At 42.4% G+C, this 72,089-nt stretch overlaps 1 protein-coding gene across 2 annotated transcripts; it reads right to left on the bottom strand.

Moving 5' to 3' along the window:
• Positions 1-20,713: 20,713 nt before the first annotated feature.
• Positions 20,714-67,135, bottom strand: tgfbr1b (transforming growth factor, beta receptor 1 b). 2 transcript variants are annotated; one of them, XR_009120488.1, is made up of 10 exons: positions 66,982-67,135; positions 45,434-45,685; positions 40,614-40,883; positions 38,199-38,429; positions 37,124-37,291; positions 35,021-35,177; positions 31,114-31,238; positions 29,607-29,737; positions 25,059-26,720; positions 20,714-22,471 (listed from the first exon to the last, which is right to left on the bottom strand). XR_009120488.1 is itself a non-coding variant. In XM_058059606.1 (9 exons), exons 1-9 carry the CDS (start codon positions 67,043-67,045, stop codon positions 26,595-26,597), a joined length of 1,524 nt encoding a protein of 507 aa, XP_057915589.1. In that variant the 5' UTR covers positions 67,046-67,135; the 3' UTR covers positions 20,714-26,594. The 2 variants fall into 2 exon arrangements, 1 of the variants encoding a protein (XP_057915589.1); XM_058059606.1 differs by having other exon boundaries at positions 20,714-26,720.
• Between the last annotated feature and the right edge of the window lie 4,954 nt (positions 67,136-72,089).

Genomic DNA, 72,089 nt, shown 5'->3' with positions numbered 1-72,089 from the left:
GCATCTCATTTTATGTGCAACAGTTTCAAGTGCCTGAGAAGCACTGCTGTGGAGTTAGAGCAAAAAAGAGAAAAAGTGTTTCACTCGCCGTGATAATGTATTTCAAGCAAGCTATAGGCTTTGTGGTAAAAATCTTCTCCATATATGGCACATGTGGGCCACGTCCAAAAAAGCACTATACTCGTTCAGAGAAGAAGGGTTAGGGTTAGGGTTAGGGTTAGGGTTAGGGTTAGGGTTAGGGTTAGGGTTAGGGTTAGGGTTAGGGTTAGGGCTGGGGCTGGGGCTAGGGTTAGGGCTTGGGCGAGGGCTCAGGCTCGGGCTAGTGTTAGGGTTAGGGTTAGGGTTAGGTTAAGTGTTAGGGTTAGGTTTTTGGCACTTATGGAACACATTTAGTGTGATGTTCTTCTTTGCTCGGCACACACAACCATTGTTCGAAAATGCACTTTATTCACCCTCAAAAACATTGTGAGCAAAGGATGATACGGCGTGTCATTGTGAGCCAGCGGATGGTGCCAGGAGGCTCATTCCAAATGTCCTGACGCAGTTTTGCATCCCGTTCTATCTGCAACAGTTGCATGTGGCTGAGAAGCACTGCTGTGGAGTTAGAGCGAAAATGAGAAAAAGTGTTTCACTTGCTGTTATAATGTATTTCAAGCAACCTATAGGCTTTGTGGTAAAAAATTTCTCGATATATGGCACATGTGGGCCACGTCCAAAAAAGCACTATACTCGTTCAGAGAAGAAGGGTTAGGGTTAGGGTTAGGGTTAGGGTTAGGGCTGGGGCTAGGGTTAGGGCTTGGGCTAGGGCTCAGGCTCGGGCTAGTGTTAGGGTTAGGTTAAGTGTTAGGGTTTTGGCACTTATGGAACACATTTAGTGTGATGTTCTTTTTTGCTCGGCACACACAACCATTGTTCGAAAATGCACTTTATTCACTCTCAAAAACATTGTGAGCAAAGGATGATACGGCGTGTCATTGTGAGGCAGCGGATGGTTCCAGGAGGCTCATTCCAAATGTTCTGACGCAGTTTTGCATCCCGTTCTATCTGCAACAGTTTCAAGTGGCTGAGAAGCACTGCTGTGGAGTTAGAGCGAAAATGAGAAAAAGTTTTTCACTTGCTGTTATAATGTATTTCAAGCAACCTATAGGCTTTGTGGTAAAAATCTTTTCGATATATGGCACATGTGTTCCACGTCCAAAAAGGCACTCCACTCGCTCAGAGAAGAAGGCTTAGGGCTAGGGCTAGGGCTAGGGCTAGGGCTAGGGCTATGGCTAGGGCTAGGGCTAAGGCTAGGGTTAGGGCTAAGGTTAGGTTAATTGTTAGGGTTTTGGCACTTATGGAACACATTTAGTGTGATGTGCTTTATTGCTTGGCACACACAACCATTGTTATAAAATGCACTTTATTCACTCTCAAACACATTGTGAGCAAAGGATGATACGGCGCGTCATTGTGAGCCAGCGGAAGGTGCCAGGAGAATCATTCCAAGTGTGCCTGACGTGGCTTTGCATCTCATTTTATGTGCAACAGTTTCAAGTGCCTGAGAAGCACTGCTGTGGAGTTAGAGCAAAAAAGAGAAAAAGTGTTTCACTCGCCGTGATAATGTATTTCAAGCAAGCTATAGGCTTTGTGGTAAAAATCTTCTCCATATATGGCACATGTGGGCCACGTCCAAAAAAGCACTATACTCGTTCAGAGAAGAAGGGTTAGGGTTAGGGTTAGGGTTAGGGTTAGGGTTAGGGTTAGGGTTAGGGCTGGGACTAGGGTTAGGGCTTGGGCTAGGGCTAGGGCTCAGGCTCGGGCTAGTGTTAAGGGTTAGGGTTAGGTTAAGGGTTAGGGTTAGGGTTTTGGCACTGATGGAACACATTTAGTGTGATGTGCTTTTTTCCTCGGCACACACAACCATTGTTCGAAAATGCACTTTATTCACTCTCAAACACATTGTCAGCAAAGGATGATACGGCGTGTCATTGTGAGCCAGCGGATGGTGCCAGGAGGCTCATTCCAAATGTTCTGACGCAGCTTTGCATCCCGTTCTATCTGCAACAGTTTCATGTGGCTGGGAAGCACTGCTGTGGAGTTAGAGCAAAAATGAGAAAAAGTGTTTCACTGGCTGTGATAATGTATTTCAAGCAAGCTATAGGCTTTATGGTAATAATCTTCTCCATATATGGCACATGTGTGCCACGTCCAAAAAAGCACTCCACTCGCCCATAGAAGGCCTCCGAAAAACGTTTTGGCACTTATGGTACACATTTAGTGTGATGTGCTTTATTGCTTGGCACACACAACCATTGTTCGAAAATGCACTTCATTCACTCTGAAACACATTGTGAGCAAAGGATGATACGGCGGGTCATTGTGAGCCAGCGGAAGGTGCCAGGAGGCTCATTCCAAGTGTGCCTGACGCAGCTTCGCATCTCATTCTATGTGCAACAGTTTCAAGTGCCTGAGAAGCACTGCTGTGGAGTTAGAGCAAAAAAGAGAAAAAGTGTTTCACTCGCCGTGATAATGTATTTCAAGCAAGCTATAGGCTTTGTGGTAAAAATCTTCTCCATATATGGCACATGTGGGCCACGTCCAAAAAAGCACTATACTCGTTCAGAGAAGAAGGGTTAGGGTTAGGGTTAGGGTTAGGGTTAGGGTTAGGGTTAGGGTTAGGGTTAGGGTTAGGGTTAGGGTTAGGGTTAGGGTTAGGGTTAGGGTTAGGGTTAGGGCTAGGGTTAAGGTTAGGGTTAGGGTTAGGGTTAGGGTTAGGGCTGGGGCTGGGGCTGGGGCTAGGGTTAGGGCTTGGGCTAGGGCTCAGGCTCGGGCTAGTGTTAGGGTTAGGGTTAGGTTAAGTGTTAGGGTTTTGGCACTTATGGAACACATTTAGTGTGATGTTCTTTTTTGCTCGGCACACACAACCATTGTTCGAAAATGCACTTTATTCACCCTCAAAAACATTGTGAGCAAAGGATGATACGGCGTGTCATTGTGAGCCAGCGGATGGTGCCAGGAGGCTCATTCCAAATGTTCTGACGCAGTTTTGCATTCCGTTCTATCTGCAACAGTTTCATGTGGCTGGGAAGCACTGCTGTGGAGTTAGAGCAACAATGAGAAAAAGTGTTTCACTCGCTGTGATAATGTATTTCAAGCAAGCTATAGGCTTTATGGTAATAATCTTCTCCATATATGGCATATGTGTGCCACGTCCAAAAAAGCACTCCACTCGCCCATAGAAGGCCTCCGAAAAACGTTTTGGCACTTATGGTACACATTTAGTGTGATGTGCTTTATTGCTTGGCACACACAACCATTGTTCGAAAATGCACTTTATTCGCTCTCAAACACATTGTGAGCAAAGAATGATGCGGCGTGTCATTGTGGGCCAGCGGAATGTGCCAGTAGGCTCATTCCAAGTGTCCTGACACAGCTGCACATCCCGTTCTATCTGCAACAGTTTCATGTGGCTGAGAAGCACTGCTGTGGAGTTAGAGCGAAAATGAGAAAAAGTTTTTCACTTGCTGTTATAATGTATTTCAAGCAACCTATAGGCTTTGTGGTAAAAATCTTTTCGATATATGGCACATGTGTTCCACGTCCAAAAAGGCACTCCACTCGCTCAGAGAAGAAGGCTAGGGCTAGGGCTAGGGCTAGGGCTAGGGCTAGGGCTAGGGCTAGGGCTAGGGCTAGGGCTAGGGCTAGGGCTAGGGCTAGGGCTAGGGCTAGGGCTAGGGCTAGGGCTAGGGCTAGGGCTAGGGCTAGGGCTAGGGCTAGGGCTAGGGCTAGGGCTAGGGCTAAGGCTAGGGTTAGGGCTAAGGTTAGGTTAATTGTTAGGGTTTTGGCACTTATGGAACACATTTAGTGTGATGTGCTTTATTGCTTGGCACACACAACCATTGTTATAAAATGCACTTTATTCACTCTCAAACACATTGTGAGCAAAGGATGATACGGCGGGTCATTGTGAGCAAAGGATGATACGGCGGGTCATTGTGAGCCAGCGGAAGGTGCCAGGAGAATCATTCCAAGTGTGCCTGACGTGGCTTTGCATCTCATTTTATGTGCAACAGTTTCAAGTGCCTGAGAAGCACTGCTGTGGAGTTAGAGCAAAAAAGAGAAAAAGTGTTTCACTCGCCGTGATAATGTATTTCAAGCAAGCTATAGGCTTTGTGGTAAAAATCTTCTCCATATATGGCACATGTGGGCCACGTCCAAAAAAGCACTATACTCGTTCAGAGAAGAAGGGTTAGGGTTAGGGTTAGGGTTAGGGTTAGGGTTAGGGTTAGGGCTGGGGCTAGGGTTAGGGCTTGGGCTAGGGCTCAGGCTCGGGCTAGTGTTAGGGTTAGGGTTAGGGTTAGGTTAAGTGTTAGGGTTAGGTTTTTGGCACTTATGCAACACATTTAGTGTGATGTTCTTTTTTGCTCGGCACACACAACCATTGTTCGAAAATGCACTTTATTCACCCTCAAAAACATTGTGAGCAAAGGATGATACGGCGTGTCATTGTGAGCCAGCGGATGGTGCCAGGAGGCTCATTCCAAATGTCCTGACGCAGTTTTGCATCCCGTTCTATCTGCAACAGTTGCATGTGGCTGAGAAGCACTGCTGTGGAGTTAGAGCGAAAATGAGAAAAAGTGTTTCACTTGCTGTTATAATGTATTTCAAGCAACCTATAGGCTTTGTGGTAAAAAATTTCTCGATATATGGCACATGTGGGCCACGTCCAAAAAAGCACTATACTCGTTCAGAGAAGAAGGGTTAGGGTTAGGGTTAGGGTTAGGGTTAGGGTTAGGGCTGGGGCTGGGGCTAGGGTTAGGGCTTGGGCTAGGGCTCAGGCTCGGGCTAGTGTTAGGGTTAGGTTAAGTGTTAGGGTTTTGGCACTTATGGAACACATTTAGTGTGATGTTCTTTTTTGCTCGGCACACACAACCATTGTTCGAAAATGCACTTTATTCACTCTCAAAAACATTGTGAGCAAAGGATGATACGGCGTGTCATTGTGAGGCAGCGGATGGTTCCAGGAGGCTCATTCCAAATGTTCTGACGCAGTTTTGCATCCCGTTCTATCTGCAACAGTTTCATGTGGCTGGGAAGCACTGCTGTGGAGTTAGAGCAACAATGAGAAAAAGTGTTTCACTCGCTGTGATAATGTATTTCAAGCAAGCTATAGGCTTTATGGTAATAATCTTCTCCATATATGGCATATGTGTGCCACGTCCAAAAAAGCACTCCACTCGCCCATAGAAGGCCTCCGAAAAACGTTTTGGCACTTATGGTACACATTTAGTGTGATGTGCTTTATTGCTTGGCACACACAACCATTGTTCGAAAATGCACTTTATTCGCTCTCAAACACATTGTGAGCAAAGAATGATGCGGCGTGTTATTGTGGGCCAGCGGAATGTGCCAGTAGGCTCATTCCAAGTGTCCTGACACAGCTGCACATCCCGTTCTATCTGCAACAGTTTCAAGTGGCTGAGAAGCACTGCTGTGGAGTTAGAGCGAAAATGAGAAAAAGTTTTTCACTTGCTGTTATAATGTATTTCAAGCAACCTATAGGCTTTGTGGTAAAAATCTTTTCGATATATGGCACATGTGTTCCACGTCCAAAAAGGCACTCCACTCGCTCAGAGAAGAAGGCTTAGGGCTAGGGCTAGGGCTAGGGCTAGGGCTAGGGCTAGGGCTAGGGCTAGGGCTAAGGCTAGGGTTAGGGCTAAGGTTAGGTTAATTGTTAGGGTTTTGGCACTTATGGAACACATTTAGTGTGATGTGCTTTATTGCTTGGCACACACAACCATTGTTATAAAATGCACTTTATTCACTCTCAAACACATTGTGAGCAAAGGATGATACGGCGCGTCATTGTGAGCCAGCGGAAGGTGCCAGGAGAATCATTCCAAGTGTGCCTGACGTGGCTTTGCATCTCATTTTATGTGCAACAGTTTCAAGTGCCTGAGAAGCACTGCTGTGGAGTTAGAGCAAAAAAGAGAAAAAGTGTTTCACTCGCCGTGATAATGTATTTCAAGCAAGCTATAGGCTTTGTGGTAAAAATCTTCTCCATATATGGCACATGTGGGCCACGTCCAAAAAAGCACTATACTCGTTCAGAGAAGAAGGGTTAGGGTTAGGGTTAGGGTTAGGGTTAGGGTTAGGGTTAGGGTTAGGGCTGGGACTAGGGTTAGGGCTTGGGCTAGGGCTAGGGCTCAGGCTCGGGCTAGTGTTAAGGGTTAGGGTTAGGTTAAGGGTTAGGGTTAGGGTTTTGGCACTGATGGAACACATTTAGTGTGATGTGCTTTTTTCCTCGGCACACACAACCATTGTTCGAAAATGCACTTTATTCACTCTCAAACACATTGTCAGCAAAGGATGATACGGCGTGTCATTGTGAGCCAGCGGATGGTGCCAGGAGGCTCATTCCAAATGTTCTGACGCAGCTTTGCATCCCGTTCTATCTGCAACAGTTTCATGTGGCTGGGAAGCACTGCTGTGGAGTTAGAGCAAAAATGAGAAAAAGTGTTTCACTGGCTGTGATAATGTATTTCAAGCAAGCTATAGGCTTTATGGTAATAATCTTCTCCATATATGGCACATGTGTGCCACGTCCAAAAAAGCACTCCACTCGCCCATAGAAGGCCTCCGAAAAACGTTTTGGCACTTATGGTACACATTTAGTGTGATGTGCTTTATTGCTTGGCACACACAACCATTGTTCGAAAATGCACTTCATTCACTCTGAAACACATTGTGAGCAAAGGATGATACGGCGGGTCATTGTGAGCCAGCGGAAGGTGCCAGGAGGCTCATTCCAAGTGTGCCTGACGCAGCTTCGCATCTCATTCTATGTGCAACAGTTTCAAGTGCCTGAGAAGCACTGCTGTGGAGTTAGAGCAAAAAAGAGAAAAAGTGTTTCACTCGCCGTGATAATGTATTTCAAGCAAGCTATAGGCTTTGTGGTAAAAATCTTCTCCATATATGGCACATGTGGGCCACGTCCAAAAAAGCACTATACTCGTTCAGAGAAGAAGGGTTAGGGTTAGGGTTAGGGTTAGGGTTAGGGTTAGGGTTCGGGCTGGGGCTGGGGCTAGGGTTAGGGCTTGGGCTAGGGCTAGGGCTAGGGCTCAGGCTCGGGCTAGTGTTAAGGGTTAGGGTTAGGTTAAGGGTTAGGGTTAGGGTTTTGGCACTGATGGAACACATTTAGTGTGATGTACTTTTTTCCTCGGCACACACAACCATTGTTCGAAAATGCACTTTATTCACTCTCAAACACATTGTCAGCAAAGGATGATACGGCGTGTCATTGTGAGCCAGCGGATGGTGCCAGGAGGCTCATTCCAAATGTTCTGACGCAGCTTTGCATCCCGTTCTATCTGCAACAGTTTCATGTGGCTGGGAAGCACTGCTGTGGAGTTAGAGCAAAAATGAGAAAAAGTGTTTCACTGGCTGTGATAATGTATTTCAAGCAAGCTATAGGCTTTATGGTAATAATCTTCTCCATATATGGCACATGTGTGCCACGTCCAAAAAAGCACTCCACTCGCCCATAGAAGGCCTCCGAAAAACGTTTTGGCACTTATGGTACACATTTAGTGTGATGTGCTTTACTGCTTGGCACACACAACCATTGTTCCAAAATGCACTTTATTCGCTCTCAAACACATTGTGAGCAAAGGATGATGCGGCGTGTCATTGTGAGCCAGCGGAAGGTGCCAGGAGGCTAATTACAATTGTCCTGACGTAGCTTCACATCCCGTTGTATCTGCAACAGTTCCATGTGGCTGGGAAGCACTGCTGTGGAGTTAGAGCGAAAATGAGAAAAAGTGTTCCACTCGCTCAGATAAAAGCGTTTTGGCACTTATGGAACACATTTAGTGTGATGTGCTTTATTGCTGGCACACACAACCATTGTTCGAAAATGCACTTTATTCACTCTCAAACACATTGTGAGCAAAGGATGATACGGCGGGTCATTGTGAGCCAGCGGAAGGTGCCAGGAGGCTCATTCCAAGTGTCCTGACACAGCTGCACATCCCGTTCTATCTGCAACAGTTTCATGTGGCTGAGAATACTGCTGTGGAGTTAGAGCGAAAATGAGAAAAAGTGTTTCACTTGCTGTTATAATGTATTTCAAGCAACCTTATAGGCTTTGTGGTAAAAATCTTCTCGATATATGGCACATGTGTTCCACGTCCAAAAAGGCACTCCACTCGCTCAGAGAAGAAGGTTAGGGTTAGGGCTCGGACTTGGACTCGGGCTCGGGTTAGGGTTAGGGTTAGGGTTAGGGTTAGGGTTAGGGGTTAGGGTTAGGGTTAGGGTTAGGGTTAGGGTTAGGGCTAGGGTTAGGGTTAGGTTTAGGGTTAGGATTTTGGCACTTATGGAACACAATCAGTGTGATGTGCTTTATTGCTTGGCACACACAACAATTGTTCAAAAATGCACTTTATTCACTCTCAAACACATTTTGAGCAAAGGATGATACGGCGGGTCATTGTGAGCCAGCTGAAGGTGCCAGGAGACTCATTACAAGTGTGCCTGACAAAGCTTTACATCCCGTTCTATCTGCAACAGTTTCATGTGGCTGAGAAGCTCTGCTGTGGAGTTAGAGCGAATATCGGAAAAAGTGTTTCACTCGCTGTTATAATGTATTTCAAGCAACTTTTGTGGTAAAAATCTTCTCCATATATGGCACATGTGTGCCACGTCCAAAAAAAGCACTCCACTCGCTCAGAGAAGCAGGGTTAGGGTTAGGGTTAGGGTTAGGGTTAGGGCTGGGGCTAGGGTTAGGGCTTGGGCTAGGGCTCAGGCTCGGGCTAGTGTTAGGGTTAGGGTTAGGTTAAGGGTTAGGGTTTTGGCACTTATGGAACACATTTAGTGTGATGTGCTTTTTTGCTCGGTTTTTTTTTTCCATATATGGCACATGTGTGCGACGTCCAAAAAAGCACTCCACTCGCTCAGAGAAGAGCCTTTTTGCACTTATGGAACACATTTAGTGTGATGTGCTTTATTGCTTGGCACACACACCAATTGTTCGAAAATGCACTTTATTCACTCTCAAACAGATTGTGAGCAAAGGATGATACGGCGGGTCATTGTGAGCCAACGGAAGGTGCCAGGAGGCTCATTCCAAGTGTCGTGATGCAGCTTCACATCCCGTTCTATCTGCAACAGTTTCATGTGGCTGAGAAGCACTGCTGTGGAGTTGGATCGAAAATGAGAAAAAGTGTTTCACTCGCTGTTATAATGTATTTCAAGCAACCTATAGGCTTTGTTGTAAAAATCTTCTCCATATATGGCACATGTGTGCCACATCCAAAAAAGCACTCCACTCGCTCACAGAAGAAGGGTTAGGGTTAGGGTTAGGTTAAGGGTTAGGGTTAGGGTTTTGGCACTTATGGAACACATTTAGTGTGATGTGCTGTTTTGCTCGGCACACACAACCATTGTTCGAAAATGCACTTTATTCACTCTCAAACACATTGTGAGCAAAGGATGATACGGCGTGTCATTGTGAGCCAGCGGATGGTGCCAGGAGGCTCATTCCAAATGTTCTGACGCAGCTTTGCATCCCGTTCTATCTGCAACAGTTTTGTGGCTGGGAAGCACTGCTGTGGCGTTAGAGCAAAAATGAGAAAAAGTGTTTCACTCGCTGTGATAATGTATTTCAAGCAAGCTATAGGCTTTATGGTAATAATCTTCTCCATATATGGCACATGTGTGCCACGTCCAAAAAAGCACTCCATTCGCCCATAGAAGGCCTCCGAAAAACGCTTTGGCACTTATGGTACACATTTAGTGTGATGTGCTTTATTGCTTGGCACACACAACCATTGTTCGAAAATGCACTTTATTCACTCTCAAACACATTGTGAGCAAAGGATGATGTGGCGTGTCATTGTGAGCCATCGGAAGGTGCCAGGAGGCTCATTCAAAGTGTGCCTTACACAGCTTTGCATCTCATTCTATGTGCAACAGTTTCATGTGGCTGGGAAGCACTGCTGTGGAGTTAGAGCGAAAATGAGAAAAAAGTGTTCCACTCGCTCAGAGAAGAGCGTTTTGGCACTTATGGAACACTTTTAGTGTGATGTGCTTTATTGCTTGGCACACACAACCATTGTTCGAAAATGCACTTTATTCACTCTCAAACACATTGTGAGCAAAGGATGATACGGCGTGTCATTGTGAGCCATCGGAAGGTGCCAGGAGGCTCATTCAAAGTGTGCCTGACGCAGCTTCGCATTTCATTCTATGTGCAACAGCTTGATGTGGCTGAGAAGCACTGCTGTGGAGTTAGAGCAAAAAAGAGAAAAAGTGTTTCACTCGCTGTGATAATGTATTTCAAGCAAGCTATAGGCTTTATGGTAATAATCTTCTCCATATATGGCACATGTGGGCCGCAGCTTCATATCCCGTTCTATCTGCAACAGTTTCATGTGGCTGAGAAGCTCTGCTGTGGAGTTAGAGCGAATATCGGAAAAAGTGTTTCACTCGCTGTTATAATGTATTTCAAGCAACTTTTGTGGTAAAAATCTTCTCCATATATGGCACATGTGTGCCACGTCCAAAAAAAGCACTCCACTCGCTCAGAGAAGCAGGGTTAGGGTTAGGGTTAGGGTTAGGGTTAGGGTTAGGGTTAGGGCTGGGGCTGGGGCTAGGGTTAGGGCTTGGGCTAGGGCTCAGGCTCGGGCTAGTGTTAGGGTTAGGGTTAGGTTAAGGGTTAGGGTTTTGGCACTTATGGAACACATTTAGTGTGATGTGCTTTTTTGCTCGGTTTTTTTTTTCCATATATGGCACATGTGTGCGACGTCCAAAAAAGCACTCCACTCGCTCAGAGAAGAGCCTTTTTGCACTTATGGAACACATTTAGTGTGATGTGCTTTATTGCTTGGCACACACACCAATTGTTCGAAAATGCACTTTATTCACTCTCAAACAGATTGTGAGCAAAGGATGATACGGCGGGTCATTGTGAGCCAACGGAAGGTGCCAGGAGGCTCATTCCAAGTGTCGTGATGCAGCTTCACATCCCGTTCTATCTGCAACAGTTTCATGTGGCTGAGAAGCACTGCTGTGGAGTTGGATCGAAAATGAGAAAAAGTGTTTCACTCGCTGTTATAATGTATTTCAAGCAACCTATAGGCTTTGTTGTAAAAATCTTCTCCATATATGGCACATGTGTGCCACATCCAAAAAAGCACTCCACTCGCTCACAGAAGAAGGGTTAGGGTTAGGGTTAGGTTAAGGGTTAGGGTTAGGGTTTTGGCACTTATGGAACACATTTAGTGTGATGTGCTGTTTTGCTCGGCACACACAACCATTGTTCGAAAATGCACTTTATTCACTCTCAAACACATTGTGAGCAAAGGATGATACGGCGTGTCATTGTGAGCCAGCGGATGGTGCCAGGAGGCTCATTCCAAATGTTCTGACGCAGCTTTGCATCCCGTTCTATCTGCAACAGTTTTGTGGCTGGGAAGCACTGCTGTGGCGTTAGAGCAAAAATGAGAAAAAGTGTTTCACTCGCTGTGATAATGTATTTCAAGCAAGCTATAGGCTTTATGGTAATAATCTTCTCCATATATGGCACATGTGTGCCACGTCCAAAAAAGCACTCCATTCGCCCATAGAAGGCCTCCGAAAAACGCTTTGGCACTTATGGTACACATTTAGTGTGATGTGCTTTATTGCTTGGCACACACAACCATTGTTCGAAAATGCACTTTATTCACTCTCAAACACATTGTGAGCAAAGGATGATGTGGCGTGTCATTGTGAGCCATCGGAAGGTGCCAGGAGGCTCATTCAAAGTGTGCCTTACACAGCTTTGCATCTCATTCTATGTGCAACAGTTTCATGTGGCTGGGAAGCACTGCTGTGGAGTTAGAGCGAAAATGAGAAAAAAGTGTTCCACTCGCTCAGAGAAGAGCGTTTTGGCACTTATGGAACACATTTAGTGTGATGTGCTTTATTGCTTGGCACACACAACCATTGTTCGAAAATGCACTTTATTCACTCTCAAACACATTGTGAGCAAAGGATGATACGGCGTGTCATTGTGAGCCATCGGAAGGTGCCAGGAGGCTCATTCAAAGTGTGCCTGATGCAGCTTCGCATTTCATTCTATGTGCAACAGCTTCATGTGGCTGAGAAGCACTGCTGTGGAGTTAGAGCAAAAAAGAGAAAAAGTGTTTCACTCGCTGTGATAATGTATTTCAAGCAAGCTATAGGCTTTATGGTAATAATCTTCTCCATATATGGCACATGTGGGCCGCAGCTTCATATCCCATTCTATCTGCAACAGTTTCATGTGATTGGGAAGCACTGCTGTGGAGTTAGAGCGAAAATGAGAAAAAGTGTTTCACTTGCTGTTATAATGTATTTCAAGCAACCTATAGGCTTTGTGGTAAAAATCTTCTCGATATATGGCACATGTGTGCCACGTCCAAAAAACCACTCCACTCGCTCAGAGAAGAAGGGTTAGGGTTAGGGCTCAGGTTCGGGCTCGGGTTCGGGCTCGGGTTCGGGCTCGGGTTAGGGTTAGGGTTAGGGTTAGGGCTAGGGTTAGGGTAGGGTTAGGGTTAGGGCTAGGGCTAGGTTTAGGGTTAGGGTTAGGGTTAGGGTTAGGGTTAGGGCTAGGGTTAGGGTAGGGTTAGGGTTAGGGCTAGGTTTAGGGTTAGGGTTAGGGCTAGGGCTCGGGCTAGGGCTAGGGTTAAGGTTAGGGCTAGGCTAGGGTTAGGGCTAGGGTTAGGGTTAGGGTTAAGGCTAAGGTTAGGTTAAGGGTTAGGGTTAGGGTTAGGGTTAGGTTAAGGGTTAGGGTTAGGTTTAGGGTTAGGGTTAGGGTTAGGGTTAGGGCTAGGGTTAGGGCTAGGGTTAGGGTTAGGGTTATAGGGTTAGGGTTAGGGCTAGGGTTAGGGCTAGGGCTAGGGTTAGGGTTAGGGTTAGGGTTAGGGCTAGGGCTAGGGCTAGGGCTAGGGCTAGGGCTAGGTCTAGGGCTAAGGCTAGGGCTAAGGGTTAGGGCTAAGGCTAGGGCTAAGGGTTAGGGCTAAGGTTATGTTAAGGGTTAGGGTTTTGGCACTTATGGAACACATTTAGTGTGATGTGCTTTATTGCTTGGCACACACAACCATTGTTATAAAATGCACTTTATTCACTCTCAAACACATTGTGAGCAAAGGCTGATACGGCTGGTCATTGTGAGCCAGCGGAAGGTGCCAGGAGACTCATTACAAGTGTGCCTGATGCAGCTTTAGATCCCGTTCTATCTGCAACAGCTTCATGTGGCTGAGAAGCACTGCTGTGGAGTTAGAGCGAAAATCGGAAAAAGTGTTTCACTCGCTGTGATAATGTATTTCAAGCAACCTTTGTGGTAAAAATCTTCTCCATATATGGCACATGTGTGCCATGTCCAAAAAAGCACTCCACTCGCTCAGAGAAGAAGGGTTAGGGTTAGGACTAGGGCTAGGGCTCGGGATCGGGTTAGGGTTAGGGTTAGGGTTAGGGTTAGGTTAAGGGTTAGGGTTAGGGTTAGGGTTAGGGTTAGGGCTAGGGTTAGGGTCAGGGTTAGGGCTAGGGCTAGGGCTAGGGCTAGGGTTAGGGTTAGGGTTAGGGTTAGGGCTAGGGTTAGGGTTAGGGTTAAGGTTAGGGCTAGGGCTAGGGCTAGGGCTAGGGGCAGGGTTAGGGTTAGGGCTAGGGCTAGGGTTAGGGTTAGGGCTAGGGCTAGGGCTAGGGTTAGGTTTAGGGTTAGGATTTTGGCACTTATGGAACACATTTAGTCTGATGTGCTTTATTGCTTGGCACACACAACCATTGTTCGATAATGCACTTTATTCACTCTCAAACACATTGTGAGCAATGGATGATACGGTGGGTCATTGTGAGCCAGCGGAAGGTGCCAGGAGACTCATTACAAGTGTGCCTGACGCAGCTTTACATCCCGTTCTATCTGCAACAGCTTCATGTGGCTGAGAAGCACTGCTGTGGAGTTAGAGCGAAAATCGGAAAAAGTGTTTCACTCGCTGTGATAATGTATTTCAAGCAACCTTTGTGGTAAAAATCTTCTCCATATATGGCACATGTGTGCCACGTCCAAAAAAGCACTCCACTCGCTCAGAGATGAAGGGTTAGGGTTAGGGTTAGGGTTAGGGCTCGGGATCGGGATCGGGCTAGGGTTAGGGTTAGGTTAAGGGTTAGGGTTAGGGTTAGGGTTAGGGTTAGGGCTAGGGTTTGGGTTTGGGTTAGGGTTAGGGTTAGGGTTAGGGTTAGGGTTAGGGTTAGGGTTAGGGTTAGGGCTAGGGCTAGGGCTAGGGCTAGGGTTAGGGTCAGGGTTAGGTTTAGGGTTAGGATTTTGGCACTTATGGAACACATTTAGTGTGATGTGCTTTATTGCTTGGCACACACAACCATTGTTCGATAATGCACTTTATTCACTCTCAAACACATTGTGAGCAATGGATGATACGGCGGGTCATTGTGAGCCAGCGGAAGGTGCCAGGAGACTGATTACAAGTTTGCCTGACGCAGCTTTACATCCCGTTCTATCTGCAACAGCTTCATGTGGCTGAGAAGCACTGCTGTGGAGTTAGAGCGAAAATCGGAAAAAGTGTTTCACTCGCTGTGATAATGTATTTCAAGCAACCTTTGTGGTAAAAATCTTCTCCATATATGGCACATGTGTGCCACGTCCAAAAAAGCACTCCACTCGCTCAGAGAAGAAGGGTTAGGGTTAGGGCTAGGGCTAGGGCAAGGGCTCGGGATTGGGATCGGGATCGGGATCGGGATCGGGATCGGGATCGGGCTAGGGTTAGGTTAAGGGTTAGGGTTAGGGTTAGGGTTAGGGTTAGGGTTAGGGTTAGGGTTAGGGTTAGGGCTAGGGCTAGGGTTTGGGTTAGGGTTAGGGTTAGGGTTAGGGTTAGGGTTAGGGTTAGGGCTAGGGTTAGGGCTAGGGTTAGGGCTCGGGCTCGGGCTAGGGTTAAGGTTAAGGTTAAGGTTAGGGCTAGGCTAGGGTAAGGGTTAGGCTAGGGCTAGGGCTAGGGCTAGGGCTAGGGCTAGGGCTAGGACAAGGGCTAGGGCTCGGGCTCGGGCTAGGGCTAAGGCTAGGGTTAGGGCTAGGGTTAGGTTAAGGGTTAGGGTATTGGCACTTATGGAACACATTTAGTGTGATGTGCTTTATTGCTTGGCGCACACAACCATTGTTGGAAAATGCACTTTATTCACTCTCAAACACATTGTGAGCAAAGGATGATACGGCGTGTCATTGTGAGCCAGCGGATGGTGCCAGGAGGCTCATTCCAAATGTTCTGACGCAGCTTTGCATCCCGTTCCATCTGCAACAGTTTCATGTGGCTGAGAAGCACTGCTGTGGAGTTGGATCGAAAATGAGAAAAAGTGTTTCACTCGCTGTTATAATGTATTTCAAGCAACCTATAGGCTTTGTTGTAAAAATCTTCTCCATATATGGCACATGTGTGCCACGTCCAAAAAAGCACTCCACTCGCTCAGAGAAGAGCGTTTTTGCACTTATGGAACACATTTAGTGTGATGTGCTTTATTGCTTGGCACACACACCCATTGTTCGAAAATGCACTTTATTCACTCTCAAACACATTGTGAGCAAAGGATGATACGGCGGGTCATTGTGAGCCAACGGAAGGTGCCAGGAGGCTCATTCCAAGTGTCGTGATGCAGCTTCACATCCCGTTCTATCTGCAACAGTTTCATGTGGCTGAGAAGCACTGCTGTGGAGTTGGATCGAAAATGAGAAAAAGTGTTTCACTCGCTGTTATAATGTATTTCAAGCAACCTATAAGCTTTGTTGTAAAAATCTTCTCCATATATGGCACACGTGTGCCACATCCAAAAAAGCACTCCACTCGCTCACAGAAGAAGGGTTAGGGTTAGGGTTTTGGCACTTATGGAATACATTTAGTGTGATGTGCTTTATTGCTTGGCACACACACAACCATTGTTCGAAAATGCACTTCATTTATTCTAAAACATATTGTGAGCAAAGGATGATACGGCGTGTCATTGTGAGCCATGGGAAGGTGCCAGGAGGCTCATTCCAAGTGTGCCTGACGCAGCTTCGCATCCCGTTCTATCTGCAACAGTTTCAAGTGGCTGAGAAGCACTGCTGTGGAGTTAGAGCGAAAATGAGAAAAAGTGTTTCACTCGCTGTTATATTTCAAGCAACCTATAGGCTTTGTGGTAAAAATCTTCTCCATATATGGCACATGTGTGCCACGTCCAAAAAAGCACTCCACTCGCTCACAGAAGAAGAGTTAGGGTTAGGTTAAGGGTTAGGGTTAGGGTTTTGGCACTTATGGAACACATTTAGTGTGATGTGCTTTATTGCTTGGCACACAACCATTGTTCGAAAATGCACTTCATTCACTCTCAAACACATTGTGAGGAAAGGATGATTCGGCGGGTCATTTTGAGCCAGCGGAAGGTGCCAGGAGGCAAAATTGTATTTCAAGCAACCTATAGGCTTTGTGGTAAAAATCTTCTCCATATATGGCACATGCGTGCCACGTCCAAAAAAGCAGTCCACTCGCTCAGAGAAGGCCTCCGAAGAGCGTTTTGGCACTTATGGAACACATTTACTGTGATGTGCTTTATTGCTTGGCACACGCAACCATTGTTCGAAAATGCACTTTATTCACTCTCAAACACATTGTGAGCAAAGGATGATACGGCGGGTCATTGTGAGCCAGCAGAAGGTGCCAGGATGCTCATTCCAAGTGTGCCTGACGCAGCTTCGCATCCCATTCTATGAGCAACAGTTTCAAGTGGCTGAGAAGCACTTTTTTTTAGAGCGAAAATGAGACAAAGTGTTTCCCTCGCTATTTCAAGCAAGCTATAGGCTTTGTCATCCAAATTTTTCTCCACTTGTAGCCAATGTGTGCCACGTCCCAAACAGCACTCCACTCGCTCCGAGAAAGCGTTTGAAGCGCGTTTTGGGACTTTTGGTTGCACTTTTAGTGTGGTGTGTTTCATGGCGTGGCTCACATAAGCATTGTTCGCAAATGCACTGTATTCACACTGAAAAGTATTTTGAAGCTTTTATAGCCTCTCCCGGGGGCGGTATGTGTATATATACGTATGTGTGTATATATATATATATATATATATATATATATTTATATATATATACGTATATATATAATATCTACATTATAAAACATTTTATTGTATAAAATTATTATATATTAAGCATAATAGTATTTTTATACGATTATTACATCCATAACTACTATTATCAATATTATTATTACTTAATTTTTTTATTTATTTGTGTATGAAGGCATGTGATGTATGGGGACTGTGTGCTATTGTGCTATTTCCCTGGGTGGGGCGCCTGGAGCGCATGTGTGTAGTGAGGTCTCAGTTGTGCAGCTTGGGCTCTGGGTTCCAGGAGATCTGTGGATCTGGGACCCCTGGGTAACCCGGAAGCCCCGGAAGCCCTACCCGGGGACGTCCATGGTGTGTGCTTGCTTGTGTGCGTGTTGAGTGGATGGGGTGTGCTCGTGTGTGTATGTATATGTACATATGTATGTGTGTATGTATATATAGATATATACAGGGTGGGCTGTTGCTGGGTGTTCCATCTCTGCCGCCTGGGGCTCCATGGGGTAGTGGGTCCTTGACTCTTCTGTCCTGGCCGGGGCAGTCTTGTGTCGGTGGTCGGGCTTGGGATTGCCTGGATGGGCCGGGTTCCGCTTCCTGTAGCTCTCCTCTGGCCTGGGCTTTGCGTGCACCCACAGGGTCGGTGGATCTCTGGCGGTGGGAGCTTGACCTGGCTGTGCGCGGCGGGGTTTACTGGGTGTTAGGAGGCAGTCTCTCTCCTTTTCGCACATTTACATACAAATATATGAATTGTTACTATTGCCACTGGTAAGTTCGACTGTTTCATTTCAGTGATATCTCCATTGTGACCATCATTGACATTTAACTGATGCAGTCCTGTTTGTCACTGTTGTTGTCATGGGAATTGTTGTTGCTGCTGTTTTTGTCTGTCTATCTACTGGAGGTAGCAGAGATGAGGATGCTGAGGTTCTTGGTGGGAGTGACCAGGATGGCTAGAATCAGGAGCGAGTACATCAGAGGGACATTGCATGTTAGAGGCCTTGGAGATAAAGTCAGAGAGGCCAGACAGAGATGGTTCGTACATGTCCAGAAGAGTGATAGTGAATATATTGGTAGAAGGATGCTGCGTTTAGAGCTGCCAGATCGGAAACGTAGAGGAAGACCAAAGAGGAGGTTTATGGATGTAGTGAAGGAGGACAGGAAGGTAGTGTAGTGAGAGACACAGGGACAGGGTTGGATGGAAGGGAGATGTGCTATGGTGAGGGGAAAAGCCCAAAGAGAAAGAAGAAGCTATTGGTGGCTACAAGATGACCTAAAGTTTAAATGTGTAAATGTAAAGAGAGTTCAAGAGTTTTCCCCAAAGGTCAATATGTTTTCTGGTAAAACTGATACAATCCTTAATGTTCTTTTTAGTCAGCAGTAATTTTTTCATGGAACTCATTTTAGCGCTCTTATGGTGGAGGTCTTTTGTGACTGCTTGGATGAGTTGTCACTGCGTTCTGGAGTAATTTTGATTGGTCGGTCACTCCCGGGAAGGTTCTGTTTCATGTTTTCCCCATTGGTGGAGAATGGACTGTGGTTTGTGCATTTTGTGTTTAATTGTGTTGTAATTTACTAATATTTCAATTTGTTTGATGATCTGAAACATTTCAGTGTGACATGCAACCCCCCCCCCCAAAAAAAACCTCAAGAATACAGCTGTATGTGTACTGTGTATATACACTTGTTCCAAAAATAATTTAAGGAGTTTTGTATACTTACTGAACTGAACAATGACCTTAAAACCGTGGTATGCAGTGAATGGTGATGATCCATTCATTACACTCCTAACACACACACCCACACACAAAATACACCTAGATATACCTTATTTGTCCCTCAGTGGGGAAATGTACATATTACAAAATATTGCCAAATATAAATATCTTCAGAATTTACATCAGTTATACAGTGTTTTTGAATTTGAGAATAAATTTCTTTTGGCTAGCAGTATGCTGTGTTTGGATTCATTTTGTAAATCCTGACTATCGTGACACAACAGTTTTGCACTGTTCCCTCATGTACGGAAAATGAGTTGAACTGTATCTATTTTTATGAGACAAATGTTAGATTAATTCTTCTATATTATGAGCTTCATACAAATTAATGAGTTGTGCTGCAGTGTTGTGCGTTTGAAACACACTGTCCAGAACCAGTAATGTATTTTTGAACAGCAAACAATCAAAAAACAAGGCCAACAAAATAAAAACACATCTCTAGTAGTGAAACATTGTTTAATCACACCTTTTTCTACTCCAGCTATGTTAAAAGTTAACATGTTTCAGTCATCTAGTTCCTATGATCTCTCATTCATCTGTACACACAATATAAAAAAGGTCATGATAATTACGTTTAGAAATCCAAAAGGTGTCCTCAAACACCACTTGGATTTCTTCCTTTTTTTTTTTTTTAAGACAAAGAGCATATTGAAAAAGGCATTTGTAGCAGAGCTCAGAATGGGGCTTGACATCTGTAAAGCACTTTTGACTGTACAGCTCAAGTAGAACAACACTACCAAAACACATCAGCGATTACACAACATGAATGGCAAAGAGGAATACTTCAATGTTTGGACTCCACACAAACAACACAATGCCGTTTGACGGGGGGAAAAAGGTACCGCCAAAGAAAAAACTAAAACTTCTCTGTAACTTCTTAACATTTCATAGAAATAAAACAAATCAGAGTAAACAAATAGAGACTATATTTACAGTGAGGTAAAACACATTGTTCTTTAACATGGAGGTATGTTCCATAAGTGATCTTTTAGGATGATGTTTAGCTTTCATTTGTCAAGCAGTCTTGATCACATGCAGTCTTGGCATTGCAAAAGTAAAATAATTCTTACTTGCTCCAAATCAAAATAGAAAGCTTTGTGCTACACTGCAGCGTGTCAGTCTGAGCACTTTAGGGACCCAAACCCCCCCCCCCCCGTAGTGTGACATTTTCCCAGTAGGCCTCTCTCCAACATGACCCTTTCAGAAGCAATGGTGGTCCTGATCACAGTGTGTGGATCATGCAAGAAACAAATTCATGAACCTGTGCGGACACTGCTCTCACAGGTTTGCATAAGGAGAGGATGAGGATGCAGATAATATCACGCATCACCAGTTTCTTCTGTGACCTTTGGGTTGTGCTTTGATTGGTCGGAGGCTCTCAAAGGGCTCGATACATTCACAGCTGTATATGGTCTGAGGCGCTTGAGTCTCGGCATAGTTGGTGGAGTACCCTTGCTTTTTTAGCCCTCCATCTATGTACAACATCTTGCACAATAAAGCAATACCTGACACAACATACGTAGGTTTAGGCCACAGAATAGCTCAGACATTTCAGCTCCTGTTCATACGTGAAAAGAAATTTGAGCTTTCTTTTTTATGCGTCTACATCTGAATTCGTTGTATCACGCTCTGAAGTGGTAGCAGCAGTCAGGAAAAAGGCCTGCGCAGTCACTCAACAGGAAATGCTAATGTATGCTTGAAACAAAGGTTTAAATACATTCAGGTTATATATAGGTTTGGATACAGGTTGGTTCCTGTTTGGCACTACTATGGAAGTACCTCTAATCTTATTCCCTGCAGAACATGGCATTTTTAAAGTACACTAATCCCTCGCCACTTTGCGCTTCGAAACATATTAATAAACCATAGTGATTGGTTAGGCTATTTTTTGTGAAAATATTTAAGCATATTGGATGTATTTTTGAAATTAACCATTTCATAAAAGTTGTTAAATGAACTAAAATACATATACGTATATATAAGGCACTCAGAAGGCACATTCGAAGACATGGAATACTCTACACTGGTCACTAGGTGTCAGTAATGTTACTGTAGCAGTGAGACTTGATCCCCAGAACAGGCTTCCATTGGCAGGTTTGAATTATCTCACAATAGGCACAACAACAGGAGCTACTGTTATGGCCGCAACCCACACCACACTTAACTATGAACCCCTGACATCAGTTGCTATCCACCCCACCATGTAGGGATGGACCCACTATAATAGTGTAGTATTATAGCATATATACTGTATACAGTCAGCATGTCCCTTGCGACTGGCTGACTGACTTTAACGTAAGTTGAACAAACCCAACAAGCCATTGCCTACAGATTTATACTGACTGAAGGAGTTTTGAACGCACAAGGTTTGTTGACATTGTTTTCCTCCATGTGCACACTTTTAAACATCTATATATTTGACACACAGCGGTTGCATGTGTAGCGGTTATTTAAGGGGTCATCATGATTCATCAGTTGAATGGTAAAATCACAAAAATTAAATTCATATTTTTAGTGCCAGCCATGACGAACAAGCTCTCGCAGTTTAGCCTCATTTCAGAAGTGACGCCATTGGGGTAACACCTCCCAGCTAAGCGGCGTAAACACATGCTTCTCAAATTAGACTAAGTTAGAATTTAGTGCAGTATATATATATATATATATATATATATATATATATATTTTTTTTTATCTAAATAGTAGTCATGTGTTGCTGTTGGATGTTCACAGTATCTGAGTGATACTGTAAGTTTTTCTTTTCCAAAAGAAAGGTTTAAAGCAGAAATGGGCACAGAAAGTGTGCAGAACGAGAGAGAGCCCGCCTCAAGTTCTGTTCTTTGCAGTGATCATTTCACTGATGACTGCTTTGAAGGATTTGGCTTTACAGTATGGTCAAAAATGATTTATTTAGCTAGTACACCGAAAAAAAACAAGATAAGAATGACCATTTTGTCAAAAAAAGGTGCGCTTTTCCTGTAGTCCTGAAAGTTCCATTTAATCTCCAAATGTTCATCTTCTTTTCTCCTCAAAAACTATTGTCTCAAATCTTCGCTAGAATCACTGTAAACATCCTGTTTTGTACACCGCAGTTTGTTTACCTGAGTCAGTACTCGGATGGCGTTGCTTCTGGAAATGAAACTGAAGAGCGAAAGTTGTAGTTCATGGTGGTAACATGAACTACAAATGTAATTTTTGTGAATTTACCTTTCACTATCAAAAATCAAACTACACTATGCAGAACATAATTACATGTAATATATAACATATTTTACAAAGTTGATGAATCATTTAAGGGATCCTTTAAGGCTGCTTTAGCAATAATGATGAAGCTAACAATACACAAAACGTCAACATAAACAGGCCAAATTTTCATAGAAATTAGTTAAGTCCACGAAACCGGTCAGTCATGAATATGATTTTTAAGTTGATAAGAAGAACATAGTGGACAGGGATTTGTTGACTTGATCGATTGGAATTGTCGACATAAACAGGAACATTTATTTCAAGCATACTCCAGGTTGAAACCCTGCCCTTTTGTTAAGCTAAGTTAGAAACCTGAGCTGAACTCCACGCTGCAGTGATGCGTGTAGCTAGAAGATCATCAGCGCACATGGAATGAAAAGACAGAAAGGCAACAAAGATTGAAGAACAAACTTTGTTTCAAGATCACAAGCTAAAAAAACGTTGCAAATAAAAGTAACCTTTGTACAGATAGATCACCATGGGTTTTGAAAAGTACAGGCAGGTGGTGACTTTTAAGACAAGAATGAGGGTCGTCTGAGTTGAGACATACCAGAGGTGTTGCCCAGTGTTGTTAAAATCGTAAAAATGATGATGATTTTAGGAACACATGAATGGAACACACAAACCACACAGCCAAAGTAATATCTAAAGGCGCCAAGCAAGATTATAAGGAGCTTAGTTATTTTTCCAAATTACAGTATTGTCCTACACCAGCACTACCAGTCTTCAACTTTGTCCAAGACTGATCCATCCATAATCCTGCATTTATCCGCAATACAAGGTTTGAATTGCCAGTTTATTCACTCGAATAAGAAAGTAACCATAACTATGTTGTTTTTTGTCATTGATAAAATGTTTCGAATCATCTAAAACGGGGGTGTTTACATTTTTTCCACCAAGGGCCACACATTTTGGGGGTACATTTTGTGCATTAAAGATGCTTAAAATCAATCTAATGTATCAGAGGCTAAGCGAACTGAACAAAGCATCCACAGCTTAGCTTTTGTAGGGAACAAAGCAAATGAGTGTAATATATAATAATGTAAGTTGATAATTATTTTATTTTTACAATATAATGCAGGCCAATAAAAAAAGCCACCACGGGCCACATTTTGGACACACCTGCTTTCTTTTATCTTGGTTTTAACTGTCATACAAGTTTGAATTTACATCTAATTGGGAGGAACCGGAGTACCCAGAGAAAACACACACATGCACGGGGAGAACATGCAAACTCCACACAGAGATGGCCGAGGGTGGAACTGAACTCCGGTCTCCTGGCTGTGAGGCCTGCGCGCTAACCACCCGCTTTTTTGTTAGGGTTAGCTTTCATTCATATCATTGGAATAATTTATACCGTAAAGGGATAAATACCAGTTCTCATATACTGCTATATAAAAATTATTGACCAACCCTAGTTTCTTACCTTCTTTATTAAATCACTGGCACGCCCAACTTTCTTTGGCCCAATGGCGGGTTATTAAGCAGTCACACTTAATAAAAAATGGCGACAGGTAGAGAAGGGCGCTTTGTTTGGACAATTGATTTGGTGGAACAAAACAAGTGCAGTATTGTTTTCGTACAGATTGTACAAAAGTGGCAGGAAAAGTTTTAGAAATTTGGCATTCTCACATGAGCATACTATATCAACCATATATGACAGGTGTTTTTATGCAACCCACTAATGAGTGAACAATAGGGGATTAATAACCTAACCATACAAGGTTTAGCTTAGACAATTTTAACTGAATTTTAACTCAATTAAAGAACGGAAAAATCCATATGAACTTCTAGATTTTCTTTAATAGGTTAAAGTGTCTCGAAACTGGCCTAGGGTGTATGCTGCCTTTGGCCTGAAGGCAGCTAGGATAGTCATTCCCAGCAACCGTAATGAGGACAAGCGCTTTAGAGTATTGATGGATGTGTCTTTGGATTCACTTCCGTTGTAATATTTTCTTTCTACATTGAAGCCCTTTATTGTGTTACAGGTTTTGGTTTACCAGATATACATAATGTGGCTTGTAACTTTATATTAGTTGTTTAGCCCAAACTATTCATTTGTCATTGTAAATTCTATTTATTTTCAATATTTACATAACTTAACAAACAATTCAAATAACTGAATAACTAATATTCCAACAACTGGCAACGGTACACACAACTAAATACCATCAAACCAAGTGCTACATGTGTTTTTGGTTGTATACAAACAGCCACTTGCAAATAATTTTTGTCACAGCTTTAAATTAAAATCAACATGTCAGGCTGGTGAAATCCTCTGGGGGGAATTATATATTTACACTTGTTGTATAATACTGCCATTATCTTGAGGCAGGAAATGAATTCAGAAATGGGCATGTACGTTTTAGTTTTTGCTTTAGCTTTTCAACAAAGCTGCTATGACTTTAATTATTGTACTAATTACATACATGTGTGAGGTGTGATCAAAAAGTTACCAGACTCTTGTTACTCATTGAAATACTCATTGACCTTCAGTCAATACATGCAATGTTTTTGATCACCCTTCACATTATGCACATAAAAAGACCAAATCCTGCTTTTGGTCTGTCAAGGCTTACATGTGTAATTTGGTAGAAAAAAATATATACATACACAAAAATCTTGGAAAACCCATGGCTTTGTACACATCTGCTTGTTATTTTTGAAATTAATATTTTGTTGCTTATCATGCACTGAAAAAATGACTTTAAAGACCACTTTGCATTGACGCACAAACATGAAAATTAGAAATCCAACATTATATCAGTAACATAACTTCAGTCATTCTTTAAAGTTTTGTGTTGCTGATTCTCCAAAATCACTTTCCAGATTCAGTCCACTGACAGGACAAGCTGTCCAACACTTGTTGCTGAGGTGTTTGTGTGTTCACCTGGAGGAGTATGAAATGGAACCAGAGAAGAGAGGCTGGCTTACTGTTGTTGGCATTGTGTGGTGTGATGTGTTGCTCCCCTCTTCTTTTTGGATGTGCATAGTATGAGCTACTTTGTGCTCAGATGGCCTTCCACAGGGCTCCTGACACTCGCTAGAAGACACACACGCACACAGATACACACAGAGCTGCATACATGCCCGAAAGAAATGCCTAGCACAGCAGCTGGCGTGAGAAGTTGGGTTTTTAAAGCGCTGGCACTTTCCGGTAACAGCTGTACTGGAAGGCATAGTGGCAGCTGATTGTTGTTGCTCTAGCTGTTTCTGATTTCTTTTAACCAGAGTATAGAAAATAGACACATTTATCTACTGTAAATTGCATATGATGCAGCATGTTTGCCAAAACTTAATGAGGTCATCATGTCCCGTTTTTAGTTCAAAGAAAAAGATGCCCTGCCACTCAAAATAAAAATTAAAATAATAAATTAAACTGACCTGTCCATCTCCATGATAATAGGCAGGGAGATAGGAAAGTAATACATTAGTTAGAAAAATCAAAACCAGGTGCAAAATTGTCACAGCAATGAGAAATTCTGCACAACATGGTATCGTAATACTTTCTTGCTCCAGCTTCCAGTGCTACTATGTGGGAGCACTTCACATAATTACATTCTTTCAAGAATGTGCGTTTGTGTCACATGTGTCACATCTCTTGGTGGCTTGGGCTATTGTGACAGATTACATTAGGAACAATGTAGTAAATGAAGGGCTTGCATCTCCACTTGAGACTAGCTTATGATCACCTGAAGTGAAAAATTAAATGCTAATATACAAGCGAGGCTATGGTGAATACGTAAGGCAGCTCAGGGGACTCCCAGGTGATACCAGCAGATAACTTGCTGTTTAAGCGACCTGAAGAGCTCTGAGCAATGAAGGCCAGGCAGGGATGGGAAGGGATGGAGACGATATTATATGTTGCCCTAATGGGTCTTTAAGAGTCTTTCTTTAACAAGATGATCTCAGGCACTACCATCCCTCATTAGATGTAGGGTGTACTCCTACTAGGCCAATCATACTGTGCTTGAGCCACATCATGAATTAAGTCTGGCACATTTGGAGAGTGCTCTTATCAATACCCAAGTTTAGTACACCTCTCCTCTTTTGGGACACAAAAAGATGTGGGCCAGTAGTAATTGTTGCAAGTAATTGACAGCCACCAAGAAGAATGGAGATAATCCACAAAGCCATAGAAAATGCAGCCCAATAAAAATGGCAGACCTGGCAGAGAGGGAGCAAGAATGGCATCCAAGTCTAATATGAATGGCTTAATATAAGTACACCCTTATTCAATTGCCTAACAATCCATTGATGGATTCAGGTGTATAACACGTCATCTGTTCTAAATGCAAACCTCACGTCACACGTCAGTGAGTTAAAAAGGATATGAAAAAAAAACACGATGTCTCACTTCCCTTCCAATCCAAAGGGGAGGAACAATTAATGAATAATAATGTCAATGTAACGCTAATGAAATGGAAGCCAGTTTGAAATGTGTTTGTGTGCATGTTTGGTGGGCTATGTCTACATTTTGATTCCCTCCTGTTGGCTGAGCTGTGATAGGGTCTTCTTGATCCGGAGGGCAGTGAGCCGGGCGGCCCCGTTGGCATACCAGCACTCCCTCATTATCTTAGCCATTACACGTAATGCCTGCAGAGATGACAGAAGACAACACTCCACTTCATTACAATGCTATGATGGAGTAGCCAGACATATTGGGAAAACAATGAGCCAAAGCAATCAACTGACGAACGCTTTGTCATGTACGAACACATGTTGAACTATCAATGCTATGCTAAGGGTGCAATTTCCTCTTTGGCTTTTGCGGCTTTCAGTGTATTATATATTGCAACTCAGGATGCACATTAAGCTTATCCCGTGTGTGTCACACTTACTGGCTTTTTCTATTAAATTACAGAGGAATAAAAACACTGGATTGTCTTCCCATAATGTCTAAAAAGCACAGGGTTATTTGTTTATGTTAAAACTGCAATGAAAGAGCATGATTTAGCAAAACTGCACTAATATACTTCCCACATTGAGTGTCTCGTGACACGTCTAACTCTGTCACTGTTAGGTTTGGAAGTCTGACGTAGGACTTGGCGATATGGCAAAAAAGAGATAATATAGCATATATTTTTCATATAGTCAGATCTTGATTATCACCATTTTTTAACCTGCCAGGTTTAAAGCATCTGTACCAAAACCTATGCATCTATGAATTAGCACAAACACAGCGGTGGCAAACATGGTTGACACGTTTCCAGGTTGGCTGCTCAGTATAATATGGCAAAAACGACTATGCATTACCATCTGGAAGAACCAAATGTACAGCCCCTTGCCTTTTGACGAAACCCACCTCCCACACACAATCACCTGTGCTACAAGCACACTACGTCATCCTTTAGGAGAAACGTGAATCCTCTGCAAAGTGGTCGCAAAGCGATCCAGAACATGAAAGGAGCAGCTTTTTTGTCATCGTGCACTCCTGCCAACAGCCCTGAGCTCCGGTGGTACTTCAAACTCATTAAACTCTATAACTTTGCATTGAAGAAACACACCAACTAGTGTTGCTCATATTAAAGTCAGAGATGTCTGCCACCTCTGGGTGTAACAGTCCTACATAGTAAGACATAGTATTTGTCTCTCTGGCATGTTAAATTCAGCAATGTTGCTTGTTGCTAATTTGCAACTTGACGTAAGGATGTTAAAATTTTACTATGACTAAAAAAAGGCTTAATAATGATGACATTTGGACTCTGGATCAATTTCAATGTTAATTCGACATGTCAATTAGAGCCTGTATGATACTTACAACTACTGCAATATACAGTGCATCCGGAAAGTATTCACAGCGCTTCACTTTTTCCACATTTTGTCATGTTACAGCCTCATTCCAAATTGTATTAATTTAATCTCTTACCTCAAAATTCTACACAAAATACTCCATTATGACAATGTGAAGAAGTTTTTTTTTTTTACTTCTTTTGAATTTATAAAAAATAGAAAACTAAGAAATCACATTTACATAAGTATTCACAGCCTTTGCCATGAAGCTCAAAATTGAGCTCTGGTGCATCTTTTTTCCACTGATCATCCTTGAGATCTTTCTACAGCTTAATTGGAGTCCACCTACAGTAAATTCAGTTGATTGGACATGATTTGGAAAGGCACACACCTGTCTATATAAGGTCCCACAGTTGACTGTGCATGTCAGAGCACAAACACCAAGCATGAAGTCAAAAGAACTGTCTGTAGACCTGCGAGACAGGATTGTCTTGAGGCACAAATCTGGGGAAGGATACAGAAAAAATTCTGCTGCTTTGAAGGTCCCAATGAGCACAGTGGCCACCATTATTCGTAAATGGAAGACGTTTGGAACCACCAGGACTCTTCCTAGAGCTGGCCGGCCTTCTAAACTGAGCGATCGAGGAAGAAGGGCCTTAGTCAGGGTGGTGACCAAGGCCCCGATGGTCACTCTGTCAGAGCTCCAGCGTTCCTCTGTGGAGAGAGGAGAGCCTTCCAGGAGGACAACCATCTCTGCAGCAATCCACCAATCAGGCCTGTATGGTAGAGTGGCCAGACGAAAGCCACTCCTTAGTAAAAGGAACATGGCAGCCCGTCTGGAATTTGCCAAAAAGCACCTGAATGACTCTCAAACCATGAGAAACAAAATTCTCTGGTCTGATGAGACAAAGATTGAACTCTTTGGTGTGAATGCCAGGCGCCATGTTTGGAGGAAACCAGGCACTGCTCATCACCAGGCCAATACCATCCCTACAGTGAAGCATGGTGGTGGCAGCATCATGCTGTGGGGATGTTTTTCAGCAGCAGGAACTGGCAGACTAGTCAGGATAGAAGGAAAAATGAATGCAGCAATATATAGAGATATCCTGGATGAAAACCTGCTCCAGAGCGCTCTTGTCCTGCTGAAAAATGAACCTTCGCCCCAGCCTGAGGTCAACGACCCGAAGCACACAGCCAACATCTCAAAAGATTGGCTTCAGAACCACTCCGTGAATGTCCTGGAGTGGCCCAGCCAGAGTCCAGACTTGAATCCGATCGAACATCTCTAGAGAGATCTGAAAATGGCTGTGCACAGACGTCTCCCATCCAACCTGATGGAGCTTGAGACTTATTGCAAAGAAGAATGGGCAAAACTGCCTAAAGATAGGTGTGCTAAACTTGTGGGATCATATTCAAAAAGACTTGAGGCTGTAATTGCTGCCAAAGGTGGATCAACAAAGTATTAAGCAAAGGCTGTGAATACTTATGTAAATGTGATTTTTTTGTTTTCTATTTTTAATAAATTCAAAACATGTAAAAAAAAACTTTTTTCACAGTCATAATGGAGTATTTTGTGTAGAATTTTGAGGTAAGAGATTAATTTAATACAGTTTGGAATGAGGCTGTAACATGACAAAATGTAGAAAAAGTGAAGCGCTGTGAATACTTTCCGGATGCACTGTAAATGCTGCAACATGTCTATTAATCTCATCCACCATTTCAGAGAAAATATATCGCACAGTATTTTACCTCACAGCTCTGCCAGCGGTTGGGAATGTTAGGACGAAGCTTCTGCTCACAAACCACCTTCCTCATCTCTTCCACCGATGGATCTGACTGAACCAGGTCATAGTATGGCAGCTGGTAGTCCTCGTGGATCCCTGGTTAAAAATACAAAAATATACAGTTGTGTTAAAAAGTGCTTGATTTCTTGCATGTTTCTCACACTTAAATGTTTCAGATCAGAAAAATTATTTAAATATTAGTTAATAACAACACAACTGAACATACAATACAAATACTGTATCGATTCCACTGCTGTCTGTGCTAGTAACACAGCCATTAAACCCATCCATCCATCTTTACTGCTTATCCGAGGTCGGGTCGCGGGGGCAGCAGCCTAAGCAGGGAGGCCCAGACTTCCCTCTCCCCGGCCACTTCGTCCAGCTCCTCCCGGCGCATCCCGAGGCGCTCTCAGGCTAGTTGGGAGACGCAGTCTCTCCAAGGTGTCCTGGATCTTCACAGAGGTCTGCTCCCGGTTGGACGTGCCTTGAACACCTCCCCAGGTAGCCGTCCAGGCAGCATCCTAACCAGAGGCCCAATCCACCTCATCTGGCCTTTCTCAATGCGGAGGAGCAGTGGTTCTACTCCTGAGTCTCTGCCGGATGACAGTGCTTCTCCCCTTATCTCGAAGGGAGAGCCCAGCCACCCTGTGGGGAAAACTCATTTTGGCCGCCTGTACCCGCAATCTTGTCCTTTCGGTCACTACCCAAAGCTCATGACCATAGGTGAGGGTAGGAACGTAGATAGACTGGTAAATTTGATAAATAAATAAATAAATAGACTGATTTTGAACTATTATTTTAACTGTGCAAAAGCATATCAAGCTAACTTCTAATTTAGCAGCGCTAGAAACAGAGTCGGACCTTTTACGGGGCTATTTTTAAAACGGTCCCATCAAAGAAGTGTTGAATGAAATTGTTTCAAGACTGAATTGAAAAGTATGTGTGCTCAAACTGCATGGGTATCGGAAATGAACAGACCTCAAGTCCAGCCACAAATTCTCTATAGGATTAAAGTCTGGGCTTTGACTTGGCCACCCCAGAACATTTACCTGGTCCTTTTTTTTAACCATTCTTGTGTAGATTTTGCTTTGGATTAATGTTATTTGGATTATTGACATTTTTCTATATCCATCCCCTGAATTGTACTCACAAACATTTAGAATTTAAAACCAATATCATAAATAAACAAATCTTATTTTGAACTGACACAAATAAACAAAAACATGCTTGTGTCAGTGTGAGAGGTCTCACTTGCTCAAATGTTGTATTTGCTGAACGTTTGTGGGCGAGTTTAAGAGATAATATGCTAATAATAAAGAAAATAGTAATACAAAAATATGCTTGCTGACTGTAATTATCGTTCTAGTTCCACATCGAATCATTTACCACAAAGAGATTTCATGAATCATATAGATAGATGGATAGGATAGATAAGATAGATAGATAATGACATAGTATGATTTGAGCCTCACCTCCCATGGAGCAACGACTAGCAATCTCCCAGAAGACCAATCCCATGGCGTAAATGTCAGCCCGCTTGAAAGATTCAAAGTGTTTCATGTTTATGGAGTCATCCAGTACTTCTGGGGCCATGTACCTGGAAATAACAATTATGGTTCAATAGAAAAATTGTAGCATTTATCAGTTATTTGTGTCTAGAGCAAGAGTGCTGTAATGGGAGTGGTTTTATTTGTTGCAAGAGGAACATCACATGCTTACACTTTCCACATGTACGAATAGCAGTTGGGAAAACCCAACAATAAAAATAAGAATTAAGATATGATCAATGCAGCCTTGAGAAATTGGTGATGATCGCCACCAGTAGCTCTTAGTGATGTCATTCTGAGAAAAATCTTAACATTCCTCGGATTCTTCACGTCTTTTATGTTTTCTTGAGTGAGAACCGTGATGATGCAAATCCACAATAGAAAAGAGCACGTTTGGTGCAGTTTTAAGCTGAAAAACAGCCACAAGATGGCAGAAGTGCATTTTCTAAGAGCACAGCCTGCATCTTTGCCTTGTAAAAAACCCTATGAGGCAACCAGGAAGTAAACTCACAGATGGAAGAGTGAATACCTACCCCTCAATTTCACTACAAATTTCACTATGCTCGTTTGCTCTCAGCGGTTTTTGCCTGAGGACTAGAGCACACGTATTGTGCTGGAATACACAGTTATCCCAATGAGAGCAGAAGTGTTGTATCGCTGTATCTACGCTGCTGTTATTGAGGGAAATAGCATAAGCTAAATGCAGCATGTATATCAAATGATAAAACACAGTTAGAGGTTTTCTTTTATAGAGGGCTTTGTAGTCAAAAAAGGTGTATCCCAATGACATACATTGTTAGCGAGCTCATATTAATTTCTGGAGTTGTAATGCACAGAAAAGGGAAATAAATATGTGTTCATGTTTCAATAACGATTATGAATGATGGGCAAAAATTCTAAAAAAGTGCAGTTCCCCTTGAAAGTGAGTTTTACCTTCATTGCAGACATGATTCTAGATGTGACCCAAAGACACAATGTGGGTTATTTCTTGAATTCATGAGTGTTTCTCACCTTAATAATTAAATGGAGCCAAAGAAAGTTGCAAGTGTCAGCATTTAAATAAATAAGATGAGAGACATTGTTGAACTCAACAAATAAATCATAACAAAACACAAACTTGTTTTAGTCACGTCTTCAAGGAAGGTAAAACTAACCATGAATGTTTATCCTTTCATTTGTCGTTTGTACGCCTTTTGGTTTTATTTCGCCATCAAACATTCAGGTTCTCTTTCATCATTGTTGGATTCTGTCGTCTATATAGTCCTCTCAGCTGTTGTTGTTTGGCTTCCCCGGAAGCGTGGTGGACGTTAAGATACGTGCTGTGCGTATCCATATAGTTTTCTGATTGGTTTATCACAGCATTAAAAGACGCATTGTCAATTTTTCAGAAAATTAAAGACGCCTGATAAAAATATATACTGTCATTTTATTATTGTTGTTTTTTAAACTTTTTTTGGTGTCATGAGCACTTTATGAACACAGACACAGACTAATGCAGTACATTAAATACATGACAAGATGCAGGTCAGAACTGCTTCAAGCATACCTGTCTTGCTCCTCATCATCCTAACTAATTGCCTTCCATCTGAAGTTGACAATTTGGTTCTTGGCAAAGTGGCTATAAATACAAAAAAAAAACAACTTTCCAATCTGAAAAACTACAGTACAATTAGCCTTTGTAAATTAAAGATAAATGCTGCTGATATTCTGAAACCTTCAACACACATGATACTATATACAGTATCATATTCTGTATCCATAATTGCGACAGTATTTTTTAGAGAAATTAGAGAAAAATCTAATAATATAGATAAATTCTTGTTTTTTTTTAAACAATAATTTAAGATGTATGTCACATGTAAATATTCCACACTGGAAAAAGAACGGTTCAAATGGCCAACAATTAATAATAATGACATTCAAGCCCATGATGATGGCATGTACTACATTACTGCCCACAGCTGTATCAACATTTGGTCATTCTAGGTATTATTTAGCAGAACAGATACAGTAGTATGAAAAGGTTTGGGAACCCTGATGATCTTCAAGATTTTCCTTCCAACTGGTTGTTGGGATCAGCAATTTCAGTTGAATGGATTCTGGTTGAAAGTATTCCATTCCTCTTCACAAAATATCTCCAGTTGAGTCAGGTTTGCTGAAATCTCTGAGCAATTTTTTGGTATCATTCTTCTAGAACAGGGGTGTCAAACATACGGCTTGCAAGACCATTTTATAAAGTAGAAAAAAATTCCAATAAAATTAACTGCTGTTCTAATTACGACCACTGGATGGCGATACAGTAACTTGTGTTAAGCAAGCAAATTGTTTTTCCAGTCCAGAGGAAGTAAAGTGCAGTCAGCCACCTTGTGTTTTATCCATCTATTACAGTTTCCACATAGCTCGTCTTCCCCATCAATGCAAATTCTCCCCACACACGGTCACTTCTGTGACTGTCCTTCAAAATAAGAGCACTGTTTGCACCATTTCTGCATAAAACAAGAGTGTCATAAATATCTTCCATAGGCAGTTGGAATTTCCTTGGTGACTAACATCTCCATTAATCACCAGCACAGGCATTACAGTTTGTTGAAGATTTAGTAGCAATGTGTGCAGAGGCTGACATCCCCTTAGATAAGTTAGCCACTTTCTTGCCAATACATTTGAGACAAGTGTATATCATATTGCAATACATCATAAAAATATTGTATATGCTAAGGTCCATATCGCCCAACCGTATTTCATATTATTTATTTGTTTTAATAAACCCATACTGTACTATATACCATGATTTTACCAATCCGGTAAAGTACATTTTCCTCCATGCGGCCCCTGAGCTAAAATTAGTTTGACATCTCTGAATGAGACCATGATGCTGAACAAGCTTTTAGGTCATTTGTTTTGAGGCGATCATGTTGCTACTCTGCAGAGAAGATGCAACTTGCAATTGGCCGTATTTACCTTAAATAACCTTTGTCATGATTGGGTTCACTCCTGTATGCAGGTCAAGAGTCAGTGAGCTTACCAAACAAATTTTGTGTTTCAATATCCAGTTGGAAAGGTATTCAAATCAATAGAACAAGGTTGCCCAAATGTATGCACCTGCCTACTTAATACCTAGTTATTGCACACTTTCTGTAAATCCTATGAACTTCATTTCATTTCTCATACATCAGTGTTTGTTTGCTATATGATATATTTAACTAAAATTGCTGATCCAAACAACCAGTGATTTATAAAGGAAAATCTTGGAAATTAGCAGGGGTACCCAAACTTTTTCATTCCACAATACCTGCCGGTTAAAATTAGATGAATAAAACGAACAATTCAGTGATGACCACAAGTGTCAAACTGAAGTACCCCCAATGTGATTTTATGTGGCCCACTACCCAATTTTTAATGGAAAGCATACTGATGACCATAAAACCCAAGGTTCTAACGTTGGTGAGGCGTCTGCATTAATTCATTTTCAAATTAGGCAACATAAAAGAACTTTAGAGGCAGGGCTAAATAGAGCTTGTGAATTAGTTTTGAGTAGTCTAGAGTCATTATCTTAATGTTGTGAGAGCTTAAATGACCTCATCTGTCAGTGTTGCTTGACTGCTGTCTTGAATGTCACAAGTTCTACCATCTGGACTGGGAGGACTGACAAAAGTGACTGATGACTAATATGCTGTAATGTAAATTAAATACTGGAAAAGACAACACGGAACCCAAGTGACCAATTAATGAAACTGCTAGTATAATACTAGTTTTCTGATTCTGAAATCAATAAACACACTACATCTATCTCACTATAAATTTGAGTAATAAAATTGTTATTTTTGATGTTTACCTTTTTGTTCCCACTCTGTGATTTGGAGCAATGTCAATTGTATCGGTGGCCGAGTCGTGCCGAACAGCAAGACCTAAGTCTGCAATGCAACAGGTTCCATTCTTCTTTACCAGTATGTTCTTGGACTTGAGATCTCTGTGGGCAATTGCTGGTTTACCTGGGGAGAGTCATATAACCAACAAATAACCTTCACTAATAATTCATGAGCTCATGTATTCAAATACAAATCCTACACAACATTTATATTCCACAATAATGGAAGGTGTAGTACTTTTAATACAGCAAATAAAAATTGGATCCAATTCACACAATTTCCTCCAACTAGCAACTTCAACTTCTAAAGAAACAATAAAATTAAAATGAAATTAAAGTTGCCTGTTTGGAAACACTTGGCCTCCACTTTTGGTTGTGCAGCAATAATGATGTGCAAAAGTGCTGTCACAGTCACTATCATTATTTGATTTATTAGTGTCCAAAATTGTTCTCATCTGGAGTAAAGATGCAACAATACACTGTAAAACGTAAATGCCATCTGCCCTGCATGGGACAACACAAAATGGCAAAAAGCCCATCCCGCAATGTAATATATCCTTTCCAACACTGTACATATTTCACGTGATGGATGAAATGGCGAGGCATTCAGCGTGCAAATATGCAGCAACAAGGGTGGCAAACCAGATCTGCTGCCTGACCTTGTGCAAGTAGTGCCTGCACAAATTATGCATGAGTGGGCATGTAAACCAAGGAGTCTGGAGTTAAAACGCGAGTGCCAATTGGCACTGGTTTTGGCCGTCACGATTGTGAGCCGAATCCAGAAACTATACATTGAAAACATGTCCTCGGCACACAGCTCGGCTATGCTCCAGACGCTCCAAAAGACCAGAGTTGTCAGTCCGGGTCCATTTCGGCCTGCAGGCTGCACATTCACACTTGTGTGTGACTTGTGTGTCATGTGTGTGACATGCCTGACTTGACATGACTTGTGTGTCGTGTGTGTGACATCAGTTAGCGAGAGTTGACCGTGTTCAGCTGAGTGTTAGCAGTTGTGGAGAGTGGGAATGACTATCGTGAATTGTTGCCGACAGCAGCTCCTGTTGTGTGTCATGTGTTCTCCGCTTGTTCATAAAGCGACTGAATTGCATCAGCCAGGTGAGTCTCTCCTTAACTACAAAGAGCAGCTTTATGGTAGTATTCTACACTGGTCACTAGGTGTCACAAGGTGTCACTAGGTGTCACTAGGTGTCACTAGGTGTCACTAGGTGTCACTAGGTGTCACTAGGTGTCACTAGGTGTCAGTGCTAGCAGTGTGGAGAGTGCGAATGATTATCGTGAGTTGTTGCCGACAGCAGCTCCTGCTGTGTGTCATGTGTTCTCCGCTTGTTCATAAAGCGACTGAATTGCATCAGCCAGGTGAGTCTCTCCTTAACCACAAACAGCAGCTTTGTGGTAGTATTCTACACTGGTCACTAGGTGTCAGTAACAGCACACTGATGAAGACAATAGTCACCACAGGGTGGATAAACTAACTGAGCGGTATTTCACTTGTAGTGGCTCACTATTTAGAAAAAAAATACAATTGTTTAATGACTTTGCTTTGTGCCCTGAACTCCACGACGGGAATGCTTGTTTTATACACGTCTGTTTCTTAAACTAATATTTTATGATGAGTTGGAAAATGTGCGGATTGCTGAAACCTTTTTAATATTCTGTCTGGGCTTTGGCTGCATTGTCCTTTAGATACTCATTTCATACCATTGGTAATGTTTGATAGTAAATGCTAACTGGACATAAAGAGCTGTCGCTGTGTAATACAAGTTTAAAAGTAAATGTCATGTCTAGAGGGCTCTAATAATGCTTTAAAAACCTATTTAGCAGGTGGTACACAGGTTTTCTACAGTACAAACATATTCTATTTAGAAATGAGAAATTTTACTTTGTGGAAATTTACTTACTACGGTCAGGTCTGGAACCAAAATCGTGATAAATGAGGGATTATTGTAACCAAATACTTGCAGGAATGTGCAGGGTGTACTCACTTATGTGACATACTGTATACAAATATGTATACATACAGTATACAAATATGTATACAGTGTTACTCACCTTGTGTACCCACAATCTCCATGTGGAGGTGGGCCAAGCCACTGGCTGTAGACAGAGATAGTTTGATCATGCCTTCAACAGTAACGGTGTAACGATTCAGGTAGTCAAACAAGGAGCCGTGCTCATGGTAGTCTGACACCAGCCACAGCTGAGTCCATGTGCCATTATCTACAAACAGAGACAATAGCAACATATTTAGATTTTTTATGTAATACAAAATACAGTTAAAAAGCATAATTGTGAGACTAAAATAATATTAAAGGTATTTTATAAGTTTTCTTTTTCAAGTATTTTCACCTTTTGCTCAAAATTTATGAACTTATGGCAGTAACATAGAAATGTAAAACACATATGTATCTTGTTTTTATAAACGTCTACAGTAACCACCAAAGTTGCCCCTTTACTCTAAACCATGTAGACTTGGATGTAATTTTTGTAATGTTTTTTAAAAGATTGTATTTAAAAACATTAAAAAGTAGAGGGAAAAAAAGCATCACAAACACATCAGGAGGTGGACCAAAGACCCTATACGGTAAAAGAGTACCACCAGTAGCACCAGCACTGCAACAAAATGTATTATGTATGTAGTCATGTGCGTGGTATACCTTTAAGAAAGGCTGGAAACTATAAGATGGCACACTGGTGAACTTGTGTGAAGTTGCTTGTCTCAGTGTGTGTCTACATGCATGTGTGTGTTTTGCTGATGTTTAACAGCGCCTGCTGCACCTTCACTGGGGAGTATTACTCCTCCACGCGCCCCAGCAGTCTGTCTACTCCCACCGAAAAGCCGCCTGCCTCAAGCAAGTTAACTTTGTACACTGAAATCTCTCGGCTCACCTGTGCTAGTTGCCAACCACTTAAAATACACACAAATACAAATACACACACAGTCACACAATGACATCTATTTTAAGGCATTTTGAATCGATTGCTAGGCTTTGATCAAACGTACCAAACTTTCTACATTTCTACTACTCTCTGAAACTAATATTGCTCTTGAATGTCCCACCCGGATGTAGTTGGTATGCTGGACTTGTACAAGCCCACAAAAAGAAGAGTTCTTAGAAAAGCTCACCTTTGTTGTCTGCGGCAATGAATCCCAAAATATTCTCATGTCTAAGCATCACGGTCTGGTAGATCTCAGCCTCTCGGAACCAAGACCGCTCTTCCCGGGAAGAGAAAATCTTCACAGCCACTTCCTCACCACGCCATTTACCACGCCACACCTCCCCAAAACGGCCTTTCCCGATGCTCTCCTGCAAGATGATGGTCCTGGCAATGGTTCTCTGGACGAGAAGTGGCAGGCCTGGAGACAAAGCAGACCATCATTCAGTTTAAAACGCAGGGAAGGAAGGAGGAAACAAAATATGGACGTGGAGGAAACAAAATATGGACATTAAATAAAAAAAACCCTATTGACTGGCTGTCCAAATTAAGAAAATCAACGAGGTGACAAATGGGCCCTCCTTCTCCATTGAATGGACATTTGCACCATCCTTCCTGCCCCATCCAAGAGTCTGTGCATGATTCCGTCCAGCCCTTAAAAATTTTCAAATTACAGTGCAAAGCGGGGAGAAGCGTAAGTATTGATTTATGAGTAAGTACTCATTTATTTGTACAAGCAGAGTTTGGCTGTAAAATCTTTCTACCTATTTTTCTTTTTCCACTTTTCTGATGTGTAAATGTTGTTAGAATATTTTATTCTTGTGTTAAACGATGCCCAGGTTTCAGATAATGAGGTTTGCGCATTTGGAAGTGAGCCATGAAAGAAGTTTGGAATGGTTGAGATTTTAGAGATTTTTTTTAACACTGGCTGCATGTGATGTCGCAAGAAGCTAGGCTTCCTTATATGAGCATTCATTTTTGGCCAGATACGCCCTCCATTCTTTGTTTGCAGTTGTTAGCTATGCCACCCAGGAAACCTTTCTACGAGGCAAAGTCAGGTAGAAGTGGTTGAGTTGGTGAGTCCTAGCAAGACAAAAATATTTTCATCTGTTAACTGCATTTCACACATGACTGTTTTGTGAACATGAACGTGAAACACCCGCCAAACTGTTGTTGAAGCCAGAAGAAGCAGCGCGCTCTTGCCAGGAAAGGTGCATTAATGTCGGAAACACTATGCTGCTGTGTGTATATGGAGGAGAGATAAACACAGCTTTGATCAGGAGAAGTTGCCTGCTCTCGCCGTGAAAGGTGCATTAATGTCGGACGCACCATGCCTGCAACCCAGCAAATGAGGTCCTATGTTGCCACTCTTTTGAGTTCAGAGACAGTAAGTCAGGGGTCTCCAACCAGTAGCTCATGAGCTACCAGTACTACCACTTTTCAATTAGCCCTCCAAATACTTTATTCATTTATTATCAACTCCTATACCCACAAAATTAGAATGTGGGGTCCAGCAGTAATCCGGACGTACCATACTTAGGAGCGCTTGGGAGTGTGAGCAATCACAGCGGACTGGGTGTGCTCAGAAGTGGGCCATGGGTAGACTAAATTAAAATGGACTGTTTTGGAAGATTTAGAAAGTTTTCTGTGTGGCTTATTTTGTCTAACTGCTCCATAGGATTCCATAATTCAATACAAAGGGCTTGGCTTAAACTCTCTTTTCAGTCGTGAGAGGTGTCATTCACATTTGAACCACTAGTGTACCGCGTGAGACAAAAGTTGCCTGTATGTGTGTATGTTTTTGTTGCGAAAGCCAGTGAAACTGTCTACTCTGTGGGCGGGCACCATTTTGCACTGTTTATATCATTATTGTAATAAAAGCTGACATTGTCAACATTTTTAGACCAGATGAACCATGATTACATAATGATAATTAAGGAATTAATGAATTTAATTAATTACGTTAACATTTTTTATGTAATTAAGGCATACAAACCAGAACAAGTACGCCTCTCTGTTATGACAGCAGACGGAGGCACAGTGGAGCATCCCCACACAGTACAGAGTCACTGTGTAATTCACTTTTTTAAAACTCCATTCTGACCTGAACACATCAACAGCAGTACAATTCCACCACCAGATAGGGGAGGGCATGAATACATTTTTGTTACCTGGTGGGGCAATACAGAAAATAACTGAGAATTACTGGCCATTGCTTTACACCATGTTGTGTTTTCATAAAAGGAATTTATGGAAAAAATATGAGGCAGATTTCAAAACAAGGACTGAATCAAGCCATTTGTTGGCAGCTTACAAAAGGTGCGAGTCTCCACAGAAGAGGGCTTAAGCCAGAAGTGTGTGCGAGTGCCAACACAGACAGAATGTCAATATTTTAACAAACAAAACCTGCACTCAATGAAGTCTTGATAACAGTCATGCAGACATGCTTTAAAATGTATTTAATTTTATCAATTTGACAATGCATTGTTTTTGAATGCTAGTGCAGTTGAATGCTAACGGGGAATCAACACAATTTTCTAGTAAAGATGTAAGACATCTACATCTTCCAAGACATCTACATGGAAAAATACCACAGCAAATTTACCTGAGCCAGAACCAGAAGTGGTCATGTCATAGATAAGGTCCTTCAGTGTTGTCCCAACAGTGATGAATGGATGGTCCATGGAGGGATCTTCTTCATTGGGCACCCGGTGATGATGGTGATGGTGGGCTCCAGCCCCGCCAGCCCCAAGCCCCCGGTGGCTATGGCAGACATAAAAAGCCAAAACGAGCAGCAAGCAGAGTACACAAACTGGGCCAGCAATCACCGCAGCAAGAGCCACAGGTCCCAAAGGTGGAGGTTTTGCAGTGGGGACTGCAAGGAAAAAAAAGACACAGGAGATATAGCTAACAGGACACCAAACTATGATCCTGTCTATGTGCAATGTCATAGCTGTAAAAAAAAGAATGTATGAACATTCTTGAGAACAATACACTGCATTTGCCATGTACAATACAATATGTTATACTGCAACCTGATTATGTCCATGCCTCTCGGGATGTTTGACAGTTGTTGACATAACCAAAATCAAAATTAGCCATAATGAGTGCCACACACAGGGGGCGACATCGCCTATACTCCATTAGTTTTTAATGGAACCTGAGGGATAGGGCGATTCTCTTGTATTTATAGAAATTTGTCTCTTGGAATGCATGCATGTAGAGAAATTACATGAACTGTAGCAGAAATTGACTTGAGTTTCTTGGAACACGTCCTCCAAACCCTTGACTGCAATATGTCACTGAAGATAAACATTTTGCATTCTCGTCTAGATTTCTTTCCATTGAACTGTGGAGAATTAAGTGATGAGCACCGGGAACGATTCCACTAGGACATTGCAGCTATGGAGAAAAGATATCAGGGAAAGTGGAATCCATCTATGCTTGCCGACTACTTTTGGAATGTGGTCAGGGATGACCCTGCTGCAGAGTATAAGAGAAATCTTCTGTTCGATCACATAGCAATTGAGACAATGTCTGCTGAATCCAAAGAACAACTGTCAGAATTTCAATCTATATGGGCTACAATAATTAATCTCTTAATCTAACTCTCGAAGGGCTGAGTGTGTCTGTCTCTGCCCCTGGTGGTCTCGTTCCTCTGGCTTGGGGCATGGTCTGGGTCGCCTGGTTGCCCTGGCGTATGGGTGGTGGGCAAGTGGGAGGTTCTGGTGGGGACTGTCCGGATCTGGGGATGGGGCGTGGGTGGGGTGGTGGTGGTCGTCCCGATGACGGTGCAGGCCGTCCCTCGGGGTAGTGGGTAGACGGGGTGCCGCATCCGGTGGGTGCCTGCTGCTGCCGGCAGGGGCCTGTGTGCGCCCGGTGGCGCTGGTTCCTACGCGGCCTCCCTCGCCTCTGGGGGTGGGCCGGGGTTTACCCTGGGTGCTCTGGCTTGGATACTGTGTGACCGTGGGGTGTGGGGCTTTGGTCCTGCCCTTGGTGGGGGCACGGGTGGTTGTACCTCGCTTCCCTTGCAGAGCCTTCTCCTTAGGTATGCATAGGCTATATTCGTATATTTGTGTGTTTGTGTATGTATGTATATATTTATTCATCCATTCATTTTCTACCGCTTTTTCCTCACAAGGGTCGCGGTGGGTGCTGGAGCCTATCCCAGCTATCTTCGGGCGAGAGGCGGGGTACACCCTGGACTGGTCGCCAGCCAATCACAGGGCACATATAGACAAACAACCATTCACACTCACACAATTTGGAGTCGCCAATTAACCTAGCATGTTTTTGGAATGTAGGAGGAAACTGGAGTACCCGGAGAAAACCCACGCATGCACGGGGAGAACATGCAAACTCCACACAGAGATGCCAGAGGGTGGGACTGAACCCTGGTCTCCTAGCTGTGAGGTCTGCGCGCTAACCCCTAGACCACCGTCCCGCCGTATATATTTATTATTATATCTAAAATAGCTAAAAGATCTAAATTATAAAAAAATTATTGTATATAAATTATTATTATATATTGAGTATTAATAGTGGATAGGCTCCAGCACCCCCCGCAACCCTCGTGAGGAAAAGCGGTAGAAAATGAATTAATGAAGTATTAATAGTATTATTATTTTTATACATACACACAACTATTATTATTAATTAATTTATTTTAATTTATTTTTTTATTCTCTATTTTTATTTTTGTGTATGGAAGGTGTGGTATATGGGGACCGCGTGCTATCGTCCCACTCTGGCTGTGGCTGTTTCCCCGGGTGGGGGCCTAGTGAGCGCATGTGGGAGGTGGGGTCTTGGCTGTGCAGCTTGAGCTCTGGATGGGAGAGGTGCGGTGCTGAGGTGGGGAGTTACCTGCTTCTCTCCCTTCGGTAGGGGGGTGGCTGTGTTGTGGTGGATGTTGGGCGGGCGGTTCGGGGGGCTGGTTGCCGGTGCGTGGGCACCGGGCCGGGTGGCGGTTGGGGTGGTGCTCTGGGTCGTGGGGGAGCCTCGATCAAGGGTTTGGGGGCGGGTCTGGCCGGTGGCTCGCGGGCGGGTCCTGCTAATTGCCGATTTCTGGCTGGCCCCCTCTGTCTCCGGTCTTGTGGCAGTGTTCCCGCCTCCGGGGTGTCCTACTTGGCCGGTCGGTGGGCGGATGGGAGATGTGGTGGAAACGGGTCGGCACTGGGGAGGAGGAGGGCATTCACTTTTTGCGGCTGTTGGGGTGTCGCTTTTCTCTCTTCTCTGCTGTGTGGTGTGTGTGTCTCTGTCCCTCCCTGGCACTTTTGGCTCACGTGTCTTGGGGGCGTGGTTGTGCTTTGCCTCATGCAGGTCCCGGTTCTCCTGCAGTCTCTGTGGTGTCGCTCCCTGGGCTGCTATGGTGATCGATGTGTCGGCGGGGCGCGGTCCCTGCTGTTTTGGCGGTTGTGGGAGCTGCCTCGGGTGGGTGGTCTGAGGGTGGCATAATCTCTGGTGGGGCCTCCTGCGTGGGGTGGCTGGAGGCCATCGCTGGGGGGGGGGGGGGGGGGGGGGTGTCGGCGGGTCGGCCTTGTTGCCATGATGGGCTGGGTGGGGCCTGTGGCCCGTAATGCAGCCCACGGCTTGCCCCACTCGGTTGGTCGGTAGTGCAGGGTGGGCGTGTGTGGGACCCGGTCCTCCCTGTTGCACTGCACCACCTCACATACATGTAGGACCTTGGGGGGGTGATCTGCAATTGGTTGTGCCGGGGTTGAGGGGTTTCCTTGCGGATGCCCCTTTGTCCTCGGCATTCCTCTGGCTTGGTCACCCTTCAATTTTAACCACACCTTAAACACTCAGTTCCTGGGGGGGATCTGGGCAGGCATGGGACCCACCATTGCTCAGCTTCCCTCCATTTTTAATTACTTCATATGATACACACACACACATACACCACACACAGGTCAGCCCCTGGGTGCAGGCCTGTTTTTAATTGCACAATCTACACAATACCATCATTACACACACAGGCGTGGCGGGCTGAATCGGAGAGCCTTCTGCCTACCCCGCTTGCTGCGGGCTGCCAGCTGGCTGCTCGCTCGGGGTGCCCTGGGCTGCAGGATGTTTTGGTCTGGTCTGCATAGCCTTCCTGGAGGTCCTGCTGGAACCAGCTGATGATGGGGCTTGCCCTAGGGGCGCGGTTGGCGCTACCTCCCTTGGGCTGTCCAGGGTTGCGGGCACCACTGTGCCCTTGGGGGGGCGTTCAGCGGTCTCCGGGCAGTGGGGGCCATGCTGCTGGTGGCCTGTGCGCCCCCTCCGTTTGGTCATGTGCAGGCCTACCTCCCCTCGCCAGCTCCTTTGTCTGCCTCACTGCTGTAGTGGTTGTGGGGGGTCTGGGGTGCCATCCCTTGACGGTCCGTGTCTCCCTGGGCTCGTGGCTTGGTTGTGGGTCTCGGACCCCTAGGTCCCCCATCCTATAGCTCCTCTGGGACGTCCACGGTATGTGCGCGTGTGTGCATATTGAGTGGATGGGGTGTGCGCATGTGTCTATTTTTATGTATTTGTTTTAAATAGTTTAATTAGTCGCCTATTTATTAATTATTAGTTTTATTATGAGTATATATGTGTGTGTTTGTGTGTGTGTATAGCTATATAGATATACGGGGGGTGGGTTCTGCGGGGGTCTGGCACTGGGCGTTCCATCTCTGCCGCCTGGTCCTCCATGGGGCAGTGGGTCCGAGCCTCATCTGTCCCGGCCGGGGCAGTCCTGCGCCGGTGGTCGGGCCTGGGGTTACCTGGGGCGGGTGTGTGGGGGGTGACGCCTCCGGCCGTGGACGGGCTCCCTTCCGGTTGGCGTGGGCGCCCTTGTGCCCGCAGGTGAGTGGCCCTCAATGCCCTTCTGCCCTAGTGGGGTATGGTCTGCCGCCGGTCTCGGGGTGCGGTTCTCCTCCGGCCTGCTGGCGCCCTGTTGCTGGTTGGGATTGCTCCTCCATGGCCCCTTGCTGGTCTCCTCGGGGGCAGGTCTTGGGGAGTCGGCCCTGCCTTTGCCCGCACCCACGGGGCCGGTGGATCTCTGGCGATGAGGGCTTGACCTAGCTGCGCGGGGCTGGGTTTACTGGGTGGTAGAAGGCAGTCCCTCTCCTTTTGTCATTCTCACATTACACATTCAGGCATACAAGCACACTTACGCACACATATATGAATATGCACAAAGAAGTACACACCTCCATATGGGCACTCACAGCACGTGGGTGCTTCTCTACACAATCTACCATCTTATCCTTTATATCTTTATGCTATTTGTATGCTATTATTACAGTAATAATGATGTCAAGCAAGTGAGATTTTAATTACTGCAACTGTATGGCTGTAATTCACGGTAAATCACCTGATGTCTAAGGACATTTCTTGTTTCCTGTTCAAAAGGCAGACAATGAAAGTCCCCTCTCAAAAATATTCAAAGAAAACATGTGGTCTCACCTGGGAAAACTGTGAGGTCAGGGTCCTTGTTGCAGTAATCTGTGGTACAGCAAATCGGATAAAGGACCGTGTCGTGTTTGAAGGATGGGGCACAGATGAAGGGCCGATCCCGAGGGAACAGTTCTTTTTCGTGAACACACTGGTGCAGTTCCGTCGTCAATCGGCTGCCTGACTTGCGAATACTGACGAAGCAGACGCCATCTGTTGTACAGCTAGAGTTGGCAGTGCAGCGCTCACAGTGACACTGGAGGGCTATAGTGGGAAAAGGAAGAGGTTTTCAGCTTTGTCTCAAAATAATTCATAATTCAAAAATCATAATTTAACAAAAGAAGAAAAAGTTATTTCCATGTCATGTTCAGGCTTTGGCGTGGAAGGAACTAAGCGCTTTGTATTAATGCCACAATCAAATGTAAGGATTATTTTCATTGGCCAAGAGAGTTTTACAAGCACCCTGAGTGAGAAAACATGGTTTGAGTTCATTTACTTTTTTGTGCTAGCATCATTTTGTTAAAATTTTAAAAGGCTGAAATTTTAACATAAATTCACAAATTATACATTTTCTTATTGAATACTGGATCTAAAACGACTGGATTCAATCAATTTTGAGAGAATATTCAAGGTGTAATGTTAAAAATATCAATGTGGTGTAACCATAAAACTTTCTACCAAATACTTCAACTTGTTCATCCATCCATTTTCTATACCTCACGAGGGTTGTGGGCATCCTGGAGCTTATCCCAGCTGTCTTTGGGCGAAAGGCATGGTAAACCCTGGACTGGTCGCTGGCCAATCACAGGGCACATACAGACAAACAACCATTGACACTCTCATTCATACCCATGGACAATTTGGAGTTGCCAATTAACCTAGCATACATGTTTTTGGAATGTGGGATGAGAACCCACACATGCACAGGCAGAACATGCACACAGATGTCCAAGGGTGGAATCGAACTCGGGTCTCCTAGCTGTGTGGCCTACGCGCCAACCACTCGACCGCTGTGCAGCCTTAAATTTTTCATTAGAGATTAAACTAGATGCAAATTGCAATATTGGGAGAACTGGGATGAGATTAGATTTGTGAAATGGGTCAGCCCCACTAAGAGCTACATAATAATACATCTACAGTATTAATATACATTTTAAGTGTGTGTGTTACCACTGCATCTTTTTGCAAGAAGAAGAACAAAACTCAGCAGACAAAGACAGCAGACAGCCTAATAAAAGCCAGATGACGCTGATCTGCTATGACTCAATCTCCCGACAGACAAGTCATGGAATCCAGTCTGTCCCATGAAAGCAGACACAAACATGCCTCACCAGTCTAGACAATCAAATAACTTGTCATGCAGAATGCTAAGTATGAAGCACCCAGCAGTGTTTCCTTTAAGGGTTCATTCACACTTTGAGTCCGTTACCCTGGTTCGGACCCCCCAAAAAAAGGTTACTTTGCAGTAGTGTGCAGTAGTATAGGCTAGCATTCACACTTGTAGTTTTGTCAGCAGACCAAATAACACCACTGTTAAGGATATTAATTATGTCCAATACAACATGACATAATATGTTATGTGATACAAATGACATAATGACTTCAATAAGATTCCTGGAGGAGACGTTTCCGACGACTTCCCCAAACTGTTATGAGCAACACAAAACCCTCAAGGTACAGTTTAACTACTGTATTTACGCTTCTGGGCTTACATTTACCTGATTTCACTTTCTGTCGTGTTCCATGCAAGAAGGCATAATAGCTAGCCATGACTCCTGTTGGCCCAGTGGTCGGCAACCCAAATTGTTGAAAGAGCCATATTGGACCAAAAAAACAACCAAAAAACAAATACACAATAACATCCCTAGGTGTCATTCCAAATATATACTGACAAAAATCAGAAAGCACTTGATAAAAACAGCCACTTTGTTACTAAATATGTGCCAATGACAGGATTGTGCTCTTACCCATTTAATGTAACTTCTGTTTTTGGACATGACTGGTCAGCTTCTCAACATCGGGCATGTAAGATGAATGCAATGAATGCAAATGATTCGGTCCAAGAAACGTTGAATCCTCTGTTCTCAGTTATTTTTCTCTTTTTCCCTTTGGGATCCACGGCCCATCACACAGCCGTTTTGTTTACAACATCCACCGACCTGCATCCCGCCCTGGAAACGTGTGTCGTAGGCTATGACGCAAATCTTCGTTGACAGAAATGTTGAAATTTGATATTATTCTACACATTTTTACAGCATTGGAAAACATTAAGAATGTTTGTGTCATGTTTGTCCTCCTACAAGAAACCATATTAAAACAAAAAGTATATTTCCCTCCCCAATCTTTTTCCATTTTCAAACAGGGAGCCACTAGGGCGGCGCTAAAGAGCCGTATGCGGCTCTAGAGCTGCGGGTTGCCGGCCCCCGTGTTAGCCAAACAAACAAATGGGCTGCGCTGCATTTGTTTACCTCGCTGCCCGAGAGAAACTAAACTGTCCCTCATGTTTAATGTCTCTGTGTGGAAACAAGGCACACCTCTGCACCAATCTCATGATCAATACATACATAACCCCCTTGGGCTACAATCAAATAGAACAAGTGCATTTCAACTTATCAACAGTTGCTGGACAAAAAATGCCAGATGCAGCCAGGACCATGGCTACTACCAAAGGGTCCAGCCAAGGGGCTTTGCAAAAAATATATATATGTGAATGTATACTGTATTAACAGTAAAGTTTGAAACTTGAGCGGTAACCTTGTGGTTAGCATGTTGGCTGCAACTTTTGAGCAACTCTGCGTGGAGTTTGTACGCTCTCCCTGTTTTTCCCCAGGTAATCCTGCTTCGTCCCACATTTTAAACCATGCATGTTAGGTTAATTGGAGACAATGAGTGTGAATAGTTGTTTATACTGTCAGGGCTCGACAATAACGATGTACCGATGGCCCGGGGCAAGTTAAAACAAAATTCGGGCAAGTAAATCCAATCAGTGATATTCCCGTCGGGAATGCCATACTGCGAAGAGTTTTTTTTTTAAAAGCGGTTCTTGTTGGGTGTTGGTAAAACACGTACTGCATAATTCCGGTGGTAATTTGCAAGCCAATCCTTGCAAATCTTGAAATGGACCAATCAGAATCGTTTATTTAGATTCTGCAGTCCACGTTTTACCCACACCCGTTCTTGTTTGCGATCAACCAATCAGCGATCGTTTGACTACAAAAACGTCTATCATGGCGTCCCTGCCATCATTGTCTAATTCTTCAACAACTTCTGAAGGAAATCACCAAAAACTGATGGAACAGTGCCTCCTAAACAAGTATTTTACTAGCGGTGGCAAATCAATTGATGGCACAGTTGAGTGAATCACATTGCTGTGACAATTTTAAGTGGTCACAATTAGGGATCGACCGATATGTTTTTTTGGCGGCCGATGCCGATGCCGATACCGATACCTCCACACACACACAAACACATCACACTGACACAATTTAGTACGACATATAAAACATTTCTCTCATTATTAAAGTTTGTGTTGTGCACAATAAAGACCTCTCATAAGCAGACACGGCTGCTCCAATTCCTTCTGTGCGTGTGTGTGTGCGTGCGTGCGTGCGTGCTCTGAGAGAGCGCACACACATAACACGACACGCATTTAAAGTTGCATAGTTGTTCATTCTTGTTCTGCTCAACTAGTGAGAGTGCTTTTATTCGTCTGTTGCATTGGTATGTGATGTTTTTGGGTTTTCTTGTTGTCACACCATGACTTAAAATGTTATGCCTAGCGATCACCCAGTGAATTGTGATAGGCTTGGTAAAGTGTTAAAAGCAAGCTAACTCTATTACTTGTGAAAACACGCCCTTGATGTGATTCAACAGTGGGGGCGGGGTACCGCAACTACGTGTGTTGCGGGGTCCTCTGCCGCCGTGGTAACACAAAGCTGTAAATCATGCAGAGGAAAAATACATCGACGAACCCATGCACGTATCGGCCGATACCGATACAAGGAAAAAACGCAAATATCGGCCTGATGTATCGGTCGATCCTTAGTCACAATGAAACACCACCGATTAGATCCAATACGAAGTGCTGATTTTGTGCTAGCTACAAAATCTAGTGGTTCCATTTCTCTGTGTATTTTACTCACCTTTGCTTTACAAATTATTGTTTGTTTATTGTTTATTGAATTATCAGCATATATTGATATATGATTTCATTATGGCTGTCTTTTCATTTTACATGGGGCAAGTTCGGGCAAGTAGTTCTCACCTTAAGGATTCCCAAATTAAATTAATACTAAGTGCATATTCCTTCAATTTTGGGGGGCTTGTCCCCATTAGGGCTGCGACTACATTGGAGCCTATCCCAGCTGACTTCGGGTGACAGGCGGAGTACCAGTCCAGACTGGTTGGCAGTCAATTGCAGTGCACATACTGCATACAAAGAGCCTATTTCGAAAAGGCAGATTAAGGTAAAATGAAGCCACCTCTCTGTACACTTGCATGCGTCATACAGAGCTAGCCGCCGATCATGTTGGTGTAACTGTGAGCTTAGACATTCACACAATAGTAATAATTTTTTTTTTACAAATCGATCGACAAACTTAGGTATTTTAGATTCACACAAAAACAGTCCAATTTGAAGGATTTTTAAACACTGGGATGTTGCAAGAAAAGGGCAATTTGCAGGAGTTCCTGCGCCTTTTTTTCCAGCAGAAAAAAATACAAAACATCAGATCATTACAGATTAGAGAATGTGCAATGTGGGGATGGAAAGGAGGGGTTCTGAGAGAAAAATTCTGACATCATTTGTCACCATTTGAGAGCGGCACTGGAAAAAAATTCTATAGTAAATCGTCAACGACATACCAGGCTGTACAGTAGAGTAATTCGAGTAAGGCGAGTAATTCACTCACATATGTGCCTAGAAATAAAATTATTAATGAAAACTTAAAGAAAAATTAATAGGGAGCGCTCGTGCGAGTACATTTTTCAAACCTTTAAAGGGCTTAGTGCTCCTGTAATCCATACAAAGTGAATAAAACTAGAGTAAAATTTTCACACAATATTATATGAATCTATAAGTGTCCTAAAACTTTTCTTTGTTCACATTGGCAACTCTCGTGTTGCCGCTCAATGAGATACAAGCTTGTGTGCAGAGTGCGCAGCTGCACTCGCTGGCGTACAGCTAACCAGCTATGTTATCCAATGGATCCTGGAGCAATGCAGTAAAGAATATGCAAGTGTTGTCCCACTTGTGCGTTAAAATACGTATTTTTTTGTTTGTATGTATGCATCGTAATGCCGCATTGAATTCCCACTCATTTGTTAATACTACCCTATTACAATGTTCTTATTACTTCCGTATTGTTTTGTGCCCCTTAAGCAAGTGTGCAGCTATGGATGTTCATCTAATTGCATTTGTAGCTGTGTCCATAGGTGTGAATGTTTGTCTGTCTATATGTGCCCCGCAATTGGTTGGCGACCAGTCCAGGGTGTACCCCAACTACCGCCCGAGGTCAGCTGGGATAGGCTCTAGCAAACCCCCGGGACCCAAGTGAGGATTAGAGGCAAAGAAAATGGATGGATGGAAGAAATTTCAACATTTCTTCTGCGCTCCTAAATTGTTTCATTCAGGAGCACCTGTGCTCTTAGTGAAAAGCTAAGCGTACAGGCCTGCATACACATCCACATATCATAGAAAACCACATCAGACAGTTTTCAGACACGACTCATTTGACATTATATTATCAATGTCGAGTCAATGACACTGATAAACTGACTATTACACAACTTTATTAGTGTGCATACAAGAATAGAGTGTATCTGATATGCTTGTGGAAAGGCAATATAAAATGGCAGACTGACAAGGCCACTCTTACAGTACAGTTGACAATCTCAGACAAAGCTTTAAAAGACACCAGTTAGAGAAGCAGACAAAACATGGACCAATAGTCTCTTACATTTCAACCAAGGCTGCTGTGTTCTGATCCATTTTCAAATAGAATATTTTTGCATTTCAACAATCAGATAGGCGTGAATAAGCTTATGTTTCAAAATGTGAATTATGTAATATCTACTCAGGCTTAGAAGTTTCATGCAGTTTTTTTCTGTTCTTTGAAGATACGTAGGTGCTGAGGCATGTTTACTTGTATTTACTAAAATTGATTTTATCCAACTTGCACCAAATTAAAAAATTTTAACCAAAAATATACGAACACCACTGCTGTTTAATATGATAATATTGATATGTTATCAATAGTGGTCTAAAAAAACGATTGGATTACTTTCAAATTAGAAAAAAAAATTATTAGAATGTTGTATTCTTGTGTTAAACCATGCCAAAGTTACAGATAATGAGGTTTGCACATTTGAAAGTGAGTCCTGGAAGATGTTTGGGATGGCTCACTCGTTTCAAAAGGTGTGGTAAAACTGCCCTTTTGTGATGTCACAGAGGGGCAGACTTCGGGCGTGTGACCAATGCCAGCGGAGTGGCCCGTGGGTAGAATAAATTAAAACAGAACGTATTGCCAGCAAGCACAAATCAAAGGAAATGCAGCTGGAATAGGTGCAGATTCTGCAAAATCTAAAAAGTTGTCTGTGCGGTTTCTTATGTGTAGCTGCTTCATAGGAGACAACAACTCACTAAAAATGTTAGGAAAATGATCATAATAGGTCCCCTTTAGCAGTGCTGTATTTATTATTTTCTTATTGTTTTTTGTGCCATACCAATCCCTTACCTCATCTTGTTACGTTTGTAGCTTGCCGCTTGCTCCATTGTTTACACTTGGGATCAGCTGTGCTTTGCGCACCCCTTCACTACACGGAGTAATCAGAGATCCCAGTTGAGATATGGAGGAGAGGCTGCATCAGGAGTGAACAGCAAAAAGACGGTATAAAGGTTGTTGTGTATATCAACCATGTTTAACCATCACGCGGAATGTGAGATGAAAGCATTAACGGCGCTAACCTGGCTACAGAGAGACTACGTGGGTGCAGCATGATTGCAGATTAGATTAACTTTTTCTATATTTATTTAAAGATAATATACTATTTCATTTCAGCAGCTATTCTGCAAGATTGACATTTTAATAAAAAAATTGCTTTTGTCTAATCTCACTTCGTGGAAAAAATAAGGGCATACTGTAATGATCTGTGTTGTAACTCTCCTGCTGGACCTCTTTTTCAGTGCACCTCGACTGGCAGTAGACGGGCCACTCCAAACACACTTGTTCCTCATTTACCATCCGACTACTTAAGCTGCATGCTCAGGCCAGCCTTCCACCAGATAGTCCCTCATGTAACCCTTCGCTTCACGTTCCCCATACCCGGACTCATGTATGAACTCGTTACCCTGCTTTATGGTGCATTGTCTGTGTTTGTAAGTACCTGCCTGTAGGAAGTTTATACGGTTTTAGCAGTGTTTTTTTTTTTGCCTTGTGCGTAATCTCGTTCTGCCTGTCTGTGACAGTGTTTCTAGCCCTTGGACTTGTTCTCTGTTTGTTGTTTATGTTATGTTGTACTTTTTCCCTTTGTGATGACACCTTTTGTGACAGTAAATATTTTTTTTTGTTTTGTGTTCCACCAAATATTTTTGGGTTTCAGACCCTCATTCCTAGTTCATGACAATATATTTCGTATATCGATATGCAACCTAAATATATCCGGATATGAGTTTTGGTCCATATCATCCAGCCCTATCACTGAGGCACCAAACTGTGTTTGTCAAGAAGCATGTATGCCATCTCTCAATGCGATGCTTCTGTCAAAAGAATGGCAGATCTTTTGAAACACTATTGTTCACTTCAAGCCAATGAAAGAAAAACAAAGAGGTCTTCTTCCAGTAAATAAGGTCTTTAGATAATGTTTTATACTGTTACTGTTAATTTATCACAACATAAACCCATTCCAAAGTAACTCTTATTAAAATATTAATTTCATTTTCTGCATGTTAAAAGTCGCATTTGTTTGACTGAACTGTCCTAATACTGTAAATAAAAGCACATCCTCATTGCTGTGGCATGACAGCATGAAAATGGATGAGAAACTTGGCAGGCAGACCAACAAGAGAGGCCAAGAGATACGTGGCAGAGTCCGATATTCCAAGATCGATTGGTTTGTATGTAAAACCACTGATATAAGCTCCAGTACTTTAGAGTCCACATGGCCACAGCAACAGCGTGTGCTAACTTGGTAACGAAAAAGCAAGGCGTAGGAGTACTGACGGCTCTGTGGCAGTATGTTTCAAAGGCAACCTCCACCCCTTGGAAAATAGTTTTAAGTTAAAACAATTTTAAGTAATGCAGTGTATGGATGGACATAGTATATGCTATAACAGTGGTGCCTATTACGGTGATCGCAAAAGTAGTGTTGGTCACCTGTCATCATCATATTGTCAAGAAAGTCTATGTCTGTGTCTTCATAGATGTCATACGCCATCAGCCAGCTGACATTAGCCCACTCCAGATTTAAACAGGCAGCCACACACAGATGATGCAACTTTAACTCATTGACTTTAACTTTGACTCATTGCCGTCTATCGATGTCTTTTCAAAAAGTATCTAGTTCAGTATCTAGTTCAGTATCTAGTCCAACTTTCTAGTATCTATATTTCTGTTAAGCACGATATCAAAAACAAGCATATCGTTCATATCGATATAGACTGGATTTGAGGCAGAGGTGTCATGTTTCAGCGCCCTGCCTCCTGCAGCATTCTTAGTGATTAATAGTGCTTTATTAATTACTCACTTATTGGTTTGTGCCATATTCATCGTATTATGTTTGTAGCTTGTTGACATTCGAGACAGCTGTTAGCTTTGATCATCCCTTTGCTACGGCGAGCGATCGGATATCCCCATGGAGATATGGAGTCCTTAATTGTCCTAAGAATTATTGCAGTTTGTCAACTAGCGTTGGGCGATATTTTTTTTATATATACACAACGATATATAGGAAAGTGACTTATACTGGTATAGATGATGAAGCAAAGAAGCTGAGTGATGATTGCAAACTGTGGCGGATACATAAGATGAATCACACACGGAACTCACTTCTGTGATCTTCATTTAAAATAAGAGCGCCGTTTGCCCCATGGCTGCGCAAACAAAACAAGTGGAAAAAATAATGTATGGCATAATAATGTGCGGGGAAAATATCGCTTAGAGCCCAGTATGACAACTCTACGAAAGTCATAACACCCAAGAGAACAGTATCTTCCACCTTTTCCTGGCAGAGCAAATCTGTTCGGCATGTAAGGAAGGGCATCTAAATCAACAACACCGCAACATACTGCATCAAAGAAAGAATATTTAAAAAGGTACTGTGGGCATACTGCCCTGCCCCCACCTCATTCCTTAATTCATTCGAGTGAGTGAATGAGTGTGCAAGGAAATCAGCACATTCCCTTTTTTTCTGCAAGACCTTTCACCTTCCAGTCACTTCCATAGGTCAAGGTCCACACAAACCACATCTACCCTGCCCCCATCCAATAAGCCAGTTTCTTTATGGCCAGTCCTTTGTCCATAACAGATGTGGTCTCACCAATTGTTAGTTCATGCTTATGCGGGCACGGAGAGCAGACCATCAGGAATAATTTGCTGGAGCCAAAGCTGAGCAGGTGTCTCACACTATCCCATGACCAGATACTGTCCTTGCCACAGGACAAACTGAAGATCAATTGTGCGTTTGGATTGAGTGCAAAACAAGCAAACCTAATGGAAATTAAACACACACTATCTGCAATAGAATACTATAATGGAGCACGCATACAAATACAAAAGGCCCAAAAAAGTCACAACTGACTGGTGGAGTGCATGGTATGTGTTCATATGTAGGGCCCTATAAATTCCGCGTTCACGGAATCGCGGACGGAATCGCGGAATTGGACAATAAAAACGGAAATTATTTTGAATGCGGAATATCGCGGAAATGCTGTTTTCATGAGAAAGAGGAACATAAACCTGGGGAATCGTTCCCAGAGGTCGGTAATCAATGTGACACAATACCTGCCTACCGCCCTTTTTCAAACATGGCACCCCCCCCCGTCTGCGAAGAAGTTGCGCAATACCACGCTAACGCCGAAATACAGAGCCGAGCAGTACCCAGGTGACTTCTATGTATCTGGTGACATGTTATTTTGTACTTTCTGTCAACACTCAGTTGACTGGAAGCGAAAAAACACATGTGATGACCACTTGTTATCCAAAAGTCATCTAAAAAAAAAAAAGAAACGCATAGCGCTAACGCTAGCAGGGAGCCCCGACAGACATGCGTTACTGCCTCGTTCAAGTCAGCGGACTTAAGAAAAGACTTCGTCGAGGATTTTGCCTTGTTTTGATGCACTTTATGTACTGTGGAAAAGATTGTTTTAATATGTTCTATGTTAAAAAATTGACTGTGTTTTGTATAAAGTCAAGTATATTTTCGCTTGAAGAGAAAAGGCTGGTTGAGCACTTTATTATTTTTTAATATGTCATTTGTTTTCACTTCAAACATGTTTTATTTGAAGTACCTGGTGCAATGTTGTGTTACATGATGCAGTAGTAAAGTATTGAGGAAAAGTGCAATATTGTGTCGCCTCAATGAATGTAAGTTCATTTCTAATTAATTAGTGTGCATTTTATTCATAAACATTATTAAAACGCACTCTTTTGTGGTAAAATGAGTAAAAGGTAAAACAAAAATGGAATTCAAAAAAAAAAAACGGAAAAAACGGAATTTGGGAAAAAATAAAACGGAATTTGGGAAAAAATAAAACGGAATTTATAGGGCTCTACATATGGTAACTTTCCAACAGACAGTGAGCCAGAGCTGCTTTTTAGAATGTTTATTTACAGACCACAGGATATACCACTGCTAAAATAACCCACTGTGTTACAATACTATACATACGTATTTCCCTGCAAACCTAAAAATAGAATTTTAAATCGCATTACAAAAAGCAATGATGGGGGGTTGGGCTTATTCGCAATTAGACTATTTCCCCCAAGTGGTTTATTTAGTAGTACTTGTATTCGCTGATTTTTTTTTTTCTTTTGCTCGCAATTACAGTTTGTGACACATCCTTCAGAAAACGGCATGGCACTTACTTTACCATCAAAGATAAAATACATCAGCTTTCAGAAACCTTTTTGTTAACTAAACAAAGATGAGGGTGGGGATGGTCATACAATTGAGGCCGGGAAGGGAAGCAGGCAGTACAACTGTCGCTGGTCTTATAAATATGCAGCAGTTTGATCGAAAGCTTGAATAGCAAGCACCCCGACAGCTGCACCAAAATTAAAGACACACATAGAAGCCAACAAATGTCCATTTCAATTTTATAGGGTTGTCAGAATGCCAGAATTCCAGTAGTCAATACGAGGCCTGTTGCGATAATCAATAAATTAATTAATCACATGATTAATAACAGCAAACTTGATCATTTTGCCGGCCTCAATATATTGACAATATATTAGCATGTGGATGTTTATTTTCCTCCTCTCCCCATCTACCAGACAGGATGACATGAGGGCTCAGAGTTCCCCTTGGATTTTTTTAAGCTGTGGTGGAGGGCCGCATGGCCCTCAATTTTTCCTTCTTATCTGTAAGGATAAGCGGTAGAAAATGAATGAATGAAACTATGAACATGATTTAAATATTGCTGTGAAGAGGAAATGACACCAGAGCATCTGAATGACATCTGTGCCTCGCCATCTTGTCACCTGATTCCCCAGGCCTCTGTCCTGCACTTTGGATTTTAAAGATGAGCATTTCTTGAGAATTGGCATCTTTATAATAACAGACATTTCTTTGTTTGTTGTCTACATCAAGAAATCAAATTGTATCATTCGTATGTCGCATCAAAGCATATGGAATAGTTCTATTTTGAATATATACTGTATCTTTTTTTCTTTTTAAATCGCATCATGACCTGTGGATCTAGATTTGAATCGATTCATCTATCAAAGTGATTTACATTCTTAGTGCCATTTCTGCCCAACTTTTGGCAACATAGCACATGCCTGTCAACACATCAAAACCCACTTCCAACTACAAGGAATAACAGGATATGACAAAGTATTCCCACATAAAGGCAGCGCTGGACCTCCACTTTCTATTGTGTCACATGAACGGCATGACGAATAATTTATGTGGTTTTGAAACAGAGACTTTTCATACCATGATATACCTTGTAGGGATCGACCAATATGTTTTTTTTAATCGGGCCGATACCGATTTTTCCCCCGTAACCCTTAGCCGATGGCCGATTTTGCTTGGACCGATATTTGTGGCTGATACTGCTTTTGCTCCCTCAATTTACATGAAAAAATGACAATGATAACAAATATTACGGGTCTCAAGTTTAAACAAATATTTATCGGAATGTAAACACTGAACACAGTAGGATTCAGCTTTCTTAAACACACATTTAAACAGCATTTAACAGCATCTCTGAGAGAGCACACACACACGTAACACGACACGCATTTAACCTCAGCCCGGCGTTCGCTGAATGAAACTCCTCCAAACACCATGTGACTGAATTGACAACATTGACATTAAAGCGGTGTTGTTAACAACTGTACATATTAGCCTACAACTACATCAACAGCTCGCTAATTACACCGGTAGGCACTTTTAAAGATGAAGCATTCAGCAGCATTCCTGTTTTTCAGACCCACAAACTAAACTATATTTTCAAGCACATATATTGCATGCACTTGGCGTTCATGTTTCCTATTTCAAAGCAGGTGGCAATATTTCAACTAAGTTTAACTGTTAGAGGCTAATTAAAAGTTGATAACATACTCTTGCAGTGGGGGAGGGGTACCGCGACTGCAGGGTCCTCTGGCAACACAAAGCTGCCCGGGAGATGCCTGTCTGTAAATCATGTGGCGGAAAAATACATCGGCGAACCCACGCGCATATCAGCCTGATGTATCGTGCAAAGTGGGTGCTTAATTTTAAAATTTGATACTACATAAATATTACTCATCAAGTCTATTGAGTATGACTTTACACATAAACATTCTAATCAGAAAGACACAAGTATATGCACACAAGCACCTGCGCAACACAGTGCAATGGCTCATCTACTGCACAGTTTCATTTCACAAATAAAATTCAAGACTAGGCAGCCCTAAAATGTGTTATTTTGAAATATCTTTATTGAAAAAAAGTAAGTAAAAGTCAAAACAATCATTTTTAAACCATACAATATAACACAATGAAAGGTGAACATGCGTATTTAAAATAAGTAACAACAAATGTGGAATTCTTACTAAATAAATAATAAATAAATTGCAGTTCTCAATGAAGTCTACTATGGCTAATCCTTAAACTCAAGTCACCACACAGTATTTGTAAAATTTATATTTTATTAAAAAAAAGAAACAATGCAAACATAAATAATTTAAAATAATTGTCTCAATACCAAATTCAGCTGGATAATAATTGTCCTACAAAGTATTGACGATAAACTACATTATTGTCAACATTATTTTGAGACCTTTTTATTGATGAACATATGCCATATTAATCAGAGAATTAAAACCAATAATACCTTGGTTTAGCACTAAAACAAACTCATTTTAGCTCAGGGGCCGCATGGAGGAAAATCTACTTCCATGTGGGCCGTGAGGCTAACTTTTCTTATGGGATGTCAGCCTGCACACATTGCTACTAAATGAAGCCTGTGCTTGCGATTAAAATGTAGTTACCCATGCAATTCCAACTGCCTATGGAAGATATGTATGACACTCTTCTTTTGTTCACACAGACATGCGAGAAACCGCGTACTTATTTTGAAGGCCAGTCACAGAAGTTCTGTGTGTGTGGAGAATGTGTATTTACGGCGAGGACAAGCTACTTTTAAAAATAAACATGCTTCTCATATTTTTTCCCCACTCAGAACTTCCACATCTTCACCAGGCACTGTAAAACGTTCCTTACATTAAAGCTGTAAAATACAACGTGGTGAAAATATACTCATCGTCACACAACCACACAATCTAATCCCTGCCAGCTTTGACTCATGCCCTGATGTTGCGGTTGTGAGTCTAGATTCATCTCGATGCGTTTGTGGGTATCAGTAAAATCCGATGCAAGCGCCGTTTTATTAATGTTCAATTTCACCCCATATGTTGTTCCCCAGGTGCAATGAATGCACCATCATTATTTCGCCTTTTGTATTGAATACAGACGGAAGTCGTGAGGCACATACAACTACTAGTAAAACAGCATAGACGTTCGCACGCAAGCAGCTACAACAGCAGTATGACAAACATGCAGACCCCCTTCAAAAAAAAAAGCGGCAGCAACAGCAGCACGACAAACATGCAGACCCCCTTCAAAAAAGCGGCACCACAACACGGACAAGTCTACCGCCACCTCCCCGTCGAGATCCTCGTCGGACACCAGGGGAAAACCAAGCAAATCAGGTCAGAGGATCTTCCGCTGCTTTCCAAATTGTCCAGGAGCTATTTGTCCGTCCCTACAACAAGTGTCCCCTCTAAACGAGTGTTCAGCACAGCAGGTGACATTAGAACAGCAGAGCGCAGTTGGCTTCTTCCTGAATTTTGAAACAATTTTAAAAAGGATATAAGTTGTTTTACACTTTCTGCTCCTCACTACTGTATTAGCCTACCCTCTAGTGCATTCATATTAGCAGTGTGTTTTGCAGATAGGAATATAAACAAACATTGACTTCAAGGTTGAAAGTGTCACTTTAACTTTGTTGTTACTGCATACTGTATTTTTTACAGCAGTAATTATTGTTTAATTGTTTTACTCCATTTGTCCGGGTACTCCGGTTTCCTCCCACATTCCAAAAACATGCTAGGTTGATTGCCGACTCCAAATTGTCCATAGGTATGAATGTGAGTGTGAATGGTTGTTTGTCTATATGTGCCCTGTGATTGGCTGGCGACCAGTCCAGGGTGTACCCCGCCTCTCGCCCGAAGACAGCTGGGATAGGCTCCAGCACCCCCCGCGACCCTTGTGAGGATAAGCAGTAGAAAATGAATGAATGAATGTTTTACTCCACCACTGAACCACTGCTATTGTAATTGCATAGCCCATGTGAAAGTGTGAGGAAAGTTGTTGCTGTTTTAAGATGGCAAAAACAATTAGCAAGAAGTGGTGCATAGTAAAAAAGACAAACAGCACATGTTGAATTTACTGCCAAGTGCCTATAAGGAATAAAGCCAAATCCTTTTTGTAGGACCATACTGAATTCAATTTTTCCCTTTTGCTTATTTGCATCATGTTGAATTGCATCATATAGCAAGAAATTGCACCATATCATATCGGATCGCATTGATTTGAACTAAATGATTATAGCATTGTATCACATCGTGAAGAGGATGAATTGTATCGCCAGAAAATTCCATGTATCGCTGGCAGTGAATCGAGATGTGTACCGAATCGTCCTCAGTGCTGAGATTCACACCCCTACTGTGAACTCACCAAACATACAGCTTTCCCATTCACTTCCATGAATAAATAGGACGACGACCATTTCTCTTGGAACATTTGGCACTCTGCATCCACTTTTCTCTTTTTTGACAGAGACATATTGGGATAATGAGGGTGCCAAAGCACATGATGTTAAACGTGGAAACTGTAATAGTTCACGCGGGTACAACACAAGGTGGCCGACTGCACTTAACTTGCTCTGTGCCGGTATAAACAATTTGCTCGCTTAGCAAGTGTGCTGCGCTAAGCTAAGCTAAGCTAAGCTAACCCAACCCAGCTAGCTTTCACTGGCTCTATTGCTGTTCACGAGCTCAAGCTTGGTAACAAGTTTTTCAAAGCTTTTCTGCCAACGCCAATGTTACCAGGTGCCACCTTGACATGTTTACTTCAGGAAAGGGCTGGATAGAGTATGTGAGGACATACAGCAGTGCTTGAGTGGTCTACAGCATTTCATTCACTCTGTCAATTTCTACGAGATTCCGCATTTAAGAATAGTTTCCTTTTTTACTGACCAATTCCGTCCACAATTCAGTTAAAACGTAAATCGTAGAGCACTACAATACACTGTAATTTCTCAAGAGTATTTAACATTGTAATTGGAATGTCAAGAACCTTTAAATAAAATTAAACAAAACAACATAAGTGAAATTAAAAAGCCAAAAAACCCCAATGGAAAAAAAACTTTTCGCAAAAATAACACTTGAGCTCGCTTGTCCTGGTGGAATACAATGGAAGGTTCAACACGTCTTCTTTCACTTGTTTATACAGTTCAGGAATTGCTGGTTGTGTACGTTCTCCCAGGCAATTCCTACTGTCTGTCAAACATGTCCCAAAATGTTGTCTTTTCAACTGTATCGATTGTATTCTTTTGCAGTGTAGCAAGAGACACTGTCTGTGAGCAAGCACCATTTTGTGCTTTTTCGTTTTACATTTACTACTTTGCTGATCAGACGCCTCAGCAAATGTTGACTGTCTGGACAAAGGCTCCGGTGAACTTCCACGCTGCGCTGTGGCGGCTGAGAAACCATGGTTTTTGTGCCTTCATTCATCTCAGCATTTGCTTGTTAACTTTCTAACTGCTAGCACTCTGTCTATCCACAAACTAGTAGTCCCGCCTCCACGTACCGGGGGACAAAGAGGCTGACAGGAGGGCTTACTCTCTTTGTTCATTCCACTATACTGTAGGACCAACGCGAACAGACATATGCAGAGTGCCCCCTCTCGTCATCTAGCATGCGAGATGACAAAAACAGAAACAGGAAAAAAATTGTCAACTTTGTAACTAGTTTGGGTTTGCAGTAACAAATGTGGAACAAGTGACTGCTCATTGAAAAAGTTTGTTAAAAGCCCATTGCAATACAAGACAACAAATCATAAGCAGCGAATGGCACTTTTTACAAATGTGAACAGGCTTACACAGTCTGCTCAAGGGTTCAAGCAAAAGCCTGCCACACAATGATGATATCAACAATCAAATATATGTATAACAACAAAAATGCACCTCAATAATATGAAAATAAGTGACATCACATCCTTCTTCTTCAGTCTCCGAAAGGATTGTTTAAAAAAGAGCCAATATCTGACATCCCAAGCTAGATTGTATGAATATACAGCCAAGGTAGCACAAATGATAACATTAGCCACGTATACATGAGGAGTTTTTCCTCTTTCCGAATGGAATCTTTTCCTAAAACAATTGTATACATGGAAATAAATATTCCTTGTCTACATGCACCGCTATATTCAAACAGAATAGTCAATGGTGCATGCGCAGGAAAGCGTAAACATCAACATCATGTGATACCGGCTTCCCCAAGTTTTTATTTCACTTGTTGGAATAATTCCATACTGCGAGTTTTTCGTTCATTCAGTCTTGAAATTTTGTTTGGATCAAAAACAAACTTTGCGCAGCAGTCCGGTGCCGCTTGCTCACCTCTACTTTTAAAACTGAAGAACGTCTCAAGCTGGGTGTTACGTCATGTCTGAGCGTGCGCTAAAAGAACGCACCCGGGATAAATTTAAACAGGAAAAGATAAATTCAATCTTGATAATATTTTATAATTAAACTCGGGATATGTTTTATATAGATATATATTTTTTTTTCTTTTTGAAGAAAAACTGGACTTGGGAATAAAGTATAGAATGATTTAGATTCTGCTCCACAGATGGCGGTAATGCACACCGAAAGCTGCTTGCCAACCGCCAATAAACAACAGAAGAAGAAAAGGTACAAGGTACAAGATACCTCAATCGGATTGGGGAAAGGAATATTCCACCCCTGTGAATCAGATTATATATTCATTCGGATTAGCAATTTTCTTTCGAAATGAGGTGTATACAAAAGATTAAATTCTTTCCGCTTGAGCAAATAAACCGAATGCAATTGGAATATTTGGGTCCATGTATACGTGGCTAATGAGTGACCTGACATTCACCTTTGTAGAAAACCGTGGATTTTTATGCTTTTTATGATACGACATGCCCTCTCACTGCTATTTCAGAGAAAGCTCTACGAGCGCTTCTTAAGAAGATACTGAGACACTTTGTTTACATGTCTGCCAGGTAGTTGAGTTGCAGTGTGTTTTTACATTACATTTTTATTTAATAGTAAATAAAATATTACATGTATTATTTAATGAAATACATTTGTCTCAAAATGTAAAGCATGTGTATGTATTGATAACTTTTCTGATGGGATGACAGCCTCTGCACACATTGCTATGAAATCTTTAACAAACTGTAATGTCTGTGCTTGTCATTAAGAAAGATGTGGTCACCCATGAAATTCCAACCGCATATGGAAAACATTTTTATGACAATATGTTTTGTTTACGCAGACATGGTGCAAACGGCGCTCTTAATTTGAAGGACAGTCATGGAAGTGTGTTAAAGAATTAAAACACAATGTGGTGAAAATATACTCAGAGCCCTAGTCGCACACGCAGACACACAACTACTTGGCATCCTAAATTAAGCCAACTCCTACTAGATTCTATTCACACTCTATACAAAGAGATTAAGCCAGCTTTTGGGGTTTGACTTTTGCCTAATTCAGTTTATGGAAAATATATCGGGATAAACATTGTATATCGATATTTGACCAAAATATATCAGAATGCAAGTTTTGGTCCATATCACCCATATCCTCTAAAAAAGAAACCTTGATCAACGTTGCATCGTTTAATATACATGCTATGATCATGCATTAACACGTACACCAATGATAACATGTAATAGTTGCAGTATCTTGCCGTATTTTGATCATTTAAAACACTACCGAAACTTATTTGAGGTGCATTGATACACACACTTACACTAGTCCTGTCCTGTCAACAACACAACACAGCAGCGACAACACTTGCGATGTCCGCTCTCCTTGGAATGGCTGTGTGTTCCAGCACAAAATGTGTGCTCCAGTCCTCAGATTTAAAAATGCTGAGTCTTTGAAGCGAAATTGAGAGCTAGGTATCCACACCGTCTGTGAATGATGCCGAGACTAGCAATTAGCCACGCGTCGTGTTAGCTCGCCAGATAAAAATAGTTTTCATGTTAGTCGCTACAATAATAATAGTATAATGCTAGTAATATGCTAGTCTGTTATGCTAAACACTGTTGCGTTTTTTAAATATTTTTTTGTGAGGGCTTCAGCATCAAAATTATTTCCCAAAAGGTATTTCCCATGACAGCCCTTGGTAGCAAGCTGATATAAACGTGTTTTCTCACACTAGAATGCACAGAAATGGGAAAGAAATGTGTGTTCAGGTTTCACATAAGGATTGTGAATGATGGGGGGGGAGTTGGTATGGTTGAAATGGTATTTTATGAATATGTCTTCCACGATCTAAACCTACCTCACATTCTGAAAATTTGAAAATTCCGGCTTGTGATTATGACATCACTGACCCAGCACCACTCTGTCGCCATCATGTGACCAGAAGTGAGCCAACATAATATCTTGAATATTTCAACTGACGTGACTCACCCCAGTCGATATTCTCCAAACACTTTGTTGTCTTATAAGTCTAGATGAGCCTTGGGAAGTGAAAGACAACAGACTTATATATGCATGCGTATGGTTTGGTGTATCACGTGGTTGTGTGTGCATGTCTTTACACCAGATGTAATACACAATGTGCACCTTTTGTATTACATTTTTTCATTCAAGAGAGGATATCTGGATACAACTATTTACACATCTGGCATGTGGACACTATTTTTTTTCAACTTGTCGCCTTCTTGTGTGGACGCAGCCTAAGTGAACAGCGACTTAATAATGAAGATGGCGTACCATTACACCCCTATTGTTTTGTATTCTTAAAAGGAGGTTAACACGATGCACAGACAAATGAGGCTGGATGCTGGGAGACTTGGAGAGAAGAGGGTGACAGAGCACACGGACATAGCCTATAGGCTCGGATGGGATGTGCAATAGTGACAGATCACTACCTGTGTTTGGATGTGTGTGGCTGTTTTACTTTCGTGAGTCGATACATCCCCACTAACAATGCAACAAGCTTTGGTGTGCTGCTGTTAATAGGCATAAGCAGCGCTTGCTTTCCTTCTTTCCTCATAGAAGCATGGAACACTTAAAAGGTATACACAGTGTTTTCCATGAAATTCCCAACTTACAATCTAACATACAGTCATATCTTTAATATGCAGGTGTGTTTAATGTGCACTGATTGTAAATCAAATACCCATATTGCATTCCGTCGTGAAAAAATGCAGCAAACCCCCAGCCATGACAATCCTATTGCAGGACAAAGCATGTGGAATTTGCCTCCCTTCTGTGTGTCCCAAAGGCAACATATCAATTTGATAATGGCCCCGATTGTGAGGCAACGGGGTGTTATGTGAGGACATGGCTCTGCTTTTGGCAATGGGGAGGTTCTGATCAGCCTCCATGGATGTGTGTGAAAAGCATGATTCGGCTCCCATGCTCGCTACACAAAGGGAAGACACACAAAGAAAATGCTTGAGTCTGCCATTCAATGAAAATAACGCTTACAACCAAGATGTCAACAATTCGGATAGGACATCTCCTTTTTTAATTACACATTAAGTAATGAAAATAGCCAAGCACCAATATGCTGCAAATGGGTGTGTTACACGGCATAAACGGATGGCAGGTGACTGTGAATAAATCAACGCAGAATCGCACTCATCAGTCGTGAATATTAAGTTAACCAAGGTTAATCCCTGAACTAAGCAAGATTCCAAATGTATCCACACGTTTTTAGGACTCATGAATGACACGGTGTAAGCGACTACCACTATACATTTGCAACTGCATTATGCTCCCATTGAGACACACACCAGCACTAAAAACTAAATATTACAAGGCAGAAATACGAAAAGAGTCGTGGCGGTCGTGACAAAAAGCACGTTTCTTAACATAACGTGGCTCGGCGAATACGTGGGGGAGGTGAGTACCGTTTATTTAAAAATATGTATTAAAGTTAACACAAAATTCGTATTACTTTTGCGGATCGCAAAAGCGCAAAAGAGGGTGAGTGGCACATAGCAGGATACAAGCTGATGTTTCACACAAACTTCATGAGTCTAGATGAGGAGGAAACGAGACATTTCCAGTTACCAGACTCATAAATGATTTGCACTGCATGGCAACTTGTAAACAACGCCGCATCGAGACAAAAAGGTTAAACTGGAAAAAAGTAGAATACCGCATTCATCCCTGTGGCGATGAGTTAATTTACGACGTAAATGAACAACCGCAGTTTGACAAATAGCAAACATCCACCACTGCTAAGCTGACAACTTTGTATTTGACAAAGTGGACACTGGTCGCAAAACAGAAACCAAAAGTTTAGCAAAAAAAAAAACTTTACCCCAGAATTAAGTTGTTGACCCCGTAAGATTGGAGTGCCTTTGAAGTCATTGTTTAGTTTTTTCACAGACAAAAAACATTCAACAGACGGGCAGCCGCAGGCTAGCCACCGACCCTGCGCCATCTTAGTTTCACACACACCGCTTCTTCAGCTTTCTTAAACAAAGACATGTTCTTGCTAGCTGTCTACAACAGTGTAACTCTGTGGAAACATGGGAAAACCACCAAACACAACCAGATATATTAGATTTACGGCACTTACCGGTAGTTTCTTGTATCATTGCTGCGGAAAGCAGGACAAGTAAAATATATGGTATTGTATCCATCGTGGCTCCAGACCAGACTGGAAGCAGATTTCTAACTTCTCCTTGCGCTGCGGAAGAGGTGGGCGGTAATTGGTTGATAGAGTTGCAAGTCCCGCCTACATAGTGAAACAGGCGAAACTCATTGGTTAAGAAGACCTGCACATCCCGCCTATTGAAAATAATTCTCCACCTCTGTAAACAAACACTGCTGCTATTCACATTAATTACAAAATAATGACTTTAACACATGTGTACTATTCTGTAATCAAAATTCGTATTTCTTTATAAAATATTATGTACAACCAATTAAGATTTAACTAATCTATTTCGTCTTTTTTACTCTCTGCTTTCTGTAAATTATTCATTAGTTATTCCTAGTTACTACAGGATTTTAAAGCTCACCAGCTTTAAATAAAGTTTCCGCGAAAAATTAAACAAAAAAGCTCAGTTAAGCTACTGACAAAAGGGATAGAATGTCACACGTGTCAGACCAAGAGGCAGTGTCACGGTGGCTCTGAGGGAACATATCGTAATGATAATATCAGCAAAGACAGATAATATTCTTCCTGCTGTTGTTCACCATGGATTCGATTTTTTTCAATGACATGCTGTGGCTGCACCCATGTGCGTTGTCCATAGTATGTCTGTCACTATAAACACACTTATACAACTAACAGAGGCAGACAGCCTCAAAGACGTCCATGTATTGTCCTAAAGTTAGAACCCTTCCTTTGTTACATCACGTCTACTCCCATTTGCTGTCTGAAGCAGTCATACAGGGTCCCATCCCCCACCTTAGCATGCTCTGTGTGGACAGAGATTGATGGTGGACGACTACTTGCTGTCCAGTTGAACCCTCCACATCACTAGATGCACACTGTGCATGAACATAGACATGTTCAACACTGGCATCAAGCATTCCCAAATCATTTATTAAAAGTTGGAATTTTATGAATTATTATTTAATTTTTAGCAACTGAAATTCCTTACTGGCTAAAATACATCATTAGTAGTTGCAGCTTGTAGCTTTAATTAAATTAAACATTAAAATGTCTGCTTTTAACATACAGCCATATGTGTTGGATCCCAAATCCAATCCGGATTTAGTCTGGACAGTCTGAAGTTTCTCAAGAAATTAGCTTACTTCATGACAAAGTAGCTTTAGCATTTTAGCGTTTTCTACAGCATGGGTAATCGAATGTGGCCACTAAACGGCTTTTAGCAACTGTTTATGTATCCTGTATCCAAGCACTTTTGCTCCATGACTTACATAAAATAAACACAGGACACTGATAAATGTTACTTAATGCTTGCTCAGTCCACACGACCAAGTAACACTGGAAAGGAGTCGGAGCATTTCTTTTGCCGGTAGTGGTGTCTTTAGGAATTGTAAACAAATGTGGCATTGCTAACAAGTAAACAGAGGAGCAGCGCTTGGGCAAGGGTGGGGGAAGCAGAGCGTAGGGGAGGGCAGAGCGCTTATCCGCTTACAGACATGCCCGTATAAGGAAGTCCACCCCTCTGTGACATAACAAAGGGGAGGTTTTACCACGCCTTTTGAAACCAAGCGTTTTGAGCCAACCCAAATTCTTTCAGGGCTCACTTCCAAATGTGGAAACCTCATTATCTAAAACTTTGGCATTGTTTAACACGAGAATACAACATTCTAACTATATTTATGTCAGAAATGTGGAAAAAGCATAATAGGTCCTCTTTAATTGATCAGAAAATGATTTATTTACCACAGGTCATATATCTTTGTTCATAGATGACCAGTGACCAGATGGCACAGGGTACATAATTAACCTGCTAACCTGTATCAATATTGCGTGATCAAACCGTGGGGTTTGAAATGTGCAATTGTAGGTTGAGTTCCATGTTAAATACACAACCAACTACACTACCATGTTGTGTTTATTCACCCTGTCATTCACTACTCCAACCCACTTCCTGTTTACTTTCTTTGCATCTATTGCTAACCAGTCAGAAAAGAGAGCAATGTCCCCTGGCTTCCTGTAATGCATTTTTGGTGTGCTTGGAATTTTTACTGTGTGAACACACACTAGTGGGCAAAAATGTTTACAAACACATCAACTGATTGGGACCAGAAAAAGCCACCTGCAAGTGCGAAACCATCTTAAGAATGTGTCACATGTTGCACAGTGGTGATGGATGAATGCGGGCGTAATGACAGAGCTCTGTTTGTGTGTGGTTCTGCTTGCTGTAGGGCAGAGGTAGGGAACCTATGGCTCGGGAGCCAGGTAGGGCTCTTTTGATGACACTATCTGGCTCTCAAGCATTTCTTACCACAATAAAAATGTATTTTTGCTAACATTTTAAAGTAAACATCACAGAAATCACTGTTAAAAATAATATTAAAAATCAAAACTTTCTTATGCATTTTAATTCGTCCATCTATTTTCTACTGCAATACGGCCGACCATATCCATCTTTGCTGATGATATTTTCCAGGTCAAACACCAAAACTTGATTATTACTGGGTAATGCGGTAGTCTACCTCGGTCATTGAGATGTCAAAAAAATATGTAAATGTAAACTTTCCTCCTTTAGTCAAATAGTCACCTAGCTAAAGCTGCAGAACCAAGCCTTCTGGTGAAGATGGCCAAAAGAATGAAATACGTGTACTGAATACGGTTCAAAACTATGCAGCAGCAGAAGTTGCATTAATGGCAGCAAGTATTTGATCTATTATTAGACACTGCGCTGCTCACGAAAGTATGCTGGCCACACCCCCTTGGCGTGGGGTAGTGTGCCTGGTCTACGTAATTAGAGCCCATTATATCTAAAACTGTTGGTCTTACATAAAAATGCACACATTTTATTGCATTCAATGTTTAAAAAAATGTATATGGCTCTCACAGATACACATTTTAAAATATCTGGCCTTCATGGCTCTCTTAGCCAAAAAGGTTCCCGACCCCTGCTGTAGGGTGTCTTTCAACAACAACTGTTACATGACATGTATTCTTTACTTTAATAGTACCCATGATACAGTAATAATACGGTATACTGAGATAAACACTGACAGAGATACATACTGTATCTAGCCACTGTACATTGATAAATCTTATTGTACATTCTATTACTGCAGTTTCCAGAGATACGACTACTAGAACTAGCACCTCTAAGTACCATGCAGTAAAAAAGGGCCATTAGTAAAAAAAAAAGTATCACTGTCATACCAAAAGGTAAGTGGAAGGGAAGTGATGTTACTTTTCACAGCTTTCCCAGAGATAAGAGGCGCAAGCAGTGGGAAAAAGCTTGAGAACAAAAACAACATCCAAAGGCTACACGCCGGTGTTCCTGCCATTTCGCTCCTGATGTATTTGATCAAGTTGCTAAAAATGTCTTCCACAGGTTATTTCAGAAGACTATGGGGTGACCGTCTGTCTCAACCCCTCTCGAGTAATCCATTGTTAATCTTGGTTAATTGTTTCCAAACCTGACCATGAAAGTGCAGAGAATAAGTGAAGTAGCTTTCCTCATTTGTAAATGACATTTTTGTAGTTAGAAAATACAAAACCCTCAAAATATTTTTTTTTTACCAATATTAGATCCCTCTAGACAGGAAATAACTCCACCTCACCTCACTGTCACCTCACTCTTATTACCTAATAAACTAAACACAATACCAGAAAATTTGCCATCCAAGTCAAAAATAGGACCAATATTTGTGTTATCGCTTTATTAAATGTGTTGCGGTGGTGCGGACAGGAAGTGACTTTGGGAGTTCAGAGTTGAGTATTAGCTACAACAGTAGCTCATGTTAGGGATATAATGCATTTGTGTGCTCATGCAAACCTGCAATAAAATCCTGTTGTTCCGGTGAAGTCTGGCTCTTGTGTGTCATTTGCAGTAATGTATTACAGTAACGGCTTTCCTATCATCCCAGTGCCTTTGATGCATCTTCTGAATGCCTTAGAGATAAGTGTTGTTAGTTGTTAAAGTTCAGCCATGACACACAAGCTTGAAAAAGAGATGAGATGTGAACATTTTTTTTGTGAAAAGTACAATGAAACGATATAAAAAATATATGACAATATATTGCAATCTTGTAATTTGATTCATACTATATCTACTATACTATTCATACTATACTTACTTTGCATTGCTCCTTACAAGGCTACACTCTTCTGCACTCTGTGTGTACACTAACAGCCCTGCCTACACCCACCGAGACAGACTGTATGACTGACAAAAGGGCTCACTCCATTCATGCCGTTGTTCTATGGAGCAAATGCAACAAGGTGCTGAAACCAATGTGCATGTCAGTGAACCCTACCTGCCTGTTTAGAAGCGAGAGACGAGGAAAACAGACACATGCACATGGCTATATATTGATGACTTCAGATGATCCTTATGAAGACTGGAAAGAGGAGAGACCGCACCTCGCCCGGACGTGGACTACCGGGGCCTCACCCTGGAGTCAGCTTCCAGGCAGGAGCTCGCAGGCGAGTGCCTGGTGGTCGGGCCTTCACTGGTTGGGCCCGGCCAGGCCCGGCCCCAAGAAGCCACATGAGATCACCCCCTTGTAGACCTACCACCTGCGGGGGCAAGCATAAGAGTCCGGTGAATTGCGGGTGAGGGCGGGTGCCTGGGCGACCTGGTCTTCGCCGGCCAAATCTGGTTCTTGTTCTATTGTCATTTCACTGGTGAGGAAAGAGCTTGACCTTGTGCGAGAGGCTAGATATAGTCGGACACACCTCCACCCACAGTTTGGGCTGTGGAACCAAACTCCTTGAAAGGGGCTGAACCTTGTTCTACTCTGGAGTTGCTGCAGGGGAGAGGCAGCGGTGAGGCCATAGAGTATGACTTTCGGTCAGCCTCTAGGTTCTGGCAAACCATCCAGCACCATCCAGGAATACTTTGAGACCCTTCTCAATCCCACTGACATAACGTCCACAGAGGAAGCAGAGTCAGAGGACACATTTGCGGACATTCCATCATGGTGGCTGAGGTATCTGGGGTAGTAAAAATTCTCCTCAGTGGCAAAGCTCCCGGGGTGGACGGGTTTCTCTTCAACATTGCATGAAATTGGGATTGT

The sequence above is a fragment of the Doryrhamphus excisus genome, chromosome 21, assembly GCF_030265055.1.
Source record: "Doryrhamphus excisus isolate RoL2022-K1 chromosome 21, RoL_Dexc_1.0, whole genome shotgun sequence".
NCBI lineage: Eukaryota > Metazoa > Chordata > Actinopteri > Syngnathiformes > Syngnathidae > Doryrhamphus > Doryrhamphus excisus.
Note: the sequence above shows the minus strand (reverse complement) of the source record. Positions and strands in the feature narration are given on the sequence as shown.

Bases quoted from the DNA above. Each gene is read 5' to 3' on its own strand.
- tgfbr1b (XM_058059606.1), bottom strand. From the start codon at position 67,045: ATGGATACAATACCATATATTTTACTTGTCCTGCTTTCCGCAGCAATG. The intron at 38,430-40,613 runs GTAAATTTGCTG...CTTTGTCTCCAG, and splicing joins CACTTCTGGTTCTGGCTCAG to GCCTGCCACTTCTCGTCCAG. The intron at 31,239-35,020 runs GTAAACATCAAA...TGTTATTTCCAG, and splicing joins CACAGAGTGGGAACAAAAAG to GTACATGGCCCCAGAAGTAC.